Source organism: Gymnoscopelus braueri (assembly GCF_963280865.1).
Source record: "Gymnoscopelus braueri genome assembly, chromosome: 9".
NCBI lineage: Eukaryota > Metazoa > Chordata > Actinopteri > Myctophiformes > Myctophidae > Gymnoscopelus > Gymnoscopelus braueri.
This window is the reverse complement of record NC_137610.1, coordinates 7818138-7890226: the sequence shown is the minus strand read 5'-3', so window position 1 is coordinate 7890226 and position 72089 is coordinate 7818138. Positions and strand designations below refer to the sequence as shown.

Below are 72089 nucleotides of genomic sequence, written 5' to 3'. Positions count from 1 at the left end.
TTTTATTTGAGTGTACATGCAAGTGTGTGTTGATGCATTCCAGAACAGTAACTGTCTCTCTCGCTCTGTGTGATGTTGTGCAGATTGCATGGCTTCTGTGTGAATATCTTCTACATGCAATATAACAGTCGTTCCGTTCTCCCCCCCTGTCTCCAGGATGCTCTGCAGAAGCTCTCTGAGATGTTGAGTCTAAGTGCTGCTGTAGCGCGCCAGGATGCTCTCATCCCAGCTAAACACAGAAACACCACTGCTGTCCTGGGCTGCCTGGCAGAGAAACTGGCTGGTATGTCAAGTATAGACAGTTTGCGCCATTATGTATTCATTCCTAATGCAACACAACACTACTACTTGTAAGGACATTCCATTGACTTAATTGCTGGTTGAATCTCTTCTATAATCTGACTATTGACAATGGGCAAGATGCCCACAGCTTGCAATGCTACCTGACAGCATTGTCATCAAGTTATATACTTCAGTGACCTTTTTCCCCACTACACAAATTCTCTTTGCCGAAAATAGCCGATCTACAAGCTCTCAAGGTATCGTGTTGTGACATTCTAGGTCTGCTATTTTTGCTGAATTTACGCCGATTATGAGATGCCCAGATTAGGAACGCTAGGGTTATGTGGTTAAAATTGCAAGGTGACAAATACTTTACACCCAAAAAGCAAGAGTTACTTATAGGTCTTGAAATAGTTATCAATATTCATTAATTGCCGCAGATATATACAAGACATTGAAGTTGTTGTCCAGGGACTACTGACAGGTTTTATGTTCTTGGAACAATTGAAGTTCAGCTTTTTATTTTTGTCAATATAAGGTCCTGCCAGTATTGGGCTGTTGAGTCCTGGAACCCTGGAATACCTTCTAGAGAGCCTGGTGAGCAAACACAAATACACTGTGTGTGTGTGTGTGTGTGTGTGTGTGTGTGAGACAGTGTGTCAAATGAAGCAGCTTTGATGTGAAGTGTCACATTACACACATATTGCAGTGTTGAATATTTAGTTGTCTGTCACCTGCAAGTGACAGACAAGAAGGAGAAGTTAACGTCGAAACCGCTCACTATGTGTTTTTTTTTCATGCACTTGTGAGAGTCATAAATCCTTTTTGTTTCGGAACCATACAATTTGATTACAAAGCTTGTGTGAGTGGCCCTTTCATGTTGTGCCAGAGTCCATCCTACATCCCTTAAAGCGTAAATGTGTTGCTACAATTGCTGAATAAAAACAGTGGGAAATTCCTAAATATGATATCTTAGCAACCTCTTTAGAATGTTACAATGTGTATGAATATGTGTATACAGTATATACTTATCTTTTCTGTCTTGTTCCAGAGCTCAGAGTCCCACCCTACTGTCATGCTGTTTGCTCTCATTGCCTTGGAGAAGTTTTCCCAGACAAGTACGTTCAATGATTGCATCCCAGCATTTAGGGAACTCTTATCAACAATTTACAGATGCTCTTATCCAGAGCGACTTACAATAAGCAAGGTAATCACATACATAGAATTTAGAGAGACAGTGCAGTGCCTCAAGAAACTAGGATCCCGGTTAAACCTAACAACCTAACATCAGTCAAATGATAAAATAACAATCTCTACATTGAAACTATAGGCTACCAGGTAAACAATGAACCTAGCATCTGTTTAAATAACATGCTATCTAAATTACATTCTTAACATTGTGGTCAATACAAACATAAGTAACAAACAGCAAGTGACCAAGATAATATGTCTGCCTGGTAGCCATATCTTGTTCAATTGCTAGCATCAATGGAGGCAGAAGGTGGCAGGAAGGGGTATAGAGAGGGTGAAGTGCTAGGGGGTGAGGTGGAGTCTGAAGAGGTGAGTCTTCAGATTATGGCGGAAAATTGTGAAAATGCAATGCTGTTTTTATTTCAAATGTACCCCTCTAAACCATTGGTTCTCAAAGTGGGGTCCGGGGACCCCCAGGGGTACTTGAGGGTGTTCCAGGGGGTACCCAGAAAAATGTGTAAATATAGCATCAGAATAATTATGACCTTTTATACTTTGGCTATTCAAAAATAGCAGATATACAAGCTCATAGCGCGGCACGAGTGCCGCGCTATGAGCTTGTAGATCTGCTATTTTTTTAAAATCTTGAAATTTTTTGCAAATCTTTGAATATATATATATTTTTAAAGCGAACATTTGTAACTCAAATCTTGGCTTCTGGTGGGTCCCTGCCTGGAACAAAATATTTTTAGATGGGGGTCCGCGGCCAAATGCATAATTTTGGGGGTCCTTGGCATGAAAAAGTTTGAGAACCACTGCTCTAAACATTACAGTGAAGCTCAGAAGAAGGAACATAATATGATCAAAGGAAAGTTAGATTGCTTCATTCTCTGATGCCTTCTTTTAACCACTCATTAATCTCTGGTCCCCGCAGGTGAGAACAAGCTAACTGTGTCCGAGTCATGTATCAGCGATCGACTTGCTGTCCTGGAGACCTGGGCAGAGCAGTCTGACTACCTCAAGAGGCAGGTCGGATTCTGTTCCCAGTGGAGCCTCGACAATCTCTGTGAGTATAGCCGTGTCGTTCTAGCTCAACGACGTTGGCCTGATCCCAAGACCTGAGGCGATTCTTAAAAAAAATCAGTTTTTGGAAAAAAATCTAAACATTTTTTTTTTCAAGATTTTTCAAAAATAGCAGATCTACAAGCGATGAGCTTGTATATCTGCTATTTTTGAATAGCCAAAGAAATCTAAAGTGACACAGATGCGTTCCAGGTCTGAAAGGGTTAAAGGATATACTGTATTAAAGCTTCTTCTCTGAACAGTCCTGAAGGATGGCCGTCCGTTCACGTATGAGAAGGTCAACCTCGGCAACATCAACGCCATGCTCAACAGCAATGATGTCAGCGAGTACCTCAAGATCTCCCCCACTGGACTAGAGGTGTGTGTGTGTGTGTGTGTGTGTGTGTGTGATCGGGACCAAAGTTCTGTTAAACAAAGCTTTAGCCCAAAGATCTAATGATAGTTTTACAAAATAACTATAAAATAAGATTTATAGACAGTTAGTTGAAGTTCAAAGTTTACACGTTCCTTGCTTACTCATTTTTTCTGTCTTTCGGCCCCTTCCTTTAGGCTCGATGTGACGCCTCATCGTTTGAGAGCGTGCGCTGTACGTTCTGCGTGGACTCTGGGGTTTGGTACTATGAGGTGACCGTCGTTACATCGGGGGTGATGCAGATTGGATGGGCCACCAAGGACAGCAAGTTCCTTAATCATGTAATAATCATCTCTAATCCTTTTACCGTTGACCCTTTTCTCTTTACCTCCAGTGCTGCTTTAGTTTGTCCACACTCCTATTCAAGCACTTTCTTTTTTTTAAATCATTTTTGAAAATGTTTTGAATTTTATTCTTACACAGTCTCCTTTTCTTGGATATACCCCCCCCCTCTTTGTGTGTGTGTGTGTGTGTGTGTGTGTGTGTTGCAGGAGGGCTATGGGATAGGAGATGATGAGTATTCGTGTGCGTATGATGGCTGCAGGCAGCTCATCTGGTACAATGCTCGCAGTAAACCACACTCTCACCCCTGCTGGAAGGAAGGTATGTATCCTTTCTTTTTTCATATATTAAGTAGATTATTCAGACCCCTGTTAGTCCATTGATTTAGCCACAAACAGGCCTTACTGCCAGGCCTAAAGCCTCATTTATACTTTATATAATACAAGCTTACAACGTGTTGCACTGCAACACGTTGTGAGCTTCTAGATCGGCTGTTTTTTAGTGCACGACACAATGCGCATCAAGTACAAATCCATGTCCATGTGTGTGTCCTGATTAGGAGATGCCATAGGCTTTTTGCTGGACCTCAGTAAGAAACAGATGATCTTCTATCTCAATGGACACCAGCTGCCGCCAGAGAAACAGGTCTTCTCCTCAGCCACGTAAGTTCACACACACACACACACACACACACACACACACACACACACACACACACACACACTCACACTCACACTCACACTCACTCACTCATCTTTACAATGGTAACAATCACCCATAAAGGCTCAATATTAGTATTAAGACATCTGCAGACATTAGCAGTGTTTCTTTTCACGCTTGAACAGAAGTCATTCACTTTCCAGTCATGAATGAACTGTCCAGTTATAATTGAAAAAGAATGACCCCTGGTGGCCGAATAGGGGGACAGCAGAGAATGATGTTCACAGCAAATAAATACAACATGGAATGAACGCAAAGTATTTGGTCACTTTACAGGCAACATAAACGGTGATACAGTACTTCTCTTGTCATAAACAAATGGTTAGCAAAACACCACGTTAACTCCTCCAGCCACATATGAACATTATACAAATGATGTTAGGTATGCTTTCTTACATCTTCTTACAACATGAATTGTGCATTACGACGCATGAACACAACGATACAATAACCATGCATGCACTTAGCTTTTGTCATGAACTCCTAAAGCTTGTGAAGATATACTGGAACGTCAGACAATAATAAACTGAGGTAATACACGTAAACGTGACTACGTCACTACCTGTTACCTGAGCATTTAAAGATACATACACTCATTATGATAGGCAGTGGATGCCGTCCCTGTGTCTGGTTAGGACAGCTTTTGGGGAAAGTTGATGAAGCATTTGTGGGAATCTTTTAGTCTCCTCATAGAGATATACCATTCGAGTGATAACGTTTTAACGTGTCCACGTTTTATTATTAACGTCGTGTTTCATCTGGAGCTTTTGTGGAGAGTCAATACACAACTTAATAACCGTCCGGACCAACCGGCGATCTCGCATTTAGAATGCCGACAACTCATAACTCTAGTCTACGCGACAACTTCCCAGTAACAACAACTGTCTTGTTCCGGTCTTACCAGAGAGAGGGGGAGAGAGAGAGAGAACTTTTTTGGTAACATATTTCTCCCTACATCCTACCTCTATTCTTCTTTAACCTCTCTACATCTTATCTTCTACTCCCCTTTGTTCTAATTGTTTCCCTTCATGTTTCACCTCTCTCTGTCCAGGTCTGGTTTCTTTGCGGCAGCCAGCTTCATGTCATACCAGCAGTGTGAGTTCAACTTCGGGGCCAAGCCTTTCCGCCACCCACCCTCCATCAAGTTCAGCACCTTTAACGACTTTGCCTCTCTGCTACCCAACGAAAAGATCATTCTGCCCAGGTATGAATCATACTAAAACCACTATTAGGCAGCACCTACCTAATGTACTTACAACAAAAAAAAACAATTGTACCTTTTTGTGGTAAACCAAATTTTAATCTATTACTCAACTTTAATCTCCCAAAGGCCTTAAGTAAATGACTGATTGGGTAGTAAATGATTGGCATGCACACAGTGCCAGTTGTCCAGTCTGTTCCCCGGGGCTCTGTCACAAAGAATGTCTGCTTTATTGAAGTCAGCATTCATTACTCAGCTTTTGGCTATGTAGCTTTAGGTTAGGGCAGCAGGAAACAAACAATAGTGTCCCGTATAGATGAATACCTCAACCAAATGGCAACCTCGCTTGAATTGACTTCATAATATTTGGGTAAATCATGGTTTGTGATTTGAAAGATTACAGGCCAATAGCCAAATCCCTTGTTGGCTGTGTGCTGTTATTTTCCTAACGGTTGTTTGTGCACATGCACACGTGTGTTCATCCTCCAGACACCGGCGCCTGGCCTTGCTGAAGCAGGTTAGCATCCGCGACAATTGCTGCACATTGTGTTGTGACATCATGGCTGACACCGAACTGCGACCCTGTGGACACGGGTATGTACAGTATGTGTGTGTGTGGAATAAATCCATCAATTATCCATGTTATGTATGATGTTTTTGTTCAAAGATGTTTGTATTAGCTTTAAGATGTGGTTGTTGTAGGTAACAATCACTAACATGGATCCGTAGTCTCTACTCTATACCCATTAATTCAATACAGATTAACTTCGCTCTTGGGTAAAATTTTAGACTGGACATGCATTTAGACACCCCAAGCACAATGGTTGGCTTTGCATAAGTGATTCCTTAATTTGTCCCTAAGCTTCACCAGCCAGCTCCGCCGTATGCCTCCATAGGTGGCATGCTGTCGCGTTCCTCATCCTCCATTTTCTCCATCCAACAAATGTCCAATTACAGGATTAAATCTTGAGAGTTTTACTCAAGTCGTGTGGCGTGTTCCTGTCATCTGGATCATTTGGTGTAAGGTGGACATAAAACTCGGTCAGAGCTGTCTAAATCAGTCTTTTTCTTGTTTAATAGTATCATAAGTCTTTTATGATAAGTATTTAAGTCTTTTATGATAAGTATTTAGTCTCGCTGCATGCTCATGTGAAGTTCAATGACTGGTGCTTATTGTTTAAACCATTCATTTTAGTCTAGTGTACTTGAAGCATATAGCACAGCAGCCACATTTTATAGATCTTTCTCATGGACTGGTCACACAGACGGGTACACACGTACATGAAGGATTGTGTGGACCTTGTGCAGTGTCTGTGAGCTGTGTGGACGTCTGCTCAGGGACCACTATGTATCTGTGTGGACGCAAAGCGAACCACATTCGTCGACGTCTTTCAGTTTATCTTGCGAATAAGAATTTCGCTTATGAACTGGGCTTTACACTGAGAAACACTTCTCTCATAGGACCAGGTTTCTCACACTTCTCAATGGTGGTGTATTGTCACTGGCTTCGCCCGTAGAAATGTAGTTTCTGTATGCAGTGAAAATGTACTTCACTCACCTACCTCCAGACTGGCAGCCTAACACCTTGCACACACAGACTAGACACACAGGTGATATGCAGTCAGAGCATGTCCAGCCAATCATATGACTTATCACCTATGACCCCATGACCTATAACCTTACCCGTAACAGTAATACAATGTTCTCTATTTTGCGCATGTGTACCTGATATGTTTTTATTCATGTTCCTGTTTCTCTCTCTGCAGTGGTATATGTATGGAGTGTGCCTTACAATTAGAGACGTGCCCGTTGTGTCGCCAGGACATCCAGACCCGCGTCAGACTCATTGCACACGTCTCCTGACACACTTCCTGCTTCACCTCCAGTCAGGACATGGATACGTTCCTTCCAGCCTCTCTCTCTCTCTTCCAATACCCTCTTGCCCATACCGTAATCAAACCGACCAATAGGACTGTGAGGGTGTTGCCATGACATTGTGATGACTTATAACGGAACCCTGGGTCTGGCTAGAAGAGAGAGGGATGGACATAAGGAGATGGATAGGAAGAGAGGAATTTCCTTTCCAATAAAAGATATAAAAAACGAAAAGAAGAGGGAGAGGAGGGGAGTAAAGCCATGGTTGGATCGTGGAATCCTTTCCTCATGTTCCTTTATATTCTTTCTGTTGTAGCCCTCGCACAACTCATTGACAAGAGAGAGGCAGAGTGGAAGTAACATCAGCCCACTGCTCGCAGTGTGTGTGTGATTCAGACAAAGACGGCAAGACGAGTAGGAAGAGGAGCCCATACAACACAGAACCACCAAGTCGTCTGCAACCTCCTGTGTTGAGCTATCTGACATCATGGGAGAGAGGAGGAAGCCAGTGGTCACTCAAACCCACATTGTAATTCAGCTCGGTCCCATCACCATTACTAACACATCTGCAAAGGCACAGTCTGATAAGGTTGGATAGGCATAAGCACAGGATACAAGAAGAACTTTAGAATACAGCCTGTAAACGGATATATTTTCTCTTTACAATTAGGGGTGAAGATAATGCCATTGGCGATGCCCTCTGCCTGGCATTGTCATTTTTATTTGCTTCTAAGAATGGACATGGTTTCCAAATGTTAGGAATTCAGAATATATTCTCTGTACCAACACCTGTCCAATTGTTTTGTCAGTTCCAGTGTATGCACCCAAAGATAGCTTCTTTTTTTAGGGCTGGGTATTACTATTGGACATTTACACCTTTGGAATAAGATGCCAGTCTTTGGTGTATACCGGGTTTAAGTGGCTAATGGGCATTTATATTGAGGAAACCAATTGAACATTGTCTGATTCTATATAAAAGTAGATGGCATTTACAAATTGGTCAGTAGAAAGTGTCTCATCTCAAAACGTGTATAACCAGTATTGGCACTGTTGACCAATTTCCAGTGATACCTAGCCCTAACTCCTGGTGCTTCCTCTTTTTTTGCTCAGATGTGCTTTACCCACAATTTCCTTTTGATATCAATATTTAACAATAAGAAGAGACTGACAGGCAGGGAGATGAAAATCTATAAAGATTTTCTCGGTACGGTGCAGCATATTGTTGCTGCCCAAGTCAAATTATGTGTAACAGGGTGTTTGGTGAAAGCCTCCAAGGAGAAACTTTGGTATTGGAATTTCACCCTGATTTTCAACATTTCTGTAGGATGGCTTAATTTAAGCAAAATCTACCCGATTGTCTCCACCATGAGACACAATGGCAACTTCCAGATTGACTCCAAGTGAAACCTTAGTAACCTGTGCTGTGGTTTTCTGTTCAGTTTTTCTGTAAGTATCTGCAGTATGTTATTTTGGCAGTACAACTGGTATACAGTCAGTAGGCTAATGTATCTGTCCATTGTACGATACACTAAGGTGAACACCTTGTTTTGGATGTGTGGTGAATGTTGCCATGGACATACAGTCAGTGAGTGAGACAGTTGAAGAAACCCACGTTGAGTTAAAACGACCTAATCTACTGTGTAACCAGACTTGAAGGTCAAATGAACCAATGATGGAAAACAATGTGACTAGACATGTCAGCATGGTGCCTCAGTATGCTGAATATGTCATGTAGCATGTTGCTACAATGTATGGCGTGGTTAGTAATACTCTTATGATTGTGTATGTACTGAACACATTTTGGGCGAAGCAAGTCAATCAGAAAGGCAGTGTAATTTCCAGGTTTGTGACACATGGGGTGGAACTGAGGCTGAGCGACAGCTCTGGTGATCTGAGCGGATCAAAGCAAGCGGCTGCGCCTGGGTGAGGTGCTCACAGACGGGGAGAGGAGAAGAGACATTCGTTGCTAATCTGTTGCACCTTGTTTGTAAAAGATTTATACACTTTAGGTAAGAAATAGGCACTATTTTAAAACACTCATCACCACACCACCTTTCTGTCCGTGGGCTTCTGATTGGTTGGTCGCCCTGCGTCCAAGTTGAACTTTTCTCAACTTCGATACGTCGCTTTTTGCTGGCTCGACCCCCTCCCCTGACGCAGTGGGTAAAATGGTGGTCGCTCCTCTCCATAGACTTTGTATTGAACCCCTCAGCGCATTCTCAGAACATGGCAGCGAAGCAACGCTGTTGGTGTGATGCTTAATTCACAGGTGTGGAGTAGATTTATAATCTCAACGCCACAAAAAAAGACTACTGTACGGAAGTAGCAAATATTGATAACGTTTTTAAACCAATCACGATTGAGACGTGGCCTAGATTTTCAACAAACAAGGTGCCAGAGTCACACATCGGACATCTCTTCTCCCTGGCTGTGAGCTCCTCAGCTGGGTACAGCTGCTTGTTTTGGACCGCTCGGACCACCGGAGCTGTCGCCAGAGCACAACTCACTTATTTACAAGGCTGTCATTCATAACCTCAGACACGCATTTTGCAAATGTTTGCATTGTAAACATTCTGCCCATGTGAATTCAGCGTAACAGAGCAGCATACAGTTTCTTGTTCATGTCTTAAGCAGCAATTAAGCACATCTCTACTCTCTTCCTGTTATCTCCATATTTCTCTCCTTCTGTCTCTCCCCCTCCAACTTTTTTGCCGTCCTTTACTTGAAGCATTTCTGGTTTGACAGAATTAACAGTTGTATTTTGCAAATGGGGGAATTTAGCATAATGCAAACAATCATTTGAGATGAATAATGCTTAAAATTTCCTTTGGTTAAATTGTTATTTTTATAATTAATCTGGAATGATTGTCATCCACCAAATTGCATGAAATCAATGTTTTTTTTAAATTATTCCAACAATACAAGAATGATCTCTGAAAATTCCATGCACCTCTCCCAGTATGTAAAAGACTGTTGTCTGGTTGTCATTGGCTCCTGAAAACCCTTGCACATCAAAGTGAGAATTTGAGAGTTGTCTCTTCTACTGCAAATAAAGTTCAAGACTGGGAAGAAATAAGGAACACACATTGTATTTAAACATCTATAAAGGAGTTTTGCCCCAGGGTTCCCAAAGATGTGATTTACTGAAGAATTGTTGTTTCCTGGATTGTGATATTTGTAATAAATGTATGTTCATGTGAGTTCAGTGTCACTTGGTTGTATTTAAACACACACACACACACACACACGCACGCACGCACACGCGCACACACACACGCACACACACACACACACACACACTTTATTTACTCTAGTGTTCTCAAATAATAGATTTTTTTGGTCATTAAAGTTTCTTAATTTTTCAACAAAAATGACATTAAAGACAAAGAACAATAACAAAACCAGAAAAATAAAAAACTGTTAAACACATCAAAAACAGGCAGTCATAGCCTACCTAAGCTAAGGACAACACTCCCCTACACCCCTTTACTATCAATTATGATTAGAGCACCGAAGTCCTGACGTGACTCGTTCATCCCCAGGTTTGCGGAAGTAATTTCTCTATGGAGAATAACATTGGGTCATCTTAGAATCGTCTCATATAAGAATTGTGGTCCAAAAATAAACACCGCGTGTCGGCGTTATTGTCAGGGAGGAGGTTCTTTATCGTTTATGATAGTCAGTCACTTATATTTGATACAGTCTGTTTCTGGCGAAAATGTAACTAATTCGGCGGAAGTAACATTAGCGTTTTCTCACCGTCAGTTGATGCTTCATATCCATAAGAGTCAACACGCCGGGGTCAGTAGTTTATTTTTGGAACACAGTTCTTATTTGACGCGATATTAAATACGTCTATGGGATTCAGAACGGGGGTGGAAAACTGCGAACCAGGTAGACAAACAAAGGATGTGTAAATGACGTCAGACTTCGGCGGTCTATGATTAATGCAACAACCCCTTTATATTCAAAAATAAATAGTCCCATACTAAATGGAACTTCCCTTTTACATTGTTTTTCCTGGCAATCAAATATTCGTAAAATGCAGTCTCTATGTCATAAAATGGAGTCCAATCTGCCAGCTCTGTGTACACAAACTCTTCCAATGTCTCAATATCAGCCTGGTTGCAGTGACGAGTCCTGCAGTTATCAGTGCATGTTGTCCTTTGCTGACTCCTTGTGGCAAAAGTGTGCCATGACATCTCCTTGGAGGCAGAACTTCTCAGTCTTTTGTGAGTGTGACCCAGACAGTTTTTAACAGTTGCTTGATTCAATATTTTTAGATTCCTTCCTATACAAACCCATTGTAACTTTAAACTCCATTTTAACCATCTTAGATTAATTGAAAACACCCGTCCTTGGTTCTGGTGAGGTGACTGATATTGTCCTTTTTTATGTGAGGGACCGTGGGTTTTCCCCCCAACTATATTTGTAATTTACTTGATTTTATTTTTGTATTTATTTTTTCATTTCCCAAGCAAATGATAAAAATAAAAAAACACATTAGAAGGCCAATATCAGTCACCAGAACCAAGGATGGGTGTTTTTGATGAATCTAATGGTTAAAATGGAGTTTGAAGTTACAATGGGTTTGGGAAGGGGCACGTCTGATAAAATGAATATCAAATATCTAAATACTGAATCAAGCAACTTGAAAACTGTCTGAGGTGTTCACAAAACCTGAGTAGACGTTAAAATGACCCCAAACATGTTTGAAAGTGAAATATCCCTTGCAGCTGCAGCCCCGGGCCGGACCGTTAACACAGTTCTTGTTTATGGTAGGAACCAACAACGAACCGACACTGATTCACCCGGACGGCACCAAGGGACGGACGTGCTTTCTCCGTCTCCTTGGAAACACAGATTATTATTATTCCGTTCATTATTTACCAAACACGTTGATCGGAGCTCGATCATAATAATCAAGTGAATAAAACAAATGGACGTCACTGAGCGACGTAAGTGTGTGCGTTGACATAGCATTAGAAATCACCTTTAGTCTTTGGAAACCTGGGAAATAGTGTCTCTACTCTCGAAATGTTAGTTTAGCAGACATTTAGCCATTTAGCTAAACGAATGTATGACGCGTGACATAATCATACTGTTGATTTAGCCTTGGATCAAGACGATCATAGATGTATTTGATCGAGTATGACTTTGCCTTTCGTATCTATGATCATATGCAATTGTCAAAATCGATAAAAAATACATCAACGGTTGTCTTGATCCAAGGCAGCTGTCGATTGTAAAACTTGTTGACAGACTGGGCATTTCAGTCATTTAACATCAAGGAAATGTGGCGATCGTATCTATTTTTCTCAGACCTTCTGGGCCGTGGAGATAACATCGTTGAGATGGTTGACATGGCGTTAGACGAGGACAACATTGCCGTTTCTAAGTATGTTCTTCTAATTGACACACACACACACACACACACACACACACACACACACACACACACACACACACACACACACACACACACACACACAGGACCCCAAAAAAGGACCCCAATGGAAACAAGCAATAGGCTTTCTTGTGTGTTTAAAATCCTCTTAGCAGACCTTGTATTGAACTGTACTTTCCTTCCTCCTTTTAGCAAACTACTAGTATTCATATACTATTATTATATTCACTATTCATACACACACGCACACACACACACACACACACACACACACACACACACACACACACACACACACACACACACACACACACACGTGTGTTTAGCAGGATCGGTTCACTCTGAGACCAGTTTTTTACTAGCTCTTAACCATTAGTAACTGTTCAGTGTTAATAATAATAATACATTTGATTTGTAATGCACTTTTCATTCACAAGGAATCTCAGAGTGCCACATGGTAAAACATCATCAATCATATAAAGTTAAAAGCAGGATTTAAAAACAGATGTGACTAAACAACAATTCAACACGAAAATGCCCTCTGAAACAAAAACGTTTTCAGGCCTATTTTAAAAGAGTCCAGGGTCTGTGGTGCTCTCAGGTCAATAGGAAGGCTGTTCCACAGGCGCGGCGCTGCCGAGCAGAAGGCCTGGTCACCCATAGTACGTAGATTTGTACCAGGGACATCGAGGAGGAATCTGCTCGTAGATCTGAGGGTGCGGGTGGAATTTTGTGGGGGCCTAATTAATTTCTGTAGGTAGGGAGGGGCATGTCCATTTATGCAGTTGTGGGTGATCAGCAGGACCTTGTAATCGATCCTAGCTGAAACTGGGAGCCAGTGCAGTGAAAATAGGACAGGTGTTATGTGATCATGCTTACGCACTCTCATTAGGACCCTGGCAGCGCTGTTTTGGATGTATTGCAGCTTCTGAATACTTTTGCCAGGAATCCCAATGAAGAGTGCGTTGCAGTAGTCCAGTCTAGAGGAGATAAAGGCATGGACAAGTTTCTCTGCATCTGACAGGGTTAGAAGGGGGCAGAGTTTGGCGATGTTTTTGAGATGATAGAATGCAGTTCTGCACAGATGTTTTATATGGTCATTCATGTCCTCTTCTCGTTTCAGTTCATCACCTGCAGATGCTACTTTCGATGCTGTTATTGGAAACATAGAAGATATAATCATGGGTAGGATTAGTTAAACAGACTTTATTCAAGTGTGTGTGTGTGTGTGTGTGTGTGTGTGTGTGTGTGTGTGTGTGTGTGTGTGTGTGTGTGTGTGTGTGTGTGTGTGTGTGAGACTCAAACGCTCAGCTGCACATGAGACACTGTCAGCCTGTAAACTGTTAATGACATAAACATCGGAACATCGGGGGAAATAATGACCGATGTCAGCATCGGGGTCCAAAATGACCGATGTATCGGTTCCACCGATGTATCGGTCGGGCTCTAGTGTGTGTGTGTGAGAGAGAGTGTGTGACACTAGAGTCTAGACATTCTACAACACACAGTTGGAAATGGACTTAATCTGGAAAAACATGGCAGAATAAGTTATCAGTTACATCAAAGTTTTAAAAAGACAGATAATTATTTACATAACATGGAAACATAAAATTATAGTATATACAAACACAAAATACTTAATTACATAATTAATTAGAATGTGAATCTCCTGTAAACTCTGCAAGATAGGTGCCATTCCTCCAGCACACAGTGACAACCTTTTGTTGTGAGCAGAGACTTAGTACTTGTTCTCTACCATCTCCTTCCATAGATGAGGAGTTCCAGCAGCTGCAACAGAGCTTCATGGACAAACACTTCCTGGAGTTTGACAGTTCAGAGGAGTACAAGCTCAGCTACACACCAATCTTCAATGAATATGTAAGTTAATATCATGCTCTCCATCTCCATCTTACTCAGCTTTACGCCCTTCGCTGATTTCATGAATTAATAGCCAACTGTCATGTCAATAATCTGAGGGATGTGCAGTGGTGGAAAGTAACTAAGTACATTTACTTAAGTACTGTACTTGAGTAGAATTTGGAGATATTTGTACTTTACTTGAGTATTCCAATACTTTTACTTCTACTCCACTACATCCAGTGTTGCTATGCTCATTTGGGATGTGCTTGCACTGTATTTTAATGATGTGACGCGCACGTCGCTTTATAACACCTACACTATAGGTCACACAATGGACAATTGATATGCATCTAGGCTAATTCCTATGTTAATGTACCTGGCGTGAGTCGGGAGCCTTTGTAAACTTTGTTGAAGTGTGAATTTAAAGTAGTTTATCTATGCGTGTGCCTGCGCGTGCTCCTGGTCAAATAGATTCTTGCACGCCGTGCAATGCTGTCCAGTGAGCATTGCACCCCTGACTACATCTCAGAGGCAAATATTGCACTTTTACTCCACTACAATTATTTGGAAACGTTAGTTATTAGTTACTTTGTAGATTTTGATTATTATTACAACACATACATTACCCACTTCAGCCCTATACATTTCGGCCATTTGAAAATCGTAGATATTCTATTTACAAAAGATTTTATTCATTTTATACAGCTGAAAACTTACATTTTGATACTAATACTTTTGTACTTTTACTCAAGTCAATTTTGAATTGAGTATTTCTACATTGCTGTATTGATACTTTTACTAAGTAAAACATTGAGTACTTTTTTTACACCACTGGGGATGTGTAACAGTTGACCATGTAGGTGATATATTTTGTTATTCAACATTTTATATGAGCAATTTCTACTCATATTTCTAATCATGGCCTGTCAAACCAAACATCGTGAAGCTAAGCAACTCCTGAAAGGAGGATCTTAGTTTAGAAGGCTGTGTGTTTGTCTCTCCTGTAGGGCGATCTGCTGGAGAAATACCTTGAGCAAAAGCTGATGGAGAGGATCCCTGGCTTCAACATGGCCACCTTCATAGACCTGCTAATGTAAGACCATGCTTTTGTTCTCACTTGATGGTTGACGGGTATCTTAGCTTCATACAACTAAAACGGCATAATAGGCGGTTTTGATTAGGGGTAACGGTTTCACCGTGTCATTGATTACACATAGTGTTGCATATATAAACGTCACTCGTGTGGCTCAGCAATTATTGTAAGTAATTTATGATTTTAAGGTGGCCAATGGTGCGAGGGCCTGCCCTAGATCAAACACTGCAATTTGTATTGGGACATGAATTGGTGTGAGTGAAAACAGCTCACTGTTCCAGAAACCTAAAAAAAAAAAGAAGCCTTGAATTCATGGAGATCTTTTAGTTTTTGTCGCATTCCAGTCAATAATTTGATGACCGGCAGAAAGATGCTAATGTCTCCGGTAAAAGACTCTGCCAAATTATTGGCGTAGGAATGCGACAAAAACAAAAAAATCTCCATGAATTCAAGGCTTCATGGGGTGTGTAATTGATAGAAAATAAGTAATTTTTAACTAACTACTCCTTTAAGAAAGGTTACTTCACCCAGCAGGCCACTAGATGGCACACTTGACCTACTTGACTTACTCCTGTAGGCTCCTACCATCAGACTCTGTTTTGTGCAGTTTTCTTCAGCTGGGCCCACGATAGTCGGTTGTCTTTGCCTCACTCTCGACTGATGGCATATAGATGCCATCGCATATAGATGGCACACAGTCATATCAAACATGACTGTGTGCCGTCTATGAATATCATCTTTCTGTCTGTCTCTAACTCTGATTTCCATTTCTCCCATGCAGACAGCATAAAGAGGAAGTACCGGGTGACATATTTGACTTGCTGCTGACCTTCACTGATTTCATAGCCTTCAAGGAGATGTTTGTGGACTACAGAGCAGTGAGTTGCAATTTAGTTTTTCAGGCAGATTTACTAACAATTAGGCCATGCAACTAGCTGGCCAGATTCTGGCTCTGGTTATCATATTGTTTTATGTTTGACAGCTGAGAGAAAGTTGATGTCCTTCCAATTGCCCACGGAAGTGGTTATGTATCCACAAGATTTTAGACAAGTTGTATGGTGGCCAAGAGTAACCAAGAATACATAATTAACCAAATATAAACTTAAAGCTTTCAGTTATTTGCTTTAATTGCCATTATTATTAATATCCCAGGATTTCAACCTGTTCCTTTCATTTACCTGCTTCCTGTAGTTTTTGATATATAATTTGGAAAGTATTTTTCGGATCCATGGAACAGGTAGAGAAGTTTTGTAATATTAACTGATCTGATTTTCAGCATCAGAACACCAGATCACAATTAATTTCACAGCGATATATTAACAACTGAACTAAAAACTGAACTGAGCGCATGCTGCATGCTGGTTGTGTTTGTTTATAATATGCCTACAAACTCAACACCCAAACATGATGTTACCAGATGTTACAATGAGTTGCCAGCATTAATCACAGTGTATTTGTAGGAGAAGGAGGGCAGAGGACTGGACCTGAGCCAAGGACTGGTGGTCACACCTCTTTGCTCCACTAACAACAAACACATCAGCTTCACTGGACCACAGTGACACACAAGAGAAACCTCTGTGTTTAGTCCATGGGATGAATCCACCAGCCATTTTGACTATTTTGAAACCAGGGGTACTGTACCAGATACAAGACATGCTTGGTGGACTGCAAAGTTGCAGCCCAGACCAACCTCCAAGCTTAAGTTGACCAGTTATGGACGATGTGTTAATGTCATGTTAATGTGTACGTAATAGACACACATCACAAGTCTATGATATTTACACAAACAGCTGCTGAAGTGAGATTCGCATCAGTGAATCCTTGATTTTTGCTTTATCCTGTGTTACTTGGCTGTGCAAACCAGCAATGCTCCAGCTGTAGGCTGGTTCACGTAGTTGGTTCAACCTTTCAGACTGTGTTGAGTTATCCTGCAGATTCCACGGCACTGGTCATCAAATGAATCCCTGAGCAAGTAATTTAAACAATCAGAAATGTAATCTTTTTGCCCAAGTCTGGTCTCGTGTGCTGGCTGTGCTGCCCAAAATGCTGGCCTGTTCTCTTTGTTTAATGAAATTTTTACTTGATGGTTTATGTTTTGTGCCTGTGATTGTTATTTAAACAGAGTCTGTTTGGGACATATTTGCATTCATGGTAAGATTTAATGTTTGTCTGGATGGAACCAAAGTGTTTTCTACTTGTCTTTAAGTGATGTTGAACTTTGGTAGAGTTGGTTTTATACGGTAGGTATCTGGCTAAGTATAAGCTCACAACGTGATGCAATGTGAGCTTGTAGATCTGCTATTTTAAGTGCGCTACACAGTGCACATTGTTGTAATTGCTAATAAAATGTATTTATGGTACCAGTTTGTATTGTAAATCCTCATGGTTGTAAATACATGTTTTTCAAATAAAGATGTTAAATATTTGTAAAATCGTTGTCTAGTTTATTTGAAAAAGTACAAGATTGAGCCACCGCATACTCTACAGATTATAATAATCACACTCCTGGTACAAAAGGTTATTTCTTAAAGCATGTGCAAGAAAGTGATATTTTATATAAATTGGTTAAGGAAGAAAATCCACATTTTGTTTATTTCATAGGGTGCTGCAAAGAGAAATGCATACAGTCTGCCTTAAGTTAAAGAAAATGTAAACAAAACGACAACAATGAACAACAAAGTGATATTCTAATCACGACTAAGGAAATACTGTGGAAATACTGTCATCAGTGTTCTGTAGAAACCACAACTCTACAAAGTCAACTTTTAAGCTTTTCTTTTAAATGAAAGTTGACATGACATGATTCATGTCAAAGATGGAGTCAGCTTGCAAGCACAACAGAATCATTTGATGACAATATTTATGCAGGAGAAATGCATATACGATCAGGTGTTTTTCTCAATAGACCTTGACCACTCGCTGGCCAACTTTATCATTTACAGCTTCACCTTTTAATACTGTATACAGTATGTCATCACCATAGCAACAATCAACACTGTTACTATTTTCTCTTGTCAGCTGGATTGGGGGTTCGCTACCACTGAATATAATACACTATCTCCACTAGAGGAATGTAAAGAGTAAAGTCTTTGGTCAGAGTTTGAAGTAACCTACTTTCTCTCTCCCCATGGTTTGGTTTTCATATAATTTCTGTTGGTTGTTTTCCATAGGTTTTCCTCAGGTTTCACCCATATAAACATTCATACAAAAATATAAAATCAGATCTTTTAAACATTTGGGGCACAGAGCTGATCTTTACTCGGTTAAATGTACAGGGAAGGATATTTCAGGTGTGGTTACACCCTTTGTAGAGTGCTGTGAACAGATCAGATTTCTGACACAAAATATTAAATCTCTTAGTGTGTCGCTGCAGTAGTAGGCCCAGCCTTTACACCTCTCCAGACGGCATCATTTTCACCAGGAGAGGTCATTGGCATTAGTCATTTAAACCCTATGCGGGAACTGTGTTGGTGGTTGCATCCCCTCCATCTCCCCTCCAGTGCATATAGGAGAAGAAAGCACTGGCACCATATGCTACTGTCGTCACGGCCCCAAAGAACTGGAAGGAGGACATACAGAAACAGAGACACAGACAGAAGGGGGACAGAAAGACAGACATTTTAAAAAGAACCGGAAAGTCCTGGAGAGAGCTGTGTGTGTGTGTGTGTATGTGTGTGTGCGTGCGTGCGTGCGTGCGTGCGTGTGTGTGTGTGTGTGAGAGAGAGAGAGAGAGAGAGAGAGAGAGAGTACTAGATATGGCCTTTACAATTTAATTTAACTGACGCTCTTATCTAGGGAGACTTACAAAGTGCAAGATCAAAGTAAATAAACGGCAGGTTAAATGGTCATGTAAATAGAGTGCTACAAAGTAACTAGAATACCAGGTAAACATCAAACCTAGCATCTGTCTAAAGTAAACAATATACTAAATAGCATTCTTAGCATTTGTGGACATTCAAATTGTCTAAATTACATACATAAAATACTGTATGTGAACAAGTAACCAATCTGCATAGTATTAGCATCTATCAACAACAAAAAAATATAAACAGGAAATAATCATTCAAGGAACTAGAAAATTGTGATCCTCTGAGCACATAGGTCTCTGCCAATTTCTGTGAGTTTTGGACAAAATCTGTACGAGTAGTAGCAAAAAGTGTGTTTTGAGAAAACACACTAAGGGCCCTATTCTGGGCGCCGCCTTACCCATTATCCCTAAACTTCTTTGCCATTTTTTACTATTTTGAAAAACATTTTCAAATCGTTCAAATAGCCAATCTACAAGCTCACAACGTGTCGATGTAGATCGGCTAGTTGAACTATTTGAAAATGTTTTTCAAAATAGTAAAAAATGGCAAAGAAGTTTAGGGATAATGGGTAAGGCGGCGCCCAGAATAGGGCCCTAGATGTCATCTGGCACAAACTGGGCATATAAGTTGCCTCATGATCCAAGGAATCCAGGGACTAAAATATGTTGATTGTACGACCTACGGTTCAATAGTTATAGCGCCACCATGATATGTAGATTTTAAGAATTTGTAATGGAGGTTCTTCCTTGGCTTAGTGGGAACGTGCGTGCAAAGTTTCCCAGCAATCAGGTGCTGCATTCATGATGTGTGGCATTTTGTGCAAAACGGGCCATCTCCTCAAACTTTGGAAGCCAATCATTGCCAATCAGAATGGAATATGAGAAATGTGACAGATACGTCTTCATCGCATGACTACAGAGATAATGTATACCGATTTGAGGTTTACTTCAGACAAAATCTGGAGTAGTAACAAAAAATGAAGAGTCGTAGGGAAGGGAGGGACAGACATCCTGTGTGATCTAAGCTGATCTAAGAGTGTGGGAAGGAGTGCAGGGCTGAATCATGTCCTGAATTTAAGCCCTTGGTTGCTTTGTAGGTAGTACTGTAATCATCGGTGTATCCAATTGGATGGAGGCAGCAACCGGAAGCCAGTGAAGGGAGCGCAGAAGGGGTAAGATTTAGGGAGGCTGAAGACCAGGTAATGCATTCCGGATCAGTTATAAGGGGTTTGAGAGAGAGCATGCCACCAAGGAGGGAGTTACAATAGAGATGGAGGTGACTGATACTGTATTCACACTAGCGGAGACAAGTCATTTTCAATGGAAGCCAGTGACATGGTATTTCTCCAATATCACTAAATCTCTAAGGACTAATCTCTAAAATTAGGTCATTCATATCATTTTCTGATGCACAAACTCATATTCATGCTTTTGTCACTAATCACCTGGACTATTGTAACTTTTTTCCGGACTCTCTCAAAAAGCTATCAACCGCCTTCAACTTGTCCAAAATACTACAGCTAGGGTTCTTACTAGAACCAGAAAATATGACCATATCACCCCTGTTCTGGCCTCACTGCACTGGCTACCTGTGACTCTAAGAACTGATTTCAAAATATTATTGTTTGCTTTTAAATCACGAAACGGCCTTGCACCTAGATCGTCAGACCAGCTGTTACTCGAGGTCCAAACATCAAGCCTTGTTACAGAAGGGGATAGAGCATTTGCCGTTAGGGCTACACATTTGTGGAACAACCTTCCTCTGGAAGTTAGGCAGGCTACCTCACAGGTTTTAAAACTTCTCTAAAGACCCACTTCTTTAGAATGAATTCTAACTAGAGCACTGGACTCATCTGAGGACTCTATTGTATGGGCTCTATTTCTAAGTTTTTTGCTTTTTGGTTGTTGGTATTGTTTTAATTGAACTGTCTGTGTCTTGTTTTTTAGTTTATAGTTTTTCTTTCCCCACACTGTTTGTTGTGGTTTGTGTTGTGAAGCACTTTGTAAACTTGTTTTTGAAAGTTGCTATACAAATAAAGATTATTGTTATTATTATATTATTATTATGAAGTTACAAAGTGACACCCGACACTTGTTACAGGCGTGACACACCAGAAAAAAAGATGCACTGGCTTCAACTTTTGTCAGCGCTCCAATGACGCAGTGAAGTGTCAATCAATCATATTTTTGTTTCAACATTTCCACATTCATTCTTACTGTTAACCAGTTCCTGTTAACTCTACTCTTTTCATGCATGCAGTGTGGCTTGAGCAACACTTCAACGGTGACTCGGCAGCAACGTAGCATGGCAACGTTTGGTCATTTTGCCACAGCTAGTATGAATTAGACACAAGAATATATTACGTAAACCTTTGCTTTATTCTTTTCTCTCTTGTACATGTGACTGCTAAATGTGGATAAGCAAACAATCTAATCGAGGTATACCTTGGGCAAACAGTCATTATGGCATGACAGAGGGAGAGGGGGAACAGACATTAAACTAGAAAAAAAAGTACCGTGTACACCTTAAAGGAAAGGAATGGCAACAGGATGAAGCCTGATTTCCATTTAGTTGTGTGTTGGTAGACGATCTACAATCTCACAACACGTTGCAGCGTTGTCAGCTTATAGACAGGCTATTGTCAGCGCATGACAACTGCACACATAACAACTAAAAATGTTTTCATGGATTTACGAAAGGCACACTATGAACTCGATTTGAACAGCTTTACACGATACAAAGCCAAATGCCTTGGCTTGCAGCCTTATTTTTGGTCTAAACTGTACTCTCTTAAACTGTTTATTTCTCTCCACGCCCATTCTCATCAGCAGAAAGCTAACCTTTGACTCATTACAACTGTAGTATTCTTTACTGTGCTTTTGTGTGTGTGTGTGTGTGTGTGTGTGTGTGTGTGTGTGTGTGTGTGTGTGTGTGTGTGTGTGTGTGTGTGTGTGTGTGTGTGTGTGTGTGTGTGTTGCAGTCTTACAGCAGCAACTGCCATATGTCCAAGGAAGAATGTGACTCTATAGGGGCTGACGGAGGCAGCGTTGGCCAGGAATGCTGTGAGATACAGGACAGCAGCCATGCCGTTGTACACCAACACCTATGGGAGCAGTGGTGGAAGAAGTACTCAGATTTGTAAAATTACAAAAAGTTTTGGCAACAAAATATACTTACAGTACTCATTATGCAGAATGTCACAAAATCCTTTTAAAACAGCCGATCTACAAGCTCACATCGCGTCACGATGCTACGCTTTGTGAGCTTGTATATTGGCTATTTTCAAATAGCAAAATAGCCAAACAGTGCTTAATTGGTTAATGCATGTTTTTGAATAATAATGTAAATCTGCAAAGTAACTCGTGAGCTGTCAATAAACATTGTAGTCGAGTAAAAAGCACAATGCTACTTAAGTAAAATTACCTCACAAATGTACTTAAAGGACGACTTCACCCATTTTCAACCTATCTTCATATGCTCATGATAAAATGGTAAAAAAAAGGCGGGTTTCTCATAGGAAACCCGCCTACCAGTGACATCATCGTTAGGCAGATTTTTCAAACAAGATTTCAAATTTCTTTCTTTAGATTATTATTAAAGCGTGAACAATGGCTTCCATTATAGCATGCTAACTTTCCAGAAATAGAAAGCCTGCAGTTTCTATTATCTTGGATTCCCCATTGATTATGTCACTGGTAGGCGGGTTTCTGAACTGTCCACAGCCCTCCTCTGAGAAACAGACCGAGTAGGACCAATTATATGAAGATAATGTTGAAAATGGGTGAAGTCGTCCTAACAGTCATTATTTAATTTCAAGCTTTTCCCCCCACACCACGCCCATATCCCCCCTCCGAACACAAAAGTGGTCCCCAGGTTGATTCTCAGTCAGGGTGGTGGTCCCTGGTTCGTAATCAGTTGAAAACCCATGAAGTAAAGTCAATATACTTAGTTACTTTCCACCACTGCCTGGGAAAAAGGATCAAATTGCTTGTACAAAAGTAGAAAATACATTACAATACATTTCCTCAGTCATAGTTACATGATCACACGTGGAGCCTGTACTCATAGGACTAGAGTTGTAAGACATAACTTTCATTCCTAAGTAAACCTTCCTCTTTCTTCTGTCCTTATCAATGCCTCTTTTGTCCCTGGTGGCTAATCATCACACGACCGCGTCACTCACGTGTCAACAAGAAGAACCGAATTTAACTAAACCTTTATTTTATACGAGCGACACGGTCAGACGACAAAGCATAAATAAGACTTTCATTGTCCCTTACCGTCAGGTTCCAGGGAACAAAGGTGAGTTTATGCTGAACGCCACAGAGGATCATACAGAATAGAAGGATGGTGAGGAGCCACAAAGTCACCGTCACAAACAAAACCCAGCCATATGCTGGAAGTAACCCGGGAACACTGGCTATCAACGACCACTGTAGCAGACCTAGAACCTGGTGTGTGAGAGAGAGAGAGAGAGAGAGAGAGAGAGAGAGAGAGAGAGAGAGAGAGAGAGAGAGAGAGAGAGAGAGAGAGAGAGAGAGAGAGAGAGAGAGAGAGAGAGAGAGAGAGGGATAGAAGAATTCAGTATCAAAATTCAGTGTCACTATCTATGTGGGAATCACCTTCATAGAGGGAAAAAAGGTTATATTGGCCAATTACAGCCCAGTCATAAGATCCATGCAGGTCCAGAGGAAAGAAGGAACATTTAACAAACAAAATAAGAGTGTGCTGGCCTGGAACATTAGGTCAGTATCTATAAGCATCCCAAGACCTTCTCTCTTCTCTCAAAATGATAGATTATTATGCATTTGGAGATTGAATTTCAGTCTATTCACACCCCATACACTGAGATACACACATGGACACACACATACAGTAGCCTACACAGAGTAGGGAGCGGCTCAAAGGTTGACCTTATTATGCAGCCATTTAACAAAGGAAGCCGCTTTGAACAAGAGTGACACTGAGACGGGCATAATAACCCTGCTTTTACAGGCTGAGGTGGTAAACCATTAACTGTTAACAAACAATGACTTTAAATGTACACCTTCATATAGACTTACTCAAGCTTTTATGGCATTTCTAGTTAGTGTGACATAGGTTCCTAAACTTTCTGTTTTGTGGAAGAACCCCAAATAAATGTGTGCCAAGGCCATGGACTCCTATTTAACAATGAAAGATCCTGGGGATCTTGAACTATTAAACGTTTGTGGTAACACACACACACACACACACACACACACACACACACACACACACACACACACACACACACACACACACACACACACACACACACACACACACCTTTATGACCTTGGTCATAAAGGCTTCCTCTTGGCTATGGTCAAAGGTGCAGGCAATCTCTAATACAGACACTTCTCGGGACTCGTCATCAACCACAACAACATCATCTGGTGTATTAGCAGTCAAAGATGTAAACATGTCTGGGTTATCACAGAGATGAAACATGAACGGAATTACACAGGATTGTTTGTACAATTCTCACTGAGGCTGCATGATATGTCCTTTGCAATGTGTTCCACTATTCTGGCAAGACTGTCATGACGTGCTATGTACATCCCTTTGTACGCACAACAGCCATTCAAGATGTGTGACAGTGTTTCAGTGACCTGTTCTGTGGTGCAAGTATTGAGGAACCTGAGTTGTGGGGCTTTTATTGTGGATTTGATGTCCTCTTGTTGAGTGCAGTGTGTTCTTACACACACACACACACACACACACACACACACACACACACACACACACACACACACACACACACACACACACACACACACACACACACACACACACACACACACACACACACACACACACACACACACACACACACACACACAGTGGTTCAAGCTATCAGCTTAGTCTCCTATATCAGAATATCTTGGTACAGCCAATGGCCAATGGTGGACAGTTAATGCTTAGTATTACTTATGAATGTTGGGATATGTCCATATAACAAAGCTGAAACATGTTTTTGTCAGTGATGTCAGAAGTATATTTGAAAGAACACAAAGAATACTATATTCATGCCTCACTGTTCTGTAAATGATGTGTCCATCCATATTCTGGCTCTTTCATGTTGCTATCAGCCAGGGTTAGCCAAGCACATCCTAGTAGCTTCAATATAAAGGCAGTGGTTCTCAACCTTTACAGGCCGTAACGTTGCGAGGCCTTGTGAGCTTGTAGATCTGCTATTTTCAAATTCTTTGCCTCTTTCTAATATTATTTGACAATTAAGCCAATGTTTAATGAATTAAGCCAGTTTTCTTTTATTAAACCAGTTTTGATGCAGCAATGCTCTTTTTCTTTTCCTTTTTTCCCTCCTTTTTTAAGTTTTCAAAAGGTCTTAAAAGTCCTTACATTGTCTCTTCCCTTTCATCTGGGGACCCCCCCCCCAAATCATGTGGGGACCCCCCTGGGGGTCCCGACCCACAGGTTGAGAACCACTGTATTAAGGAACCGTCTCTGCGATGCATTTTTAACACAGTCTGCTGGATCCGTGCTTTTATATTAATATTTGATAGCACAGAACATGGGCTTGGCTAGAGTTACACCTGGTATGAGGAGCCCATCATTTTATCAGACCTCTGTCACCGTCTGCCGTATTTATGTCCCATCCCGTGTGCAAAATAAAGTCCTGAGTGAGAGTCCAATAAGGGTAAAGTTTCTCTGAGTTAAACACACTCTGATATGGGCATTGATGTTTTTGTTGTCAGGGTATGCGTACGCAAAATGGAGATGAAATGAAACCCAAATATTCACTAAAACCCTCACATGCACCACACACACATAACACAACACAACAAGAAACACAAATTCATACAGAAATGTATAGATACATTCTCTCTCTACGACACCAGGCTCAGTCAAATTCATGAAGTTGCGTTCAGATTATTATATTACCAGACATATATGTAACAGGACGAGTGATTGTCATAACGATAATCCCTCTAGGACTCTAGAACTGCGCACGCACGCACACACACACATAAAATGAATATGAATGTGAGTTGAAAGAAAGGTGAGCACAGCACACACACGTGCACATTTCAGAGGCCTACGAAACCTATACTAAGCTGCTGCATACCCATGCATGACCGCTATTGGAAAAAAAAAGAAGAATAAAAGGTTCATCGTGGTTGCTGCAGAGTCATAACTCTAAAATGTCATGTTTTTGCGTAAATAAACATTATACAAAAGATGAGAATCACACGTCCTCTCACAGAGATTATGAGGATCTTAATGTACCGTAACTTTTGACATTTTTATTGACAAAATACCGGTACTCTCTTTTTCATACGTTTTACTCAAGAATGTAATGGAATGTTGAACATAAGGAATGTTACGCAGGCCATACGCAGGTCAGGCCAAATAGTGCATGAAAAGATGCACAGTCCTGGTTAATTAACGACACTTTGACAGTTTACAGTTGGTTTTGATCTTTTCATGTAACTAACTTCGGGATGAGCGTGAAGACGTGGTCCACTGGCCCGACGCCGGCTGGCCGGGTCCCCTTAGGTCAATTTTAATATAAGAAAGATGGATTTCAACTGAGTGTAGTGTTTCTGCAGTTTTCATTCAAGTTTCTTTTGGATAATTTTGATAACTTCTTTCCACAGACTATTTTTTGTTACTATTCATTATTCTAATTATCCAGGTGATTACCCAGCATTGCAGTTTGTACAACCAATTAACAGATAAAATATTTATGAAACCTAAGGAAACCACTCTAGCTTATTGTAGGTTATATGCATAAAGGGCAGAGTGTTGACTAGTGGCAACTGTTCAATTACAAGTTATAAATATGTATTATAACATTGTCTCACTCATGCTTACTGTTAATGGAAAATGTTGCCTTTTCTCAGCATCATCTCTATATGGTTCATGCTCATTGCTCACTATATAGAAGAATGGAGAAATAACTTCTATCTACATACACACTCTGTGTCTAGGAGGTGGACTGTGGATGGTTTCAAAATGTGCCTACCGATGACATCATTACCCATGGTAATTTCAAACTTGTATCGATTGTATTGATGCAAGAACAGTGGCTTTTATGTCAGTGTGGTGACTTATGTTGTTTCCATTAGCTTGGAATCCAAACCAATGATGTCACTGGTAGGCAGGTTCCTGAACTGTCCACAGCCCACCTCTGAGACAGAAATAGTGCCATGTTCTAAAGAGTGAGGACCAATTATTAAGACAAGGTTGAAAATTGGTTATACCATAGTGTATATCAAGCCTTTAAGGGCTTGACATACTCTTGATATATTACTAAGTATAAATCGAATTGAAAACACTGTTACACCTTACCCCGGATGTGCAAACGAAATCGAAGCCATTTGATCAATTAGGCAAAGGGTTTCAGTGACTTGTCTTGTTCAATGACATAATGACGTGGGGTTAACGGAAGCAGATGGCAACAGCAGCATAATTGTGGAAGCGAAGGCCAGGGTTTCCCAAATCTTTCAGCTTGATACCCAAAGGAGACATTTGGTGTCTCCCCAGGCCAGGGCCCAAACTCACAAAAATAGTAATACATTATGAATAAACTTAAAGGAGAATTCCGGACAAATTAAGTGTTATCTTTGATGTCTCGTTACTCACCTACCGATGTGAAAAGTAGCGTTCTTTTTTTTCATATATTCCCCTGTCGTCATTTTTTAAACCCCCTCCGTTGTCATAATGGGAGCGCGTGGCTAAGGGAAATTCGTCTATTATAACCGACGCAAAGTTGTTTTTTTCACTACTAGTATTCATAGTAGAGTCTCATGATAGTCAAACATGCGTTGAAACTATCTGCGAGGCTGCCGTCAATGGCGAACGATTTAACACTGGTTGCTTGTTTCTTCCAGAACCTGGCAACTCGTGTTGCCAGAATCTGGAAACAAGCAACCAGTGTTAAATCGTTCGCCATTGACGGCAGCCTCGCAGATAGTTTCAACGCATGTTTGACTATCATGAGACTCTACTATGAATACTAGTAGTGAAAAAAACAACTTTGCGTCGGTTATAATAGACGAATTTCCCTTAGCCACGCGCTCCCATTATGACAACGGAGGGGGTTTAAAAAATGACGACAGGGGAATATATGAAAAAAAAGAACGCTACTTTTCACATCGGTAGGTGAGTAACGAGACATCAAAGATAACACTTAATTTGTCCGGAATTCTCCTTTAACTTCACTTAGCCCCACAGTGAAAATTGCCAATCTACAAGCTCACCACGCGTCACAGCACGACACACTGATACAGAGTATAGGTGAAGATCGCTCCTAAAAAGAGATAAAGAAACTGAGGTAGCCTTGAGGAACACATACCTCGACAAGAAACTCCTGGTAATATGTAAAATATGCAATTAGGAGGTACAATTTAGATATGATAAGGGTGCAGCGGTGACCATAAAATAATAAATGTGAATGCCACTAATACCACTAATTGTCCCTGTTATCACACCCGGTGTGCGCCATAAACCCAAAAGAGAAATATTCATGGCCCAGATCATTTAACAGCCTTCCTGTCAACAGGCCAATGAAAGGTACATGACATGAGAAAGAGGGGTGTGACAGCAGGAGACAAGGGCCTCTAGGGGACAAAGATCTATCTGTCAGTTCACCAGCTAGTCACATGCTGTCCTCTGTGTGAACAGAATAGATAACCAGACAGATAGCCATTAAAGCCTCACAGGGAGAGTTAATGAGATCGGGCCCAAGGCCCAATATATTAAACTGAAAACTTTATAATCGTCATGAAATGCCAGCTCCCATCTGGACGTGGATATACAACCTTAAAAAAAGTGTGAGGGACGTCAGGTGACTTTCTTTTGGGTCATAGATAGCCAGTGGCATTTATGGTGCGGAACTGAAGGTAGTTTATATGCTCTCAAAATACGTAAGAGTCAATTGTGTGTGTGTGTGTGTGTGTGTGTGTGTGTGTGTGTGTGTGTGTGTGTGTGTGTGTGTGTGTGTGTGTGTGTGTGTGTGTGTGTGTGTGTGTGTGTGTGTGTGTGTGTGTGATTGTGAATACATTTTTTTAAATTATGTTTTAGAAGTGCCATTCACACTGAGCACTATAACTATAAAGATAACTATATAGTTCACCTTTTTTTTAAAAAATATAGTCAGTGTGAACTTTTTTAAACTATATTTTTATTGTTATAGTTAGTGCTCAGTGTGAATGGCCCTTTAAGTCTACATATTTTGGCACTCAGCTATCATGTTTAAACTGGCATAGAATAGAATAACATTTAAGAGATGAAGCCTTTACTTTGTCACTAAGCGTTCTTGCCCTATAGTGTTATAATGTCAACTATGGCAGATATCTTTAAAAATAATCCTAATACTTTCAATTGTCATCTCGAAATGGAACAGTAGAGAACAGGACAGCAATATCTACAGTAAAAGCCACTCACTATTTCACTCATCATCAGAATGCCTGGTATACTCTTGATGAAAGGCATGTCCATCATGGAGGTGACGTTGGAAGCCATCCCTCTGAGGTTGTTCCCCACCTGAGAGCCCTGGGACTGGGGGGAGCTGGTCTCTGTGGTCACCTTGTTTGGGAAGTCTGCCATGGCGTACTGCTGAAGGTTTCTCTGGACAAGACCCACCGAAGGCAGGCAAACCCCTTCTGGTTGTAATGGGGTTTGGCCAATTAAGTCAAGGACAGAACCGCCAGATTATACGTGTTGAAATTGGCAGAGGCTTGGCTGCCTTTCAGTCTTCAAAGAAGCTGACACAGTGCTTATAGTCAGTGTACAGGTGCTCCCTCTATGAAGCTCAGTATGCTTATTGTTAAATCGTTGGAATTCCTTGATGAATGAATGAATCCCTTGATAACCAATGAAGTCCTGAGATGAAGAAAACAATTTCCACAACGCAATTATTTCCTGGGAACCTGGTAAAAAAAAAGGAAAAAAATCAAACCGTAGCCCAGCAAATCTTCACAGTTGTACAACTTGCAGTATAGGCTACAGTTCAATGTTGTTAGAAAGTAGCGTCCTGCAGATTTGTAAAGACTATAAAAAGGTCCTATAAACACAGAGAAGAGCTGTCCTCCAGGGAAGAACTCCAGGTCCAAATAATGTACTGTAGGCAGCTAGCAGTCACATGCTCCACCTGAACAAACAGGTGTGTGATGGCGAGACTCTCTCTCTCTCTCTCTCCCTCCCTCGCTCTCTTTATTTGAGGCACCTCCCATATGCCGCTTGAAGCTCCAGCCTCTCCCTTGAGTGACTCATTAATATAAAGAAACTCCAGTTTGAATACTGGGAGGAGGGAGGGAGGGAGAGGGAGAGAAAGGGAAAGGAAGGAAATTGCTCTGGATAATGGAGAGAGATGACAAGAAATAACAAGGGAAAGACACAGGGAGAGTGAAAATGGTAGGCTATACAAATAGAGGGGGAGAGAGAGACAGAGAGATAAAGAGATACAGTATGAAACCTGCACGTACAGTAAGTGACACATTAACACAAACAAGCACGTGCATCAGGGAGGTAGGGAGAGCAGTAGTACAGGGTTTATTGCACTCACATGGTTACAGCATTCAACACTGATAGGACAGCCCTATAGAGGATTCCTCCCTGAAGACACTGGAATAGCCTAATTGTGGCAATAGGCTGTATATTGATGGTAAACAGGCTGAAAAGGCCTGGTTATTTAATCTGTTCAATGCTGTTTTGCAGTTGTTTGCTGTCATTTGAGGGTTGTCATTGTTGTAACAGCATTTTATTGTGATTATTTTAGAATAACCTGCCTTGTTTTTGTCCCCAACACTTACGTGCTGCTGGATTCTATTGTTTGTCAAGTCTCCATTAACAAATTTCAGCAACTAGAAAGTGACAGTTTGACATAGTTTGAGACATTAAAGAGTTGAGTGACACAATGTCATAAATGAGTGTCCTATAGTCTCACTCAGCAGCCGCACCGAGGAACCGCCGTAGCGTCGGATATTACCCGATGTTTGCTTTCTAAGCTTGATCTAGCCTTTGATTGCCTTTCAATAAAACCATATTTGATAGACATAGGCAGGCCCGGATTGGACGGTCTGGCACTTCTGGCAGATGCCAGAAGGGCCGGGCAGTCTGGGGCCGCGGCCAACCCTAAAACCGAAATAAAGTCACCAAAAAACAAATTTTTCAAGCAAATTCTCACCAATTAACCGGCGCCCGCGCGGCCGACCCCCGCTATGGGCCGGTGAAGATCACAAATGCCAGGGCCGATTTTCTGTGCCAGTCCGTGCCTGGACATAGGTATCACCTACATGTTACTGATTATAGGGAATGTTATATTATTGTGATCCGTTGTTTATTTCCTGAGCAATGGAATCATGTTGCGGTGAAAAGACGCTTGGACACTATACCGACGTTGGCTCCATAAGCTGTAGCCTTTGATTTCCTTTGAATAAAACCATATTTGATCAAGGAATTGACACTCTCACTTCTGGTGATCATAGGAAAATTAGAATCACAGATTTTCATTGAGAATTAGCAGAGAGAGAGAGAGAGAGAGAGAGAGAGAGAGAGAGAGAGAGAGAGAGAGAGAGAGAGAGAGAGAGAGAGAGAGCCTGATGTTGCCATTCTGCGCCGTTGCGCGCCCGGCCCGACAGTACTGTATCCATTGCAACCAGAACCAACTGTACACCAACAAGGACAAAACGATAATAATAATTATTAGTATTATAATAATAGCATCAATTCGTTCACCATAATAAAGAATAGGATGGACGCACACTGTCGCACAGGCTATTATATCGCATAATCCAAGTAAATCCACTGTGCGTAAAGGTGAGTATAAGGATCTTGAGGGAACATCTTAGGATCTCGAGCACTCAAGTTAATAAGACGTTAGAACGAGATAAGGATCTTGAGGGCACGACATAAGGATCTTGTTCCCACACTTTATTATGATGTGGGAACATCCTAGGATCTCGTGCGCTCAAGTTAATAAGATGTTAGAACGAGATAAGGATCTTGAGGGCACAACATAAGGATCTTGAGGGCACAACATAAGGATCTTGTTCCCACACTTTATTATGATGTGGGAATGACTTAGGATCTCGAGCGCACATCTTATTATGATGTGGGAACATCCTAGGATCTCGTGCGCTCAAGATAAAAAAAAATCTGCTCTATGGCCCTTTAGGGGCTCCGTAGCGCAGAGAGAGAGAGAGAGAGAGAGAGAGAGCGAGCGAGCCTGATGTTGCCATTCTGCGCCGTTGCGCGCCCGGCCCGACAGCTGTATCCATTGCAACCAGAACCAACTGTACACCAACAAGGACAAAACGATAATAATAATTATTAGTATTATAATAATAGCATCAATTCGTTCACCATAATAAAGAATAGGATGGACGCACACTGTCGCACAGGCTATTATATCGCATAATCCAAGTAAATCCACCGTGCGTAAAGGTGAGTATAAGGATCTTGAGGGAACATCTTAGGATCTTGAGCGCTCAAGTTAATAAGACGTTAGAACGAGATAAGGATCTTGAGGGCACGACATAAGGATCTTGAGGGCACGACATAAGGATCTTGTTCCCACACTTTATTATGATGTGGGAACATCCTAGGATCTCGTGCGCTCAAGTTAATAAGATGTGGGAACATCCTAGGATCTCGTGCGCTCAAGATAAAAAAAAATCTGCTCTATGGCCCTTTAGGGGCTCCGTAGGCTTATAGATCTGCTATTTACAAATGATTTTTTACACATTTTAAACTTGTGAAATGGGACATTCTGCACAATGAGTACTTTTACTTTTGGTACTTTAAGTATATTTTGATAATACTTTTGTACTTTTACCCAAGTCAATATTGATTACCGGACTTTTGACTTGTAACAGAGTATTTCTACACTGCAGTATTGATACTTTTACTTAAGTAAAAGATTTGAGTACTTTTTCCACCACTGTGTATATCTACTGACTACACACTCTTCTATTACTACTTATACTGAGGCTCCACAAGAGGGCGCTATCATCCCAGTTTTATTTACCGTCTATTTGACAAACTAATGTAGAACTGATCAAATGCAAGACACTTTTACTGGACACTTTTACAGTTCCTCTGGCATTCACTTGTTGGCATAATGTAGCAAAGCTGAATGAAATCAATGAATGGTAACAACTGTTGATAACATTCATTATACATATTAGCATTGCTTTAACAACATGCTAACAAGCTTCCTGCATGTGTGGTGCCATTAAAAAAGGGTGTTCAACTATTTTACTAGTAGCCTACTACTCACAGACAGTGGTGTAAAGTAACTAAGTACATTTACTCAAGTACTGTAGGCTACTTAAGTACAATTTTGAGGTACCTTTACTTTACTGGAGTATTTCCAATTGTCCATACTTTTACTTCTACTCCACTACATCTCAGAGGCAAATATTGTACTTGTACTCCACTACAATTATTTGAAAACTTCATAGTTACTAGTTACTTTGCAGATATAAATGATTACATTATAAAACATACATTAACCACTTTAGCCCTATTTTATACCTAGGCTATTTGAAAATAGCCTATCTACAAGCTCACAACGTGCCGCATCGTGATGCGTTGTGAGCTTGTAGATCTGCTATTTTCAAACAGTACATTTTACTTTTGGTAGGCCTACTTTAAGTACATTTTTATACCAATACTTTTGTACTTTTACTCAAGTGAATTTTAAATTCCGGACTTTTACTTGTAACAGAGTACTTCTACATTGCAGTATTGATACTTTTACTTGAGTATAACATTTGAGTACTTTTTCCATCACTGCTCACAGAAGTGTGATAAAACCCAAATATATAAAAACAATAACTACCTAGGCTATAACTATAACTTGTAATATTTATAACAAAACAAAATAAAAAGGTAGGCCTACTGTCGGCCTATTCTGTGTGTACGATTTAGAGAGAGGTGCACCCTTAGTTTTAACAGGGATTTAGGCTGCGGCTTTGCGGGTGGATGAAAAATAAAACATCTTCACTTTGGTGGGTAACGCACAAAGTAATGTAGTAACGTAGTGTCATTTTACTACAATATTACAGCTTCTCCTTGTAGTAATGCGTCATATTACCCGTTACCGCAATTCGGTAATATATTACGTAACGGCGTTACGTTACTAACGCACGTTACCCAACACTGGTCATTGATTGATCAGTGATAATCTTTCATCACATGCCTGTTGTAAATGTTGTGAGTCTCCTGCTGTTATGAAACTATTGAAAACCTGTTGGATGTGTTTGTGTTCATGGTAACCATGACAACGTCCCATATTACACACAACACATTTAGGAGAGGAACACTTCAGCAGATTCATCTTTATTGGCTTTTATTTTCTTACGGTAACAAAAATTAAACATCAAACATAACATATTGTATGAATGTAAGTGTTGAACACTGCTGTCAGATGACTAATCAACAGTGAACTTTACATCATTAAGAAGCATTCGGGTCCTTCTGCTTCTGAAAACACACAATGGATCCTATAGGCTCATCCATAATGGTTTGATTGGTTTTATTAATGTAACGTCCAAACCACACCTATGCATAATGTAAGGGGTAACGCAGGTTTTTTAGGGAAAAGGATGGTGTCACAAAATAGCAACTTGGCCACAGGAACGCCCCTTGTGTTATCCACTAAAAACATTAAGATGTAATGTTCATAACAAGCCTTGTTTAAAAACACCAATCAAACGGTAATTTTCCCCCAATATAAAAAAGACGGGCACAATGCATGACTGTAATTAACAATAAAATGTCACCTGTCAGGTGATAAGAAGCGGCCTGCTCACTCCTCATGCATTGAAGGAAGCATGAGCTCAGTTCGGGGCTCTCCCCAGGCTGGCAGAGGGAGAGTAGCGACCAGGATTACAAGCTTAGGCAATTGGCACTGGGTGAAAAAATGGGTTACAAAAATCGTGGGATAAAAATGTAAAAAACAAAAACAAAAAATATATAAAATAATGATGCTACCTTATTAACAGATCCTCAAAAGCAGTGTTAAAATATGTAATACTTAAACATCTAAAAGTAAGAAGTTAATTATACAAAAAGATCTATATACATAATGTATTAACACATCTCCACATTCTCTTGTGCCAATAGAAACAAATGTAATTACATCAATAGTTGTGTAGCTCAGACTCTGATGGTTCACTGTGTGACAATCTATGATCTGAATGACTAATGACAAAAACACCTGGTCTGCAGAGACATGCACCTGCCACCGGTACAGTAAGATCAATAGATTTATTGATAGCTAATTACTGATAGTTATAATGACTTGATGAAACATCATGAGGGTGAAGACAGACACGGTCCAATGTGATCTGATCTTCAAACACAGAGCTCTTGTTCCCTGTAGGTGTCATTGTCTTCTGACTTGTATCCTCATCAATGTTTTCACCGAAGACTTTATCTGCCTCTTCTAAACCTCACTTGGTCTTTCTGGTACATTTACAGTTCAGTGTAAATGTTCAAACCAGTTGACTGAGGTGATGGACAGTTATGTGATGGATGTGACATGAACTTTTTAGAGATCCACCTCATACACGTGGTGTCCTGGTTCTTCACTGGGTCCAGCTTCAGACCCTCCAGGTAGATCTATGTCGTCATACTGGTGGTATTCTGTCTCTTCACTGGGTCCAGCTTCAGACCCTCCTGGTAGATCTATGTCGTCATACTGGTGGTATTCTGTCTCTTCACTGGGTCCAGCTTCAGACCTTCCTTGGAGGTTTATCTCTTCATACTGGTGGTATTCTGTCTCTTCACTGGGTCCAGCTTCGGCATCGGAACCAACAGTGTTATAATAAACCATCTCAACGTTCTCCCGTCCTACATTATAATAAACTCTGGTCTCCACTTCTGCTCTCCGCCCTCTGGTGGCCTGGAGAAACACATCAGCACACAACTTAATCTTACTGGATCAGATCAGGTTCTCTTCAACACAAACAGTGGAACTACTTAATTTATATTCTGGTCTGGTATTGAATGAAGATGAATAACGATTGAATAAAGACGTATAAATTACCTTCGAGACACGATACAGGACATAGCTTATCATCACCAACAGAAGCAGAGTTACGACTGTAACTTTGAGGATGTTAGATGTCAGATGAGAAGCTGTGAGAGATTTTACAACATCAAAACATCAAGTAAACATCAAACATCAAGTAAAGATCAATCTAATTAAAAAGTGTATTTGATGTAATTATTTTACATTTGTTAATTTATGTCATATTCAATCCTGCTTTATGTAATTTGCTTGATTGAGTTTCATATTGTGAAGTCAATGTAACTCTGGTTACCTGTGACAGTGACAGAGAGGAACTGGCTCTTATAGTAGAAGTCATTTGAGTAAACATTGATGTGATAAATACAGCTGTAGTTCCCGTGGTGGGTGAGGTCTGCTACAGGAAACAGGAAGTTGGCAGAGTGATTGACAGCTGGCTGGGTGTAGGTGTGCGTTGTGTTGTAGCTGCTGTAGTTCTCTTGGTGGGTGTGGTTTGCTGCAGGAAACAGGAAGTTGGCAGAGTGATTGACTGCTGACTGGGTGTGGTTGTGTGTTGTGTTGTAACTGCTGTAGTTCCCTTGGTGGGTGTGGTTTGCTGAAGGAAACAGGAAGTTGGCAGAGTGATTGACAGCTGGTTGGGTGTAGTTAGGTGTTGTGTTGGATCCAGTGAAGGTGAGGTGGAAGAACCCTCCTGGGTACTGTGGCTGAATGGAGCAGGTGAGGGAGAAGCTGTAACCCTCCATCACCTGTGGCCCCTGATGCTGGCCCTCAGAAACCCCATTCATGGAGGAGGAGAAGAAGGTGATGTTTGGATTAAATGGCAGATCTGTAACATGACAGAGGTGATTGACTGAAACAACATGTGTATACACAGAGAGAAAATGACAATAAGGTCAAATGAGAGAAATATCAAAAGATTGGAAATAAAAATATATAATATAATATATATATATAATATAATAATATAAACATATAAAACTGCTCTAAACAGACAGATGACTAATTGTGTCTGATTCTAAACTGAGGGAAATCTTGACAACATAAAGACTCAGGTCAAGATCTGCAATAATCAGCTCATGTATTAAGAATCATGAGTACTTATGTCTTTTAAAAATTAAATCACATTTCAAATCAAAAGTTATTGGTCGAATGTAATGAAAGTAGAACATGTATTTAGGTTCTCATTTATCCTGAAACTGAAGTGAATGTGCAAACAACATACATTAGGCAGACAGACAGACAGACAGACAGACAGACAGACAGACAGACAGACAGACAGACAGACAGATAACAATGTATATATGCCATTGAGGAAGTCACTGTTTTACCTGAACAGATCACCTCCAGTCTGGCAGTGGAATTACCAGAAACCTTTGTGCCACACTCTCTCAGTGAAGACTCTGAGCCAACACAGGAAGATGAAATCCACCAAACAGGTTCACGTGTAAACCCAGAATTCCACTTTCTTGAAAAAGCAAAGCCACAGTCCAGCTGTCTACACACTACAGATGATGACTTCAGGTTCCAGTCAGACCAACCATCCACTGGTCTCCACTCTTCCTGGTGTTTAATCTCCAGTATACCAATACAGTTACTGATTCCTCCCACCAACCTGACATCAGCAGACTCTGTACAGAGTCAAGAGAGTAAACAGTAAAGAAAACAAATATATTAATGTCATTAGAAAATGATAATCCAAACCAAAAATACAATTTGTAATTTACCTAAGCAGGTGAGTTCAACAGTCTTGTCGGGTGAGCTGGTGTTTCTAGTTGAGTCTGAAGTTCTACAGTCCAGGAGAACAGACTCGTTACCTTCACACTGGAACTCTTTGGTCCACATTGAAGTGTTCACTTCTCCATAGAGCGCCCCCTGGAGGAATGAAGGAGCCCCACAGCCAAGCTCCCTACAGACCACCTCTGCATCCTGCTGGTCAAAGTCACCTTCATACACTGAGACCCACGACTGATTTGACTTCACCTCCACTCTGCCTGAACACAAACTAGTCCCATTCACCAACCTCACTGACTCTGGAGAGAGAGAGAGAGAGAGAGAGAGAGAGAGAGAGAGAGAGAGAGAGAGAGAGAATACATTTCAAGTCGTACACTTTGATAGGCTGATGATGAAAACATGATTGTCATCAGACTTTACAAATGACTCACTACAAAGTAGAGGCTTTTTCATTTTCATTACTCCACTGCTGTTCAAACACAGTTTCCGTCAGAGACGCACAATAATCTTGAGATATACAGTATGTTGTTGTGATATCACGATAATGACAATGTTGTTACATCCCCACAAAACCATATATACAGTAAAACATACACAAACACATTACTATTTAGTTCTAAACCTCCTGGGCTTTCAGTCATGAGGGGTGCAGAACCCAGGGCTGTGGCTGTAAAATAAACTGTAAATATTACTGTTGTTAAAGTAGTAGCTTGTTACCTGAACAGATCACCTCCAGTATGTACAAGGAAGTAGCAGACATCTGTGTTCCACACTCCCTCAGTGAAGACTCAGACCCAACACAGGAAGATGTAATCCTCCACGTAGGTTTATGTGTAGAACCAGAACTCCTTTCTGTTGAAACAGCAGAGCCACAGTCCAGCTGTCTACACACTAGAGATGATGACTTCAGGTTCCAGGCAGACCAACCATCCACTGGTCTCCATTCTCCCTGGTGTTTCATCTCCAGTAGACCAGTACAGTTATTGGTTCCTTCCACCAACCTGACATCATCAGACTCTGTAGAGACAAGAAAGTAAACGTAAACAACCCCAAAACGATTATGTTCATTATAAAACGATAACCCAAACCTAAAGTGTAGTTTGCCTTTTACCTGAGCAAGTGAGTTCAACAGTCTTGTCAGGTGAGCTGGTGTTTCTAGTTGAGTCTGACGTTCTACAGTCCAGGAGAACAGACTCATTTCCTTCACACTGGAAGTCTTCGGTACACATTGAAGTGTTCACTTCTCCATAGAGCGCCCCCTGGAGGACTGAAGGAGCCCCACAGCCAAGCTCCCTACAGACCACCTCTGCATCCTGCTGGTCAAAGTCACCTTCACACACTGAGACCCACGACTGATTAGACTTTTTTAGACTTGTGTTTGACGGGGCTTCCCCAAAAATGAATGTCAACAACCTCTCTAAAGCTGTAAGTATATCGTGAGACAAATTTGATTCTGACTCCACCTTCAACGACTGATTAGACTTCACCTCCACTCTGCCTGAACACACACTAGTCCCATTCACCAACCTCACTGACTCTGGAGAGAGAGAGAGAGAGAGAGAGAGAGAGAGAGAGAGAGAGAGAGAGAATTTAAAAGAGAATGATATGAATCCACTATTGAATATATATATATATGAATCCATTATGGATGCATTTTGAAATCTAAACAGATCAGAGGCAAGTCTTTTTAATGAACCCTTAAACACACAGAGAAAGACAAATAGCAATATACTCAGTGTAAAATAAATGAATATATATGGAAATACATAATCAGTAAATAAGAAACACATTCATTATTAATTAAAGAGGGGAAAAAAACAACTAAAAACGAACCATTGTCATCATCAGATCCTCCCCAATAGCTCATAGGAGACTAAAATCCCCACACCCTAACGCGCGCACGCACACACACACACACACACACACACACACACACACACACACACACACACACACACACACACACACACACACACACACACACACACACACACACACACACAGGTGCGTATGCACACACAAACGCATGCACACACAAACACATGCAAAGATGAATGGATAGTCAGACAGATTGACAAACAGACAGACAGATTAAATGAGTCACTGTAAAGATTGCTGTCATTGTTCAAGTCATTGTTTGCTTTACCTGAACAGATCACTGTGGGTCTGCCTGTAATCAAACCTTTCCGTTTGATACCAAAAGTCTCCATTATGACACAGTCGCTCAGTGAAGACTCAGAACCAGCACAGTAAGGTGTAATCCTCCATACAGGTTGATGTGTAAAACCAGAACTCCTTTCTGTTGAAACAGCAGAGCCACAGTCCAGCTGTCTACACACTACAGATGATGACTTCAGGTTCCAGTGAAACCCACCATCCACTGGCCTCCATTCTCCCTGGTGTTTCATCTCCAGTTTACCATTACAGTTATTGATTCCTCCCACCAACCTGACCTTATCAATCACTGTAAAGAGTCAATAGAGTAAACATTAATGCAATGCAATTACTTGTATTATAGAATATAAATCCAAAGCAAGGAAATAGCTTGTCTTTTACCCAAACAGGTGAGTTCAACAGTCTTGTTAGGTGAGCTGGTGTTACTAGTTGAGTTTGAGGTTCCACAGTCCAGGAGAAAAGACTCGTTGCCTTCACACTGGAACTCTTTTGTCCACATTGGAGTGTCAACTTCTTCATAGAGCGCCCCCTGGAGGACTGAAGGAGCCCCACAGTCAAGCTCCCTACAGACCACCTCTGCATCCTGCTGGTCAAAGTCACCTTCACACACTGAGACCCACGACTGATTAGACTTCACCTCCACTCTGCCTGAACACACACTAGTCCCATTCACCAACCTCACTGACTCTGGAGAGAGAGAGAGAGAGAGAGAGAGAGAGAGAGAGAGAGAGAGAGAGAGAGAGAGAGAGAGAGATGTTTAGAATAAATGAGAAACAATAGCATCCCGTCTCACTCAAAGTATTGTGAGAGAGAAATCATTATTACTTAAAAGATTACATTATTTAACCACCGCAGAGGATACATGATTACTACATGAAAGCATTGTAAACAATCAGTTGTTCTTCTTTCATCTTTGTTTACCTGTTGAGTTGTGTGTTGGTGTAATCTGGAGAGCTGAGGAGAAAAATCATCAAATAAATGAGTTTCACTGTACCAGAGTGCATGGATCCTCTCTACCAATACAGCAGCTTGTTGATGTGTTGAAATACAGGACAAGAGGTCCTTTGTTTATCCTGTTTGATGCTATTTATTAATGAAAATTAGTTGTCTACAGGAATATATAATTAACTATGTGTTTGTTGATAGCAAATAACTTTAATTTTGTCACCCTCTGTGATTTTGATTACTGCATCATGCCAAGAGATGATATAATGGACTGAATTGAATTTGGATATAAAGATTTCGTTACTCTCCTAATGGTATTACAAATGTATGCGGCACTTTTAGATTCATATCACATAATAAAGTTCATATTTTGGTAAGTAATAATCCAAAGATATAGTTTGTCTTTTACCTGAGCAGGTGAGTTCAATAGTCTTGTCAGATGAGCTGGTGTTTCTAGTTGAGTTTGAGGTTCTACAGTCCAGGAGAACAGACTCACTGCCTTCACACTGGAACTCTTTGGTCCACATTGGACCCTCCACTTCTCCATATAGCGCCCCCTGGTGGACTGAAGGAGCCCCACAGCCAAGCTCCCTACAGACCACCTCTGCATCCTGCTGGTCAAAGTCACCTTCATACACTGAGACCCACGACTGATTAGACTTCACCTCCACTCTGCCTGAACACACACTAGTCCCATTCACCAACCTAACAGACTCTGGAGAGAGAGAGAGAGAGGGGGGGGGGGGATTGGGGGGGGGATGTATTGCGCAGTATGGCGAGAGAGTAAGCATTATGATTTAAAAAGTAAATGCATTAAACCACAACAGAGGATACATGAATCTTTAAAGAATGCATCTGGAACTCTAGATACTCTATTAAGTCTAAACATAAAGTAGACCTTATCTGCTCTACTATCCAGTAATGCGACTCGATATGTATTCATCTAGTAAAATCAACTTTACATAACAAATGGAGCTCTGTAAACGTGTCTAATCACTATTTTAAATGGACTGAATCAATTGTGAACTTCAGATGAAACAAAATGGCACGTTTTAAATGCATATTGATAATGACACAACTTTTAAAGGCACACAGACATGCATATATAGAGGGACAGACGTATGCACAGTAGAGACAAGCTATAGAGACAAGCTAGTGTGTGAGAGAGAGGGCAATTATATAAGAGAGTGTAAAGATTAGTGTCATTAAGAGAGTGTAAAGATTAGTGTCATTGTTGAAGTAATTGTTTCACCTGAACAGTTCACCTTCAGTGTGACAGTGGAATCATAAGACTTTACTGGTCCACACTCCATCAGTGAAGACTCAGAGCCAACGCAGGAAGATGGAATCACCCATCCAGCTTGACGTGTAGAAAGAGAAGTAAATTCTGTTGAGACAGCAAAGCCACAGTCCAGCTGTCTACACACCACAGATGATGACATCCTGTTCCAGTCAAACCAAGCCAACAATGGTCTCCACTCTCCCTGGTGTTTCATTTCCAGCATGCCACTACAGTTACTGGTTCCTCCCACCAGCCTGACATCATCAGACTCTGTACAGAAAATAAGCAGTAAAAAGCATTACATTAATAAATACCTTCAAGACTGTAATCTATTATCAGTTGTTCTTCTTTCATCTTTGTTTACCTGTTGAGTTGTGTGTTGGTTTAACCTGGGGAACTGAGGAGAAAAATCATCAAATAAATGAGTTTCACTTTAACAGAGAACATGGATCCTCTCTACCAATACAGCAGCTTGTTGATGTGTTGAAATAAAAGACAAGATGTCCTTTGATTCTCCTGTTTGAAGTTATTTATTTGATATTCAAAGGCTGGGAATGAGTGAATGATGAAATGTATGACTTATATAAAAATAGATTAAAATACAAATGTATAAAGGAATGAAAATAAATGGTTTGTTTATAACAAACAACATTAATTGAATTAAGAGATATAGATATCTTCACTGTAATAATGTTACCATATACAGCATTTTATAAAATAAAATACATCATATTTTGCTAAGTAATAATCCAAACCTAAATTGGGCCCTATTCAGGGAGCCGCCTTACCCATTATCCCTGAACTTCTTTGCCATTTTTTCCTATTTTGAAAAACATTTTCAAATAGTTCAAAAAGCCGATCTACAAGCTCACAACCTGTCGATGTAGATCGGCTAGTTGAACTATTTGAAAATGTTTTCAAAATAGGAAAAAATGGCAAAGAAGTTTAGGGATAATGGGTAAGGCGGCGCCCAGAATAGGGCCCAAAAGTCTCTTACCTGAGCAGGTGAGTTCAATAGTCTTATTAGGTGAGCTGGTGTTTCTAGTTGAGTCTGAGGTTCTACAGTCCAGGAGAACAGACTCATTGCCTTCACACTGGAACTCTTTGGACCACATTGGAGTTTCCATTTCTCCATAGAGCGCCCCCTGGAGGACTGAAGGAGCCCCACAGCCAAGCTCCCTACAGACCACCTCTGCATCCTGCTGGTCAAAGTCACCTTCACACACTGAGACCCACGACTGATTAGACTTCACCTCCACTCTGCCTGAACACACACTAGTCCCATTCACCAACCTCACTGACTCTGGAGAGAGAGAGAGAGAGAGAGAGAGAGAGAGAGAGAGAGAGAGAGAGAGAGAGAGAGAGAGAGAGAGAGAGAGAGAGAGAGAGAGAGAGAGAGAGAGAGAGAATTTAGAAGAAATAAAAAAACAAAAGCGTCCCATCGTATGCAGTGTTAATTATAATTTGAAATATGAATTAATTTAACCACAACAGAAGTTTTATGAATCTTATATGAATGCATATGAAAATGTAAACAAATCAGATACAAGTTGTTTAACTGTACCTCTGTACACACAGAGAGAAAGATGTTAAATACTACCTAAAATGAATAGATACGCAACAATATACATTTCTAACAGTAAGCCCATAAACAAACTGAATTAATATTTCAATACTCAAAGAGAAAGAAAATAACTATTATGAAACAATGTCCTCGTCTAGAGCTCATATACGTCTAACTAACATGAAACAATGTCCTCCTCTAGAGCTCATATACGTCTAACTAACATGAAACAATGTCCTCCTCTAGAGCTCATAAACGTCTAACTAACATGAAACAATGTCCTCCCCTAGAGCTCATATATGTCTAACTAACATGAAACAATGTCCTCCTCTAGAGCTCATATACGTCTAACTAACATGAAACAATGTCTCCTCTAGAGCTCATATACGTCTAACTAACATGAAACAATATCCTCCTCTAGAGCTCATATACATCTAAGCTCCATACTCTAAGTCTAAGACCTAACAAGAGCTCATATACGTCTAAGCTCCATACTCTAAGTCAGGGCTACTCAACTTAAGATGGCTCAGGGGCCACTCAGCAAAATACCAAAAGTCCAAGGGGCCGCAAGCTAAAAATGACGGTCCTATTTTGGATTTTTTGATTTTCGTAACACTACGCATTGTTATTGTTATAAGAAAATGTACATTTTTGACATCATATTCTTTTCACTGTACCTGTTTATTTTGTGTGTATTTCCAGTGGCATCAGTTCAGCAAAAGCTAAGGTATGGCAAGGTTAGGGTTGCCAACTCCCAGAGATTGAAATAAGGGACACCTACCCTGGGCGCGCGGCTTAGCCGCGCGGCCGTAAAAAAATGGGGGTCAAACCCCCCAAAAAACCCGAAATGCATAGAAAACTATGCATTATACCTGTAACAATTGAAATGTAGCAACCCATATATTTGAACGGAAATGTATATTTTTATCCTGAGCTTAAAAAAAAAACAAAAAAAAAACCTTTCTTTTTTTTTTTGACCATGAGGGGCCGCCAAGACGCTGCGTTGGGGGCGCATGCGGCCCGCGGGCCGCGGGTTGAGTAGCGCTGCTCTAAGTCTATGACCTAACTAGCTCATATACGTCTAAGCTCCATACTCTAAGTCTAAGACCTGGCCACAAGATACCTTAGATAACTAATGGTGTTCTTACACATGTTTAATCACTATTTAGACAACCAGTATAGTTAATGATTCCTCCCAACAACCTGAAACAAAAATAGGGCTCGCAACTCACTTTGATGCTCCAAGGTTTATTCAAACAAACAGCAGATACGACGTTTCGACCCTTTGGGTCTTTTTCAAGTATAAACAAGAAAGCAGGAAATTACCTTAATAATTTGGTTGATCAGGGGCGGTACCAAGACTTAATAATTTTATTTATTTGAGTTTGTTTGTTGCTTGTAACTTGTGGTCTACAATGGCTAGGATCTGGACCGGGTCAAAATATATAGTTTTTGAGAAGTATTTTTTGAGAAATACATTTTCTGAAATGTGTTTTTTGAGGAATACTTTTTGAAAAATGTTTTTCAGGAGGTACTAAGTATAGACCTTATTGCCTGTCTGTTGATCAAATGAATAGTGTCGACTGTTTTTAAAATGTATATTTAAAAAAAAAATCCATATACATATATTTCTTCTAAAACATCTTTTTCTAAAAAACTGTAAAAAACCAAGAAAATGTTCTAAAAATGTTTTGTAAAAAAATGTAAAAGATGAAGTGCTGTCATTTGATAAAATGTTATTAATTATACCAAATTATTCATTTCTTGTATAAAAAGAGGTATTTTCCTGCTTTCTTGTTTATACTTGAAAAAGACCCAAAGGGTCGAAATGTCGTATCTGCTGTTTGTTTGAATAAACCTTGGAGCATCAAAGTGAGTTGCGAGCCCTATTTTTGTTTCAGTATCACTGTTCATACAGTTTAAGCTCAGCACCAAAGAACGGAGGATGTGCGTTATTTGTTTTTCCTCCCAACAACCTGACATCATCAGACTCTGTACAGAGTAAGCATTAATAATATACATTTGTATTTTGATCATTTTATTCCAAGACTGTAATCTATGATCAGTTGTTCTTCTTTCATCTTTGTTTACCTGTTGAGTTGTGTGTTGGTTTAACCTGGAGAGCTGAGGAGAAAAATCATCAAATAAACGAGTTTCACTGTAACAGAGTACATGGATCCTCTCTACCAATACAGCAGCTTGTTGATGTGTTGAAATAAATCCTTTGTTTCATCTGTTTGATGATATTTATTTGATATTCACAAGCTGGTAATGGCTGATAATTAATGATGAAATGTATGATTTATATCAAAATAAATTAAAATAATATGTACTGCAGTACTGACAACAGTTTTAGGAAATACAGTTTGTTGATAGCGCAAATACAATGAATTGTGTCACTTTCTGTACAATCTAATTACTGCATAATGCCAAAGGATAATCAGTTGAACTGAATTGAGATCTTCACTGACCTAATTTTATTACATATAATTTATTTATTTATTTTTATCATTTATCATTTCATTTTCGTATTTGTCTCATCTGTTTAAGAAAGTAGGTAGCTGATATATTGCACTTTTACCTTATACTCTTAGTTGCTTGTTTTAGAAGAGAATGCACTTAAGACTTCTGGTGATTAGTAGTTTTCTTGCCTACCTATGTTGAATGCACTTATTGTAAGTCGCTTCGGATAAAAGTGTCTACTAAATGACAGTTTGTCATAAATATCAAGCACTGTGTAGGTTGTTAACAGAAGCTACAAGTGACCACAGTCTTCCTGTAGCTTCATCAACTCTCTAAAGTTATACACAACTGTCCATCGTTCAGTACCAACGATGTGTGTGAGTGCGTGCGTGTGTGAGATCTCAACTCACAGCAGTTCTCACAGTCGTCTATCGTGTCACATTTCCACGAGAACGGAATGCACTTTTCATTCTTACAAACAAACTGATGGGGGAGACAGAGGATTATGTTTAGAATCAGTAATGTATCAAAAGCAGACATGAGACATAAAGTCATACAGCGTAACACAAGTGAAGGCGAAGTGAATCACCTGGCTGGCAGTGCAGTTGGACATGCACTGCTTGCCATCAGCTGCCAAGTAGGTGTTGGTGGGACAGGAACACTTGTAGCCTCCTCCAGGTGAGAGCAGACACAGGTTATTGCAGCCTCCATTGTTGGTCTGACACGGGTGACCGGCCACTGCAGGGTGGAGAAAACATGCACACATGGAACAAACATGAGAACACACACCTATATGTTAGAATAAAGCAATAAGCCACACACCAGGCTGTGGTTTAATGTGAGTTTAGAGAAGCTATGAGGTGTTGTTAGGAACCATGCAGAGCAGAGTGACTACAACCCTCTAACTGTTCTACAATCACTGTAAACCACGTCCTCACATGGTTTATTGCTTTGATAAAACACCAAATATGGCAACATGAAAATAGACAAGCCAATTAAAACTGTATTTAACATCAATTTCAGAATCATTTCTACAAGAAAATAGTCCCTGTCTGCCTGTAAACAACTAGGAGGTTGTACTGTAAATGCTCCTCTAACCTTGCTAAAGGAAAAACGAAATCACAAACAGTAATTCATCCATGGAAAGTTATGGTGAATATTGTTAACAAGGTGTTGGAGCAGTTATACACATACATGTGATCCATATGTGTGGTTTTAACATAACAACATTTACCCATCCTATAACTACTAGGAGCAGTGAGCAGCCATTCTACGGCGCTCTGAGAGCTATTAGGGGTTTAGATTAGAAAAAAATAGGTTTTGCTCAGGGACACACACAGACACATTGCTGGAATCGAACCTGCTACAACTACTGTAGAGCCTCTGGCTGCCCAGCCGGGCTCTCTAACCACTCAGCTATGGCCGCCCCCAGTGAGAGTGAATAGTGAGAGTGTTGTATACAGTAGGTGGTACAGACCCTCAGGTTGTCTATAGGGGTGATACATGTGGAGGTCACGTGGTAAGATCTGGTTGTTGATGAGACTGATCTTGTTGGTTCCCTGAGTCTTGTTGGCTCTGTAGATGGAGCGGGTCCCACTGTTCTCCATCTCTATCCAGTAGATGTGATCCTCAAACAGAGTAATAGCAGAGATGTAGTTGATGTCCTGACTCACAACTACAGACACACAAAAGCAAAAGAGTAACAATATTATAAAATACATGAACAAAGTATTATAAAGAATATTATAACAATAGTTAAAATGCATCAATAAAGTTTACAAAAGTAAATCATGTTCTCACTGTTTACCTTGTTTTTTTCTTCATGTAAAAATGAACATAATCCATTCTTATACACAGTAACACTCTGGAGTGTTAATTTAACCACATGAACCCTAGTGATCCTATTCTGGGCCAGACATACACCGGAAACGTGTCACACTGTAACATGAGCTTGTATCGGCTATTTTCTGCAAAGATATCTAATGTAATCCTTTTATCCAATAAAGAAGATTAAAGGAGGGTCCTAGAATAGACCCCTGGGGAACTCCAGTAAGTAAATAATCTAGTACTTCTTCCAGTACAAGTGCGTGTGTGTGTGTGTGTGTGTGTGTGTGTGTGTGTGTGTGTGTGTGTGTGTGTGTGTGTGTGTGTGTGTGTGTGTGTGTGTGTGTGTGTGTGTGTGTGTGTGTGTGTGTGTGTGTGTGTGTGTGTGCGTGTGCGTGTGTGTGTGTGTGTGTGTGACCTGTGTGTCTGTTGGTTCCATCCAGGTTGGCAAACTCAATGTGTCTCTTCTTCTCGAAGTCGCTCCAGTAGATGTGATCGTTGATGTAGTCTAACGTCAGGCCGTAGGGCTTGTAGATCTTATCCTTCACGGTGATGCTCCTGTTGGTGCCGTCCATCCCCATCCTCTCTATGTGGGGGTTGTTGTCACCCCAGTCTGTCCAGTACAAGTACCTGTCAGGGAGACACTGAGTCAGGGTCACTGTTTGACATCTTTACTGACAATGTAACATATTGTTGTTGTCGGGCAGAAATCTTGTATCTCCATATTTAAAAACTTTTGTTTTGTTTTGTAAATGAATGCCCTACATTAATTGTCCACAATACCACAGTGTCACCAAAGTAGCAGAAATAGCCGATGTACAAGCTCACAATGCGTCACAATGTCACACACTGTGAGCCTGTAGATCCTTTTATATAGCTGCCTTTTTATTAAAAGTGAAAGTGGTTTAGTGTGTCTTTGGGTTTTATATATATATTTAATCAATGAAAAGTATTAATAAAGAGCTTGAGACTAAATAACATTGGATCACAGATTATTTCCATTTCCTGAAAAGTAATAGTTTTGGACACAGTATGAGTTTTCCACCCGACATAAACCATATATCAATATGATAAAACACAATGAAGCCAACAGCTTATTTACATTGTGTGAACATGTAATTCACACTTACATGTAAGTAGTGTGTGTGTGTGTGTGTGTGTGTGTGTGTGTGTGTGTGTGTGTGTGTGTGTGTGTGTGTGTGTGTGTGTGTGTGTGTGTGTGTTGTGCCAATTACATACTCAATTTAGTGACAACTTACATGATACTATTTAAATGTTCCTCATGAGGTAAACTCTATCCTTCTTGTTCTACTACAAAAACATCTATTAAGTGACTTTTTAACTTCACTTTACAAGATGTATAGAATATGATGTAATTCAGTCTTCTTGTATCCGTGGTGTTTCACAGGATGGTTGATACATTCAGTGTGAGGTTCATGATGTCACCACAGTGTGAGGTTCATGATGTCACCACAGTGTGAGGTTCATGATGTCACCACAGTGAGGTTCATGATGTGTCACCACAGTGTGAGGTTCATGATGTCACCACAGTGAGGTTCATGATGTGTCACCACAGTGTGAGGTTCATGATATCACCACAGTGAGGTTCATGATGTCACCACAGTGTGAGGTTCATGATGTCACCACAGTGTGAGGTTTATGATGTCACCACAGTGAGGTCCATGATGTCACCACATTGTGAGGTTTATGATGTCACCACAGTGAGGTCCATGATGTCACCACATTGTGAGGTCCATGATGTCACCACAGTGTGAGGTTCATGATGTCACCACAGTGCTCTTACCCGTAGCGTACATCCACAGCCATGGAGCCTGGCTGGACCAGGCCGGTGTTGACCAGGACTGTTCTGTACGACCCGTTTAGTTTGGACACCTCTATGGTGTCACTGGCACTGTCACACCAGTACAGGTTTCCTGCCACCCAATCAACAGCCAGACTGGATGGAGAGCTGATCAACGAGTTGTGAAGGACCTGTCAATCAACCATACATGTACTCTGAATATACTCACTATATTTTATTAGCTTTTTTTTAATGCAATTATTACAATTATGTTTTATATAGGTTAGTGTAGAGTATTTTCATTAGTTTTTCACAAATATTCTAGATTTTGAACATTTCTATTTGAAAATAGCTGATCTACAAGCTCACAATGCGTCGCTTTGTGACGCGTTGTGAGCTTGTAGTTCTGATATTTTGGGGTCCTTGTCATGTAACAGTGTGTGAAGCCCTGGTGTAGAGAGACAGGAAACCAAGGACAGAAAGAGGAGAAAAATGTGAGACAAGACCAGGAATCAGATTCAAACTCACATCCTCACGGCACATGGTCTGTACACTTACTGACTGAAACACCAGACACCCTGTTTTCTGCTTTTACATTTAAAACTGATGTCACAAAGTATTTTAAATACAAGTATAAGTACTGAATTATATATGTACTGTAAGTAATTTGAATTCAGTTTCTCTTCCCTGTCATTCATCCTCATCGTTGTCATTGTCACACTGACCTGGACGTCACTGCCATTGATGTGCATGCGACTGATCATGGGGGGGTCCCTTTCTGTCCAGTAGATCATCTGCTGCTGATAGTCAAAGTCCAGAGCCCACGCCTCCTTCAAGTCCAGTCACACCACATCAGTTGTGTTAGTCTCAGACAGGAATACATTCCAGCATGTCAAAAGCAGTGTGTGTAGAATATTGTATAGGATCAAATAGGATGTGTTGTTATGTCTAATGGTTTTCACCTGTTTGAGCTCTGTGGAGCTGGAGCCATCCAAGCTGATCTTCATCAGGTTGGAGCCGGTGGATACGATGAGGAATGGCTCCACCTCTGGAGAAAGTGAGACATTACATTTGAGTTGGTTTACCTTTAAAAATATACAAGAACTGGGAAAGCATCCGTTTCATTTTAGATTTTAGCGTTGGCTATTAGAAAATAGCAGATCTACAAGCTCACAGCACGTCACTTTGTGCCGTGCTGTGAGCTTGTAGATCTGCTATTTTTGAAAACATTAAAAAAATATTGAAAGTGTTTGGAAAAACAATGGAATAATTCACATTCAAAACACAAATGTTCTCTTCTGGGGGATCGCTGGCACAAAACATTTTCAGATGGGGGTCCTTGGCCAAATGCATATCATTTTGGGGGTCCTTGGCACACAGAGGTTTGAGAACTACTGATTTAGAAGGCATTTGTAGAATGGGACTCAAGTCTTAACACACTCACCGCCAAAGGGGAGAATTCTCCCCTTTTCAGTCAATGGTCTTTACCGCCAAAGGGGAGAATTCTCCCCTTTTAATTATTATTTTTTATTTTGTTTTTGAATTCCTAAAATGTTTCTCTAATTTTTTAGTATAAATGTATAACCCTAACCCTAACGAATTAATTAAATTTAATTAAATTAATTAAAAAAAACTTCACTTCAATGTTAAAAAATAATAATAACAATTTTTCTATAAAAAAATGATTAAAAACCCTGGCAGTGGGTGATTTTATTATGAATAAACTTTGGCGGTGAATGGTTAATACGCTCATAAATGTAACATATGGATACATAAATAACCTTATAAATGTAAACTTATTGATCACCATGTTTAAAAAGGTTGGGATGTGTTTCCCCTCTTTGTCAAACACATCACTGACACAGTAGTGAAGCTGCTGTATTTACTGACTCACCTTTTATTCACTTTAAATACAAATATCTACATATTTCAGACAGTCTTACCTGTTGTGTTGTGTGTTGGTTCATTCTGGAGAGCTGAGGAGAAACATAAAAAACTAAATGAGCTTCAGTGTAACAGCTGGTTGGTTGTTGTGGTTTATCTGTTGAAATACAGGACAAGATGTCTGTTTTCTCCTGTTTGCTGCTATTTATTTGACATTCACAGGGTGGGAATGGGGAACTATAATTTATATCAGAAATAACAAAATAATAAGATCAATGACAATCGATAGTTTGTTGTAAACTAACAGGTTGGTTGCTGATAACATGAGATAAGTTTTCAGGGGGTCAAGTGGCCTCAAGAAAACGACATTTGTGCTGCAGAGCTCCTTGTGAGAGCTAAGAGTGACTACAAAGTTAACATGTACTTTGATGTCATCATAGAGTTCAACACTCACTGATGAAGACAATGATCAATATAAGTATAACATATATTATACATAATATAACATGCATCGATGCGTTTAAAGTTTCGCAGTAATTAGACGATGCGTTGATTTGCGACATTTTGTGCAATTTTGAGGTTTGGACAAAATCTGTAGAAGTAATATCAGAAATTTTGCTTTGCAAAAATCGGCCTCCTGGTGGTGCTATAACAGGCCGATGTGGACCTTTTGGGGCAGAGGTTCTTCCTTGGCCTCCAGGGAGTGTGCGTGCAAAAGTTTCACACGAATCAGTGCAACGGTGCCGGAGATGAGCTGCTCACAGACACACGGATGAACAGGGGTGAAATCGTAGTCTGCCCCCCCCCCCACAACCACCCAACAACTACAACAAAGCAGCAGCAGCCTGCACTCTGCAAAGACTGCGCTGCTGGCTTCCTCCAAGTTTACAGTAAAACAAACTGGTGGTGTGACCAATGGCCATTTACAATTATTAATACTATTATTATTATTAGTATTAGCCTATATTTTGGTTAAAACTAAGCCATAAAAAGTAAAAAAAACTAAACAAAAAAAAGATATATATATAAATAAAATCTAATTTTAAAAACAATTTTCGATTATGGAGACTGACGAATATTCGAAAAATCAGACATTCGCTGGCATATCCCTAGTGGGAGATGACATGAAACCACTGTTATAATATAAGACTCCATACTAAAGGTCCTTTCACACGGCAAGCGGCCAACGCGCGTATGTAATTCATTTTCAAAGAGAGGCGGGCGATTATTTGAGACGCGCGGAGAAGTTGAGGGGCGGTGAGGCGAGCAGGCGCAGTCCCGTGAAATCTTCGCGCGCACGTGCTCGTTTGTGCACATGTGCGAGGCCGACAAGAGCTGGACTGTGGTGAACTTTTGTTTTCTCCGCACGATCTTTAGCTGTGTATAAATATATCTGACCTTTGACCCCTCTGTGTGCCATGATGACCGCGCGCGCGCGCACACACACACACACACACACACACACACACACACACACACACACACACACACACACACACACACACACACACACACACACACACACACACACACACACACACACACACACACACACACACACACACACACACACACACACACACGCAGTAAAGCATCCAACGGTACTCATGGTTGTCTTAGCTTTGTGCCTCAGTGTGTTCACATCCACATCAACCAACAAGTGTCATTAAAACAGAGTCTTACCTGAGCTCCAGAGAAGGAGGAAAACTATCCCTGTACTATCCATGTCTGGATTAACTCACACTGGATTCTCAACTGGAACTTCACTGATCAATACTTGATGTCTGGAACTTCACTGATCAACACTTGATGTCCTGAACAGCACTGATCAACACTTGATGTCCTGAACAGCACTGATCAACACTTGATGTCCTGAACAGCACTGATCAACACTTGATGTCCTGAACAGCACTGATCGGCGATCACTGTCGTCCGTGTCTTTATGTGTGACACGACAACTCTCCTTATCTGATCATCACGTGGTTTCACTGGAAAGTGGCAGCGATCTTGATGACAGGAAGCTAAACCACAACCTGCCCTACATACGACAGAGGAGCATATATGCAAAATGGAGGACCACTGAACTCTGCAGGTGATAAAATGGAGGACCACTGAACTCTGCTGGTGACAAAATGGAGGACCACTGAACTCTGCAGGTGATAAAATGGAGGACCACTGAACTCTGCTGGTGACAAAATGGAGGACCACTGAACTCTGCTGGTGACAAAATGGAGGGCCGCTGAACTCTGCAGGTTACAAAATGGAGGACCACTTTCATTATGCATAGGTGTGGTTTTGTTTTTAAATTAATAAAACCAATCACTGTGCCAGATGCCATTGCCTTTAAGACCAGGCTGTGCAAGACATTATCCCCAGTGCCCTTACTCTCTCTGCCTCTCTGCCCATGGAAGATTGAAGAGCAGTATGACGTTGGCTTGGAATTAAATTATATGTGATACACAGAATTATTACTCACACATTGCTGGTTATAGAGAACTTTAAATCACAGCAATTACGCCTTGTGCGTAATTAACGGGTAGTGGGTATAGTGCCAAGGGATAGTGAAGGACGGAAGATACGGCCTATCGTTTACATGTCTCTGTCTGACAGATACTGTATGAACCTGACACATACATATTTAAATAAATTAAACAATACTGTCCCAATACTGTAATACTGTAAAGGGGCGGCCATAGCTGAGTGGTTAGTGAGCCCGCCTAGGGGGCCAGAGGCCCTGGTTCCCCCAGGTACGATTCCAAGCCACGCCAGCATGTGTTGATGAAATGAAATTTGTCCCTGAGCAAGACTCTTAACCCCTAATTGCTCACAGGCCCTCATTGGAAACAAGGCCGCAAGGACTTTCATGAACGTCCTGTTAAAAGGAATTATCCTTATCCTTATCCCCTCACGCATTACAAGGACAATATCAGTCACCAGAAACATGGTGCCTTGCTCAAGGACCAGGGGGGAGCCGGGGTTTCGAACCTTCTGATAAGCGGGCTGCTGTACCTCGTGTACCTCTATGACAGCCTGGTAAATTTCCCTTTAACTGCTCCTGATGAGCAGCTTGGTGCCTTGCATGGTTTCCTCCTCCATAGGTGTGTGAATGTGATGCATGTTGTGAAGCACTGTGGATAAAGTGCCTTGCTCAAGGACCAGGGGGAGCCGGGGATTGAACCTTCTGATTCCTAAGAGGTACCTCCTGTACCACTAGCCCCCCCCCCATGTACTGACAGTGTTAAAGTCAGTGTACCACTACCCCCCCCCCCATGTACTGACAGTGTTAAAGTCAGTGTACCACTACCCCCCCCCCATGTACTGACAGTGTTAAAGTCAGCGTACCACTACCCCCCCCATGTACTGACAGTGTTAAAGTCAGTGTACCACTACCCCCCCCCCCCCCAATGTACTGACAGTGTTAAAGTCAGTGTTGAAACTAACCTGGTCTCTCATTTCCTGTCTAACGTGCAGACTGCAGTTACACCTAAACCACAGGAAGCAGCTTCTCTGCTGCTCCCACCACACTCCTACAACCTTTACTTATGATAACGTTCATTTTAATAATAAGGTTTGAACAAACTTAAAATAGAAGATCTACAAGCTCACAAATTCACTTTGTGAGCTTGTAGATCAGCTATTCTGGACACATCTTGCCAGTTAGTAGTACCTCCTGAGCAGGGTAATGAGAACCATGTGAAAGCCAGTCATGTTTGGAAACAAACCCAGAACCTGTGAAATGTGTCACGCCAGTTTACAAGTCTCTTCATCTTTCCTATCTCTGCAAACAGTCAAATAAAGGCTTAAAAATGCTCAAAACAAGATCATGTGTTAATGTGATACTAACTCAAGGTCACAACACAGCTTTATTTGTTTACATCTATAGTCTGAATGCATTAATACTAAATAACATAATGTATTTATTACATCTATAGTCTGAATGCATTGATACTAAATAACAATGTATTTATTACATCTATAGTCTGAATGCATTAATACTAAATAACATAATGTATTTATTACATCTATAGTCTGAATGCATTAATACTAAATAACATAACGTATTTATTACATATATAGTCTGAATGCATTAATACTAAATAACAAAGGCCTTGAATTATCAAATGAATGTCAAATAAATGACATCATGTTCAGTTCTATGGTACTTTCTGCCTGACACAACCTAATATCACCACTAGGTGTCAGTGGTGTACAACAATTGGAGTCAACCAATGGTCATGATGGGTTTTGACAATAATTGTACAACTGATAGTCTTTGTTCTTTCTTTAGAAATAATGCATCTTTGTGCTACAGTAAATGTACAATTTAAAAAACTCAATCAATCAATAATGATGAATCCATCATGAAACTATGTAAGGTATCAAAGCATTGTGTTTGATTAATAAATACCAATAAAGTTTAGTCAATAGCAAAGTTTTGGTTTAATGAATTTCTTTGGGTACTAATACATGTTTTCACTTTAATCTGCTAGTGATTGGTTTAATCGCTGATAGCATTTACAGCCCATGTTATAAAATAATAATATGTGCAGTCATGGAACCGTAAGGTCATTAAGGTCAAGGTTGTCTTCAAATGGCATATTATTATAAACAAACAAAAGAAAAACAACTAAAAACAACTGTGATAGCTCACAATGGTAGAACATGTTCTCTGTTTAGCATATTAGAGCTATAAAAGGTTGATTACCATACCGAGTGGGCCGTGCTCTGAAACCTGTAATCACTCTCACTGTCATTTAGAATAAAAACCCCTATAGTTCTACGTCTAACATGTATAAAATCTGTTCTGTTGTCTTTCCAGCATCACACCTGAACCAAACAATATGCAGGCTCTATGCGCAGCAGACATGTTGGAAAGAAACTGGGCCTCTTCCTTACTTCCTTCACAGGTTTTACCAATGATACTAATGAAGGCTCTGTTCCATTCTGGTCTAACAGAGTCAGGGTGTTGACTCACTGGAAGGGGGGGGCATCCGTTCTATAGTTGTGGGCAGTTGAATGTAGGTTGTTTTCGCCGAAACAGAAAAGGCAATTTTTCCAAAACAAATAAAGAAGTGAACGGGCTGTTTTTTTTTGCCATCACGTGATTTGCTGCTGCTTTGCTTCCCTGGGAGTCAAATGGTGACTCCAAAATATGACGACAAATCTCGTCACTGGCCGTCAAAGAGTTAAAACATTTGAGAACCTCTGTGCTACACTAAATGGAACAGTATAATTGGGCTGTGAAGGAAGTAAGTCCTGTGAAGGAAGTAAGGAAGAGGCCCAATTTCTTTCCAATATGGCTGCTGTGCATAGAGCCTGTTGTGTGTGTAATTATGTCGCCTGCTGTGGTGACAACCTTCCAGGAAAAGTCAAAGCCGACCGAAACACCATTCCGGCGAAACATGGCCTTCACTACGTAACAGTTATAAGTGAAAAGGTGTGACATCATTTACTCCCATTACATCCTTGATAAGGTTTAACAGAGTTTTCACATTTCATTCGAGTTCTGTTAAACTAAAATAAAACATGATGCCAGACATTCATTTATGCTTGTTAAGGGATAGTTCACTTTCAAACATGTTTGGGGTCATTTTATCGTCTACTCAGGCTTTTGTGTTTCACCTCAGACAGTTTTTAAGTTGCTTGATTCAGTATTTAGATATTTGATATTCATTTTATCAGACATTTTATCAGACACGCCCCCTTCCTATACAAAACCCAATGAAAAAAGTAATTGAAAAAACACAGCCCCCTCACGCGTTAGAAGGACAATATCAGTCACAGGTGTTTTCAATGAATCCATCATGGTTAAAAAATGATGATTAATGATGTTTTTGACCGATATTAACTGACATTTGAGGGTCAGATATGTTGTCTGATCTAAAGAGAGAGAGAGAGCAGTTAGGGAAGGAGGTGTAGAGGTGGATCATGTCCTGGAGGTATTAAGGGGTAACACTGCATGCCCTTGGTTGGCTGTAGGTCATCACCACCGTATCGAACTGGATGCAGGAAACAAATGAGCCAGTAAATGGGACACAGAGGGGCCCGCTACCTCTCTGAACTCATCCAATGCCACGCCCCCCTCCCACTCCCTCAGGTCGGGTGATGATGCCACCCTCCTGGACACCCCCCCAAGACAAATAAGCCGACCTGGGGTGACAGGGCCTTCTCGTGGCCCGCCCCCTCACTGTGGTACTCACTCCCAGCTCACATCAGAGCTGATTGATTGATTGAATACTTTATTAGCAGTTTGCAAAAAGAAAAAAGCACACAAGGTCTGCTAAGAAGATTTTAAACCCAAGAAAGCACTATGGCTTGTTTCTATTGGGGTCCTTTGTATTCATTACATCTATATTATTACAATTGAGAGATCGTCTCACTTCCGGTGGTGCGACTGAAGGCACTTCATTTTTAATCATTTGTTTCGCCGAAATAACGACAATAACATCTCACATGTCACTACAACACCAGTCACAACGTGCGCAATTCATTCACGCAGTTATTCGTCCACTTTCCATTCCTCAACACACATTTGCCCCCTCACACCATAATTAAATCCGTCCAACACAAAATTCCCCACACATTACCGACACACCGGAAGGTGAGACCTTTTAGGAGCCTCAAAGACGTTGCCAGGTTGCGCGACAGTAATACGCAATCCGCTCCGTGAATTTTCCTCCGGAAGACAAAAGTCCAGCAACAAGCCACCAGCTTCATGCCAAAAACACCACAGATGGGGACAGACACGCTGGATCTATATAAATAACATACCTATGCCTATGGACCTTTCAATATATTCTACATATACATGATGTTATATATTATTAAACGCACTTTCTCTAACCAATTTACACCCACTTCACGCTTACAACTCCTGGACATGGCAACGTCGCTCATCGTTCTGTGATTGACAGCAAAAGTTGGCCAATCAGGTGGCGCGTTCGCAGCCTGAAAAAAAAACGAACGGCAGCCATTGTTGGTTGTGCGACTCAGGGTGCCAGTGCCTTCACTTCTTATTTTCACTTATTAAACGCTCTCAAACTTCTTCTTTGAGTCAAGGAATTCACTTATAACATATCGTTTGGATAGAATTCAGTTGTTTCACTTCATATGTGTGGTTAATTAATCATGACAGAGCCTATTTAAAAATAAAAATTCAGAGAACCGGCAGGGTCGAACAGTCACACGCATGTATCCGAATAAGTCAACCTATTTTGCCAATAGCCATCTCAAAAGTCCCGCTGCGTCATGGCTGTCCCCCCCGCCCCACCCCCACCACACACACACACACACACACGCACACACACAGGGAGAGAGAGGGAGGGTGGGAGAGAGACAACAGTCAGCCAAACAGCGACAGATAATTTTCGCTGACGGACTTTTCCTCCAAGGTGGAAAGACTGGTGATGCGAGGTTACTGACGGACAGACACAGACAGAGAGGGAGAGAGAGAGAGAGGAAGAGAGGGAGGGAGGGAAAGACAAAATAAGCGAGCCCTCGCTTATTTTTGCGCAGACGTAATTTCTTTGTCATTGTGGTGAATGTTTGCTGCTGATGTTTGTTGTGTGAAGCTTAATGTCAGAGTGTTTGTGTTGGAGCGCCTCAGTGCGGCTGCTGAGTTCATGTGCAACATCTTGCATGCGTGGCTGTGTTCACAGTTTTCCTTCGCCGTGTCTGTAGGTCACGGCCTGGAGACCCCAGGGTCTCCAGGGACCCCTAAGGGGGGGGGGGGAGGAGCGATCCTCTGGGTTTTTCTTTTTTACCACCTTTTATATCCCATGATTTTGTACCCCCAAACGACATTTTCTTTGGCGGGGTTAGGGGGGGGATACTAGAATTCTGCCCGCGTAGCGGGCAGAACTTCTAGTTACATTACATTACAGTCATTTAGCAGACGCTTTTATCCAAAGCGACTTACAATAAGTGCATTCAACATAGGTATAGGGAACTAAACTACTAATCACCAGAAGTCTTAAGTGCATTCTCTTCTAAAACAAGCAACTAAGAGTATACTATAGCGCTAAGGTAAAAAGTGCAATATATCAGCTACCTACTTTCTTAAACAGATGAGACAAATTGGAAAATCAAATGAGCAAGAGCTAAAACAAATAAGTGTATCGAATAAACAAGATCCAATAAAACAATAAAACAAGAGCTCGTACAACAAGTAGGAGAGGCGAAGAGGAAGGGTAGTGTTCCCTGAAGAGGTGGGTTTTCAGCCTGCGGCGAAAGATGGGCAGTGACTCTGCTGCCATGACATCAGTGGGAAGTTCATTCCACCACTGTGGGGCCAGAACAGAAAAAAAGCTGTGACCGTGTAGATCGGCCAGAAGGACCTCTGAGCGGCGGGCGGGGCAACCAGTCGCCCGGAGGCGGCAGACCGAAGTGGTCGGGCAGGGGTGTAAGCCTTGACCATAGCCTGGAGGTAAGAAAGAGCTGTTCCTTTCACTGCCCTATAGGCTAGCACCAGGGTTTTAAACTGGATGCGAGCCGCTACGGGGAGCCAGTCTATTCAATGCATAGAGACATTTAATGACAGACAGATATACACAATACTATGCAAAATCATCATAAAGACAGTTTGAAAACAGAAGAACAAAAATATGTAGGGGGGGGGGGGCTAGGCCTTGACTTTTACAGGGGCTGGTTTTGAATTGCGGCCACCTGTAGGTACTATTTTAGGGCGGTTTTGAAGGAGAGTAGGGTTTTACACTCCTTCACGGCTTTTGGTAGGGCATTCCACATCTTTGTGGCATAGCATAGCCGCCCCCGCTCTTAGCCCAACAATAGACAAAGACAAAAACAGAAGACAAATTTTGAGCTGTTGCTCATTTACATGTTGCTTTCATCCACTTTCAACCTGATGTGTGTTGGGTATGAAGCTGTCAGGCCTGCAGCAGCATACATACAGTAATATGTAGTGGTGGAAAAAGTACTCAAATGTTTTACTTAAGTAAAAGTATCAATACTGCAATGTAGAAGTAGGCTACTCTGTTGTAAAAGTCCGGAATTCAAAATTTACTTAAGTACAAAAGTATTGCTATGAAAATTTACTTAAAGTACCAAAAGTAAAAGTACTGCAATGTTTGAAAATAGCAGATCTACAAGCTCACAACGCATCGCGATGCGACGCGTTGTGAGCTTGTAGATCGGCTATTTTCAAACAGCCTAGGTACTGCATAAAATAGGGCTAAAGTGGTTAATGTATGTTTCATAATATCATATCTTAAAAGTAACTAGTAACTAAAGTTTTCAAATAATTGTAGTGGAGTAAAAGTACAATATTTGCCTCTGAGATGTAGTGGAGTAGAAGTACTGGAAATTGGGAATACTCAAGTAAAGTACAAATACCTCAAAATAGTACTTAAGTAAATGTACTTAGTTACTTTCCACCACTGGTAATATGAAACATTCATAAAGCCTCTTAGAAGAATCAATCTAGAGGCCAGTGGCAGGGCAGGCCGTCCAATCAGCCGGCCCATAGAGGCCAGTGGCAGGGCAGGCCGGCCAATCAGCCGGCCCCGGAGCCCCAGGCTGTGTGACTGAGGAACATAATGGCTCTGTGTGTCAGGGGGAGCTTTCAATCATGAGAGAGAGAGAGGGCCCTGCTGCGCTGCTCCGCCAGAGGACCCACTCTGTGTACAGCACCCAGGAGGAGAACACTATAGGGCCTGGGGCTGCAGCTCCGCGATAGGACCCACTGTGTATACAGCACCCAGGAGGAGGGCCAATGTTTCTCCCAGACAGTCTGGTGTCTGAGTGTTTAAGTAGTAACCACAAAGCACAGCAAATACTCTTGTTACAAGTAAAAGGTCCAAAAGTGATCAATTTGATATACTTAACACATTGAGTGCCAAACACGAGAATTCTTGAATTCCTAGGTCCCTGTAAAATGGAATGGACGGACCAAAAAACGTCTCTTCCGTCCTCTCCAATGATAGGATCTTGAGAAAAAGCTCCATATCTCCATAATCTTTTTACCGTGGTGAAAACGAGCCATTTTCGACGTTAGAAATGTTTGGTAATAATACATCTACATTTCTAAAGTAACTAGTAACAGAAATGAGCGTCGCGCCTGTCACAGACATGCGCAGAGCAAGTTCTGTCAGGGAACTCAGTGCAGTGAGCATGGCCTGCTATTGGACCACATCAGCTCCACGTACACATCCACTCATCCATTCACATTCATCTCATTCTCAGACCGCTCTATTTAAGCTGGAAGTCTGCGCTTCTCATCCTGCTTGCTTTAGCTGCACACTGCTGCTGTGCTGCTGCTCATTCATTTCAGTACTGTGCTAAATTGCTGCTCAGTAGCCTGCCTACCTGATGTGGGTCCGTTTCTTGCTGCTTCTTTTTGCGATGATGTCATCTCCAAGCGGTTTGCTTCTTACGGGCTCGGATATGGACGAAGCCGATATTCTGGCTGATCCCCTGGTCGATATAACACCAGTGGCTGTGACCATAGATATTAGAAACCTAGATACCTCATTGGCCTCTGCAGTTCATTGGGGCGACTTGTATCGCAATACACACGGCTCTTCCGCCCTGCACGGCTGCACCTGCCACTCAAAGTGACTACTGGCCAATCACAGCGCTCACAGCGCGTTGACTACTGGCCAATCACAGTGCGTCTTTTCCGGGACTTGTCTTGCAATGGTTCTCAACCAGTGGTCCGGGAACCACCAGTGGTCCTTGAGGGGGTTCCAGGTGGTACCCAGCTAAATGATGGAGAGTTGATAACCAAATGGACCCTTATATAGATCTTTAAATCTTGAGTATAACATTTCACACTGTCAAGAAGAGTCAAATTGTTAAACATCTACATTACTTACTAAACAAGTACACAATTAGAGAACGTAAATAATTGTTATTTTGACAACATCTAATCGAATGATAACATTCTAAGTTTTGGGTGTGAGAGGCTAAAGCTTATCAAACGGTGGTCCGTGACTCAAATGCTGAAAAAATAATGGACCTTGTCACCTTGATATGAAAAAGGTTGAAAACCACTGTTCTAATGCATTTACGTCCATTGAAGCAGACGGTCTCTCCACAATTAAAATCATCACAACTCCCTGAATTTTCAACCTATTTTCAAGCGGTAAAGTTTGTCACAAATGCGAGACATGGAGTTATGGATCCAGTAGGCGTAGGCCTATATTTGGTTACATCTAAATTGCATATTTTCATACCAAAATACTTTCAAGTAACAGTAATAGTCACAAAATATTTTTGTCTCCATTCACTGACAGACTACATGAAATATGCTGGCCACATTGCAGAATTGCCTTTATCTAACATCCTTCATGTTAGCTATTCAGGTCAGAACAGAGCTATCAACTTTGAAAGACTGAAATAATTGTTCATTTGAGAATTTTCTCTTCCAAAAACAGCAACTATAAATGAAAAGTCTGTGTTCCATATTTTAATGGCACTGAAAGTATAACATATAACACAAATACTCCAAGACAGCCAAAAGAATATCATTCCAAAGTCACAGAGCAGAATATCATAATGGCAATAAAGATAAAATAATACCAGAAGCATATCATTTTCTAGCCATGGTTCACGTGACGCTTGTATACGGGCTAATCATTTTCCACACGAAGCGACCATGTCTTATTTGAATTTCACAAATAGTGTGGAGTTTGCCAAGTTCCAACTAACTAGATGCTGCGCACAGCTGCTGCCTCTTAAAGGGTTAAAAGCTGGGTTACAAAATGACCCGCCCCCACCTGCCTCTGATTGGCCTACCGAACTTCCGCGTGTGTGACGCACACGGCAGCCCTGCAGAAGCAGGAAGCGCGCCCGAGATACAGACGCTTCAGAGCCGAATGAGGCGTCTACCTTTATATGTCTATGGCTGTGACTGCCATTCCAGCGACTGCAGGGGAAGAAGACAATCTTCAAGTCCGCCGGAGCTTCCGTATAACCCAGAAGCAGCTGTCAATACGGGACTGGCCAGTCAACAAAATTTTAGAAAATCTTTTTCTCCATGAGATTTCACCCCCCTTGGGGTTGTCACACATCGAGCTGTTTGACTTCTTCTTGTCTGTCATCGAAGAAGGCGAAGCCCGGTATGGCGATTCTACCGCACACAAAAAAGCTGCATCAAAAAGAAAGAACACCGCGACAAAGATTAAGACGAGACCAGATCAAGTTGAGACCGCGTCTACTGTTGTCCTAGTAACAGCAGATGTTGTCCACGGTGAAAGAACACGTAGCTGTCCTCGTCAATGCCTGTTGTTTTTTGTTTTCATATCACAATGTCAAAACATACCGATCTGATTCTTGTTTGGATGAAGAAACGTCAGACAGACGAACACTCACGTTGCGTTGGGCGCTGGCTCTCCGTTGGTTTTGTTGTTGTTGAGAAACAGGAAGACTCTTTCCTGTGTCAGTCTCTCTAACAATAGATTTAAACGTTTTATAAATGCTACTATTCGCCATTGGAGTCATTGTGTGTAAGGTACAATATCTATTCAGCCCATTTAAAGCGTGGAAATAAACGCATCAATGAATACATAAATAAATAAATAATTGTTTATCCCCTCGGGGATTCGAACCACTCCCAATGTCAGCATAAATTCACCAGACAGGTGCTTACACCAGTGAGCCATTCTTCTCACAACAATTGCGTACCGTTAACAACTCATACAGTATACAACCAGCCATTAAAAAAACAAAATAGACATGGTCGCCAGATCAACTTGAGACCTCAAGTCACCACACTGATTTTATTTTACTGGTCTCTAACACACGGCTGTTTAGTACAGATTTGTTTCTCAAATATCTCACCATGATCATCTATTATTCATTATGTTATAGGCTACTTAGAAATAGTAAATATGACGCATGATAGGTTAGATAAACTGTTCGTTTATGATCAATGGTAGGCCTAATGATCAATGGTTATTTATATTGACCAGATCTGTAGAGGGCGCAGGTGAGTAATTTAATACTCACCTGCAATACATATTTTATTTTCTGCACAAAAAGTGTATTATACAGAGAAGGTGGTGTGCTGAGATGTAACCCACCGTGGAGAATAGTTTTTCAGCAACACAAAACAGCCTTTGTTTCGATGAGTAGCAAAATCGTTTTCTTTAGTTTTACTACAGTTGGAGACCTCGCACGGTAGTGGAATTTGCAGTCAATGGGAGGAGCACCGCTCCTAACGGAGACCAGAGCTCTAAATGGACATGCCTTGAAATGCCATTTTCTGTGCAGCGACTGCAACTGTATCTTAAACATACTATTTCCAGGTGATTAGATTACATAAACATTAGCTTCAATAATTTGTAGGACATTTAAAATTGACTGGTCAATAATCACGTCACTGTAATGTGGGGTTTCAGACACTTTTGGCCATATTTTCTCTATAATTGGTCATGTTATAAACAGTTTATCTAACCTATATCATGCGTCATATTTACTATTTCTAAGTAGCCTATAACATAATGAATAATAGATGATCATGGTGAGATATTTTAGAAACAAATCTGTAGTAAACAGCCGTGTTGGAGACCAGTAAAATAAAATCAGTGTGGTGACTGAGGTCTCAAGTTAATCTGTGACCATGTCTGTTTTGTTTTTTAATGGCTGGTTGTATACTCTATGATTTGTTTATGGTACCTATTTGTTGTGAAAAGAATGGCGCACCGGAGTAAGCGCCTCTCTGGTGTATTTATGCTGACATTGGGAAGAGTTCGAATCCCAGGAGGGAATGAACATTTATTTATATATTTATTAATTCATTGATGCGTTTATTTGCACGCTTTGAATGGGCTGAATAGTGATTGTACCTTACACATGTTGACTCCGACTCCAATGGCAAATAGTTGCATTTATAAAACGTGTAAATCTATTGTTAGAGAGACTGACACAGGAAGTGGTTGTCTTCCTTTTCCTCAACAACAACAACAAAACCAACGGAGAGCCGTCCACAACGCAACGTGAGTGTTCGTCTGTCTGGCGTTTCTTCACCCAAACAAGAATCAGATCGGTATGTTTTGACATTGTGATATGAAAAAAAAACGGCATTGACGAGGACAGCTACGTGTTTTTTTCACCGGGGACAACATCTGCTGTTACTAGGACGACAGTAGACGCGGTCTCAACTTGATCTGGTCTCCTTACAATTTGAAACACCGGCCGCTGCCGCTACATCATCCAGATCAACCAAAAAATCAAGGAATCCCTCCTCCGCCTCTGCTATTCCACCAGGAGACGATCCAGTCCTGTCAGCTCTGCTAGACATTAAAGCATCCATCGGCCAGATGAACAACCGTATCACCACACTGGAAAATCCAGCAATAGCTTCCACGTCAGGCTCTGCGTCCAACTTTTTCAGTCACCTGCCGGCCGGGCCAGGTCCTGCTGCTGCTGCTACTCCTTCTGTCGCTGTACCGTTGTCTCTCACTACTACGACTCCTCCTCCTCCTCCTCCGACTCCTCCTCCTGCTCCTCTCCCAGACGTCCCGTCCAGGACAGTCATGTTCCCGCAAAGAACCCTGGGAACTGCAGTCCCAGCGATGGCTACAGGAGTTCCGTACATCTCTCCTGCTGCGGGTATATCCGCGAGCCTGCGCAGCCAAATTATAGCAGGTAACGATGTTAACCTTGTTAAAATTCTCTGTGCTGCTGACATGATTGACCAACGTCTAGTAGACTGCGGGGATTTCACTTTCTCTCTAAAAGAGAGCGACCCGCGCTTATTAAAAAGTCTGACGCTGGCAGAGTTTAACGTAGGTTATGGAGTCTTCAGAGATGTTTTGTGTGAAGAGTTTCCAGAGAGGAGAGTTGAATTGGACTGTTACCTGGCTATTATATCCGACCTGGCGCTGTCGTATGGCGGAACGCTCTTTTATGAGTATCATAAATCTTTCTCTAGCAAAGCGGCTATGTATTTGCAAAGGTTCAACACACGTCTCGATTGGGGCGTGTTGGACCTGGAACTATTCAGCAGGCACTTTACTGGTCACCGTTCCCTGTCTTGCTCCATTTGTGGTTCATTTACCCACTCTGCAAGCCTCTGTCCCAGGGCAGCGTTTAAAGCTTCTTACCCCAGCAAACCCGCGCCGTTCAGATCCAGTGGTGCTTTTGGTTCTGACAAAGAGGTGAAGCATCAAGTCGGTACTCCTGCTTGCATAAATTTCAATGAATCTGTTTGTTCGTACCCTAATTGTAAGTTTTTGCACATTTGCAGCATGTGCAACGACAGCCATCCAAGGGCTGTGTGCCCACGCCGGTCCCGCCCGGCGTTTTCGGGGAAGAGAAAATAAAACACCCATCAACCCCGATCAACGTGCCTGAACTCTCTCATTGTTTATCTAAACACCCAAACAGATGTTTCGTTAACTACCTCATCACTGGTTTAGTGCAGGGGTTTGTGGCAGGCCTCTGTTACTTGCCAAAAGTCTCTTTTGTGTGTAAAAATTTGCTTTCTGCACTCAGAGAACCAGCAGTAGTAGAGACTTTAATAGAGAAAGAGGTTAAGAAAGGGTTTGTGATTGGTCCGTTTACTAAAGCTCCATTTCCTATATTTAGGATCAGCCCAATTGGAGTTGCAACGCGTAAATATTCTGGCAAAAAGAGGCTAATTATTGACTTGTCAGCCCCTCACAATAATTCTAGTCATCCCAGTGTTAACAGTTTAATTCCACTTGAACAGTTTTCTTTATTTTACGCTACAGTTGATCACGCAATCAAATTCATCAAACAGGCAGGTAAAGGCGCTTGGTTAGGTAAGGCAGATATTTCAGACGCCTTTAAAGTCATGCCTCTTCATCCCTCCCAGTGGCATCTCTTTGGGATTAAATGGAAGTCCAAATTTTATTTTGCAGTCCGTTTAACTTTTGGATGTCGCAGTAGCCCCCGCATTTTTGACACGCTGTCCGAAGCACTATGCTGGATATTATTGAACACTTGCAAATTGCCTTTCGTGTTACATTTGCTAGACGATTTTCTGGTGGTTGATTTTCCCAACTCTGTTCCTGCTAAATGCATTGATGCCGTTAGAGGGCTTTTCAGTAAATTAAATGTGCCTCTCTCAGAGGAAAAAACGGTGGGGCCTGCTACTAACCTTGAGTTTCTTGGCATAGTGTTAGACAGCAATTTAATGCAAGCGTCTCTGCCTACAGAGAAACTCGATCGCATTCGAGAAATCATTTCTGCTTTCACAACTGCTGCTAAGGTTATTTCTAAACGCGAATTGCTTTCTTTGCTGGGCCACCTTAATTTTGCAATGCGCATTATTCCTCAGGGTCGCGCTTTTATTTCAAGACTTCTTGATCTGGCAAAATCTGTGCATGATTTGCATGATGAAATCACTCTAGACGAAGGATGCCGCTCAGATTTACGTTTCTGGTCACGGCTGCTAAATGATTGGAACGGCATTTCTTTTTTTTATAATGATTTGGTTGAAAATTCTGCCTCTTTAGCGTTCTACACGGACGCAGCTCCTTCGTGCGGTTTTGGGGGAGTGTACAGAGGGGAATGGTTTTCAGATAAATGGCCAGTAGAAATAATATCTTTACCAGCAGATGTGAAGTCTATTGCTTTATTTGAGATTTACCCTATAGCAGTGGCGTGCATTTTGTGGGGAAAATTCTGGAATAGGAAACGGATCACTGTGTTCTGTGACAATGAAGCTGTGGTCGGAATAATTAATAAAGGGCGCTCATCTGTTCCAGTTATTAATAGGGTAATCAGGCGTATAACTTGGACCTGTGTTATGGATAATTTCATTCTAAGGGCTGCTTTTATTCCAGGGTTTAACAACAACGTAGCTGATGCTTTGTCCCGTTCTAAATTACAGGAGTTTCATGCCCTATGCCCAGAGGCAATGCCGACGGGTTTGAAATGCCCAGCATTCAGTCAAACAGTGCTAGACTAAATTGTGTCTTGTCAACTTATTTAACTGCAGCAGCCAGTTATATGAGGTTAGGTCTGTCAAAATCGACATTAAAAGCCTATGACTCTGCATGGTCCTACTTTTCGTCTTTCTGTGCTGCTTTCTGTGTATCTCCTCTCCCCGTCAACATGTCTGTAGTATGCGCTTTTTTAGTGCACTGTTTTGAGTCTCGCAAAATTCAGCCTTCCTCCATCAAAGGCATTTTAGCAGGGATTCAGTTTCATCTCCGCTGCAGAGATCCTACAGTGAGTAGTTTACTCGGCAATCCGTCCGTCCGTCTCCTCCTTAATGGGTTTAAAAAACAAAACCCAAGAGTTAAAGATAAACGCCTTCCTATTACACTTTCAGTACTCCACACATTGGTGCTCAAACTCCGTCAAGGGTTTTTTGGTCCATACATAGATCTTTTGTTAGAATCAGTTTTTCTCACTGCTTTCTATGGGTTTCTGAGATGTGGTGAATTTTGCACGGCTACTTGTTCATTTAATCCCACGCATGATCTTTCCACATCTGACTTGATCTTTGATGCTCACTTTTTTACCATCAAATTAAAACACTCAAAAACTGACTATTCTGGCAAAGGCATATCTGTGGTAATAACAGAAACTAACACTGATCTTTGTCCTTTCTCTTCCATGTCACGCTATCTGCAATGCCGTTCACCTGCCAATGCCAACGAGCCACTGTTCATGACGGATTCTGGGAAAGCCATGTCTGGTCTTTGGTTCTGCAAAAAACTTCGACTTCTGTGTCAAGGCTGTGGGCTTCCTTCCGATCGCTACACATCTCACTCCTTCAGGATAGGAGCCGCTACCACAGCAGCATCAAAAGTGCCAGCTGCCACGCTCAAAGCTTTGGGCCGGTGGTCCTCTGCAGCCTATGAAAGTTATGTTAGGCTAAACACAAAGGACATTCTTCAGGCTCAAAAACTAATGAGTGAATAATGTTGTAGCTCGCTGCTTACTGCTAATTACCTTAATACTGCTGTTATGGGTATAATAAATACTCTTAAAGGTGTTGCTGCAATGCTTGTTAATTTATAAAGCAAAAGAAAAGAAAAGGAAAAGAAAAAGGAAAGAAAAAGAAAAAGGAAGAAAGCTGCTCCAGGTGGTGCATGGGTACTGATTACTGATTTCTTATTTAAGAGATAGAATGTCCTTTTCGATTCCTACTCGTGGTGCGGCACCCGTAAGGTGGACATCACTTTATGACACCGTTTAGGACACCTGAAGTTCAGGATCAGCAGGCGCTCTGCTGAACACATAGATTTTATCACATAATGCTAGTATGGCCAGTGTCTGATCCAAGAGAAGAACACAGCTGTGTTTCTGTCTCCAAGAATGGGGGGATATCGGCATGGTCTTCCTGTATCAGGAGACGGTAGGTGCTCTACTGACACATAGATTTTATCACATAATGCTAGTATGGCCAGTGTCTGATCCAAGAGAAGAACACAGCTGTGTTTCTGTCTCCAAGAATGGAGGGATATCGGCATGGTCTTCCTGTATCAGGAGACGGTAGAGGCTCTACTGTACACATAGCTTAAGGTTGGTGCTGAATGATCTGCTTTTTTGGGGGATTCTGACATTGCGCAGTTTACGCTGTTTTGGGGGATTCTGAGTCCCTATGGTTGGGAAATGCGCTTTATCAGAGTACCTAAAAGCAGATCCAATTCATCGCCAAACCATAATAAATATATTGCTCATAATAAATATATTGCTCATTTTATATTCAATAAATATATCTTATCCTTCATTATTTGTCTTTTCTATTTATGAGTTGTCCTGACAGAAATGAGCGTCGCGCCTGTCACAGACATGCGCAGAGCAAGTTCTGTCAGGGAACTCAGTGCAGTGAGCATGGCCTGCTATTGGACCACATCAGCTCCACGTACACATCCACTCATCCATTCACATTCATCTCATTCTCAGACCGCTCTATTTAAGCTGGAAGTCTGCGCTTCTCATCCTGCTTGCTTTAGCTGCACACTGCTGCTGTGCTGCTGCTCATTCATTTCAGTACTGTGCTAAATTGCTGCTCACCCTCCACCACCCCATGCTACCACCTGTTGTTTTGGATCTGCTGTTTATGTACTGGGGATTCTGAGTCCCTATGGTTGGGAAATGCGCTTTATCAGAGTACCTAAAAGCAGATCCAATTCATCGCCAAACCATAATAAATATATTGCTCATAATAAATATATTGCTCATTTTATATTCAATAAATATATCTTATCCTTCATTATTTGTCTTTTCTATTTATGAGTTGTCCTGACAGAACAGCAATATCTACAGTAAAAGCCACTCACTATTTCACTCATCATCAGAATGCCTGGTATACTCTTGATGAAAGACATGTCCATCATGGAGGTGACGTTGGAAGCCATCCCTCTGAGGTTGTTCCCTACCTGAGAGCCCTGGGACTGGGGGGAGCTGGTCTCTGTGGTCACCTTGTTTGGGAAGTCTGCCATGGCGTACTGCTGAAGGTTTCTCTGAACAAGACCCACCGAAGGCAAGCAAACCCCTTCTGGTTGTAATGGGGTTTGGCCAATTAAGTCAAGGACAGAACCGCCAGATTATATATGTGTTGAAATTGGCAGAAGCTTGGCTGCCTTTCGGTCTTCAAAGAAGCTGACTCAGTGCTTATAGTCAGTGTACAGGTGCTCCCTCTATGAAGCTCAGTATGCTTATTGTTAAATCGTTGGAATTGCTTGATGAATGAATGAATCCCTTGATAACCAATGAAGTCCTGAGATGAAGAAAACGAGTTACACAAATTTCCACAGCGCAATTATTTCCGGGGAACCTGGTAAAAAAAAAAGAAATCAAACCGTAGCCCAGCAAATCTTCACAGTAGTAGCCTACAACTTGCAGTATACAGTTCAATGTTGTTAGAAAGTAGCGTCCTGCAGATTTGTAAAGACTATAAAAAGGTCCTATAAACACAGAGAAGAGCTGTCCTCCAGGGAAGAACTCCAGGTCCAAATAATATACTGTAGCTAGCAGTCACATGCTCCACCTGAACAAACAGGTGTGTGATGGCGAGACTCTCTCTCTCTCCCTCACTCTCTTTATTTGAGGCACCTCCCATATGCCGCTTGAAGCTCCAGCCTCTCCCTTGAGTGACTCATTAATATAAAGAAACTCCAGGTTGAATACTGGGAGGAGGGAGGGAAGGAGGGAGGGAGAGGGAGAGAAAGGGAAAGGAAGGAAATTGCTCTGGATAATGGAGAGAGATGACAAGAAATAACAAGGGAAAGACACA

The 72089-nt window shown here is 41.2% G+C and overlaps 4 protein-coding genes across 8 annotated transcripts in view; 2 read left to right on the top strand and 2 right to left on the bottom strand.

The window, feature by feature from the left end:
- rspry1 (ring finger and SPRY domain containing 1) overlaps nt 1-10246 on the top strand; it is a 14264-nt gene extending 4018 nt beyond the window's left edge. Inside the window, exons 5-15 of the mRNA XM_080438501.1 lie at nt 157-283; nt 821-879; nt 1334-1400; nt 2408-2539; nt 2799-2914; nt 3106-3249; nt 3460-3571; nt 3810-3912; nt 5022-5174; nt 5661-5765; nt 6938-10246. Of these exons, the coding sequence (XP_080294627.1) occupies nt 157-283; nt 821-879; nt 1334-1400; nt 2408-2539; nt 2799-2914; nt 3106-3249; nt 3460-3571; nt 3810-3912; nt 5022-5174; nt 5661-5765; nt 6938-7034 (1215 nt within the window). The 3' untranslated portion in view covers nt 7035-10246. The remainder of the gene's footprint in view (nt 1-156; nt 284-820; nt 880-1333; nt 1401-2407; nt 2540-2798; nt 2915-3105; nt 3250-3459; nt 3572-3809; nt 3913-5021; nt 5175-5660; nt 5766-6937) is intronic.
- Nucleotides 10247-11708: 1462 nt separating this feature from the next.
- On the top strand, nt 11709-17726 carry arl2bp (ADP-ribosylation factor-like 2 binding protein). 2 transcript variants are annotated; one of them, XM_080437809.1, is made up of 7 exons: nt 11709-11824; nt 12369-12444; nt 13577-13638; nt 14225-14331; nt 15321-15406; nt 16188-16284; nt 16867-17726. In XM_080437809.1, the coding sequence occupies exons 1-7, from the start codon at nt 11743-11745 to the stop codon at nt 16963-16965; spliced, it is 609 nt and encodes a 202-aa protein (XP_080293935.1). In that variant the 5' UTR covers nt 11709-11742; the 3' UTR covers nt 16966-17726. The 2 variants fall into 2 exon arrangements, with proteins under 2 accessions (XP_080293935.1, XP_080293936.1); XM_080437810.1 differs by lacking the exon at nt 11709-11824 and adding an exon at nt 11870-12004.
- A 159-nt stretch (nt 17727-17885) lies between these two features.
- Nucleotides 17886-71760, bottom strand: pllp (plasmolipin). Of its 2 annotated transcripts, none has more exons than XM_080436856.1 (4): nt 71134-71760; nt 23496-23666; nt 22202-22318; nt 17886-18965 (listed from the first exon to the last, which is right to left on the bottom strand). In XM_080436856.1, the coding sequence occupies exons 1-4, from the start codon at nt 71293-71295 to the stop codon at nt 18858-18860; spliced, it is 558 nt and encodes a 185-aa protein (XP_080292982.1). In that variant the 5' UTR covers nt 71296-71760; the 3' UTR covers nt 17886-18857. The 2 variants fall into 2 exon arrangements, with proteins under 2 accessions (XP_080292982.1, XP_080292981.1); XM_080436855.1 differs by lacking the exon at nt 71134-71760 and adding an exon at nt 29650-30270.
- Nucleotides 34542-62772, bottom strand: LOC308091329 (scavenger receptor cysteine-rich type 1 protein M130-like). 3 transcript variants are annotated; one of them, XM_080436852.1, is made up of 24 exons: nt 62234-62772; nt 51970-52002; nt 50989-51074; nt 50752-50856; nt 50030-50217; nt 48644-48855; nt 47879-48076; nt 46991-47139; nt 46812-46884; nt 46030-46062; nt 43372-43677; nt 42739-42771; nt 42345-42644; nt 41502-41807; nt 41069-41101; nt 40529-40834; nt 40119-40436; nt 39084-39509; nt 38690-38989; nt 37966-38271; nt 37570-37869; nt 36537-37067; nt 36260-36351; nt 34542-36115 (listed from the first exon to the last, which is right to left on the bottom strand). In XM_080436852.1, exons 1-24 carry the CDS (start codon nt 62277-62279, stop codon nt 35762-35764), a joined length of 5034 nt encoding a protein of 1677 aa, XP_080292978.1. In that variant the 5' UTR covers nt 62280-62772; the 3' UTR covers nt 34542-35761. The 3 variants fall into 3 exon arrangements, with proteins under 3 accessions (XP_080292978.1, XP_080292979.1, XP_080292980.1); XM_080436853.1 differs by lacking the exon at nt 62234-62772 and adding an exon at nt 53594-53825; XM_080436854.1 differs by lacking the exons at nt 43372-43677; nt 46030-46062.
- Nucleotides 71761-72089: the final 329 nt, after the last annotated feature.

Coding starts and splice junctions, on each gene's coding strand:
- arl2bp (XM_080437809.1), top strand. CDS start 11,743: ATGACCCCAAACATGTTTGAAAGTGAAATATCCCTTGCAGCTGCAGCC. Junction 14,332..15,320: donor CACCAATCTTCAATGAATAT/GTAAGTTAATAT, acceptor TCTCTCCTGTAG/GGCGATCTGCTGGAGAAATA. Junction 16,285..16,866: donor TGTTTGTGGACTACAGAGCA/GTGAGTTGCAAT, acceptor GTGTATTTGTAG/GAGAAGGAGGGCAGAGGACT.
- pllp (XM_080436856.1), bottom strand. CDS start 71,295: ATGGCAGACTTCCCAAACAAGGTGACCACAGAGACCAGCTCCCCCCAG. Junction 22,319..23,495: donor TTGTTCCCTGGAACCTGACG/GTAAGGGACAAT, acceptor CTGCTCCCATAG/GTGTTGGTGTACAACGGCAT. Junction 18,966..22,201: donor GACATATGGCAGTTGCTGCT/GTAAGACTGCAA, acceptor TCCTCCTTCCAG/TTCTTTGGGGCCGTGACGAC.
- LOC308091329 (XM_080436852.1), bottom strand. CDS start 62,279: ATGACATCATCGCAAAAAGAAGCAGCAAGAAACGGACCCACATCAG. Junction 50,218..50,751: donor TCAATGGCAGTGACGTCCAG/GTCAGTGTGACA, acceptor GTTGATTGACAG/GTCCTTCACAACTCGTTGAT. Junction 40,437..40,528: donor TGTTGAACTCACCTGTTTGG/GTAAAAGACAAG, acceptor GACTCTTTACAG/TGATTGATAAGGTCAGGTTG.